This window comes from Pimephales promelas, chromosome 3, assembly GCF_988280905.1.
Source record: "Pimephales promelas chromosome 3, fPimPro1.hap1.1, whole genome shotgun sequence".
Lineage (NCBI taxonomy): Eukaryota > Metazoa > Chordata > Actinopteri > Cypriniformes > Leuciscidae > Pimephales > Pimephales promelas.
In genome coordinates this window covers 44,082,353-44,139,820 of record NC_142771.1, presented here as the reverse complement: position 1 = coordinate 44,139,820, position 57,468 = coordinate 44,082,353, and the positions used below count along the sequence as shown (strand labels likewise).

The 57,468-nt window shown below is 43.0% G+C and overlaps 1 protein-coding gene, 1 non-coding gene and 1 pseudogene across 2 annotated transcripts; 2 read left to right on the top strand and 1 right to left on the bottom strand.

Annotated features, from left to right (window-relative positions):
* Nucleotides 1–8,847: 8,847 nt before the first annotated feature.
* LOC120488741 (zinc finger BED domain-containing protein 4-like) lies at nt 8,848–13,993 on the bottom strand (annotated as a pseudogene).
* A 16,287-nt stretch (nt 13,994–30,280) lies between these two features.
* Nucleotides 30,281–42,218, top strand: sstr2b (somatostatin receptor 2b). Its single transcript, XM_039685299.2, has 2 exons — nt 30,281–30,397; nt 38,206–42,218. The coding sequence occupies exon 2, from the start codon at nt 38,253–38,255 to the stop codon at nt 39,408–39,410; it is 1,158 nt and encodes a 385-aa protein (XP_039541233.2). The 5' UTR covers nt 30,281–30,397; nt 38,206–38,252; the 3' UTR covers nt 39,411–42,218.
* A 4,575-nt stretch (nt 42,219–46,793) lies between these two features.
* Nucleotides 46,794–52,546, top strand: LOC120488696 (uncharacterized; the record flags this gene model as incomplete). The annotated part of the gene is made up of 14 exons (XR_016151669.1): nt 46,794–46,838; nt 47,268–47,409; nt 47,504–47,585; nt 47,672–48,053; nt 49,405–49,500; nt 49,579–49,808; nt 49,979–50,157; nt 50,251–50,338; nt 50,552–50,892; nt 51,008–51,135; nt 51,441–51,532; nt 51,619–51,733; nt 51,860–51,949; nt 52,367–52,546. It is a non-coding gene; the product is annotated as an uncharacterized LOC120488696 (transcript).
* Nucleotides 52,547–57,468: the final 4,922 nt, after the last annotated feature.

Genomic DNA, 57,468 nt, shown 5'->3' with positions numbered 1-57,468 from the left:
CACTTACTTTCGTTTGGAGTCCTTGCTTGGTATCCCTGGTGTCCCACTGTCCTGGTTCAAATCATATCTACTGATAGACAACAGTTTGTTTCAATTGGGAATTTCAGATCTCCAAATTCACCCCTCTTACATGGTGTCCCCCAGGGTTCTGTCCTAGGTCCCCTGCTGCTAAAAATGTACATCCTTCCTTTTGGCCAGATAATACAACATTATGGTATCAATTACCATTGTTATGCAGACGACACTGAGATTTAAATTCACACCAATCCAACCGACATATTGTCATTATCCAATCTGGTTAGCTGCTTGAATGCTAAAAACTGGATGATTCAAAACTTTCTCAAACTTAATCAAGATAAGACAGAAGCTATTCTTATTTCCACCTCTAACATTCTAAAAAAAAACTTAAACATCTGCAGCTATCTATCCCTGGCTATTTCACTACAACTTCTGCGGAAGTCAGAAATCTGGGCGTAATCTTTGATTCTACTCTATCTTTTGAGTCACATATGAAAAATATCACCAGAACATCTTTCTTCCATCTCAAAAGTATCTCCAAACTATGCCCCTCACTCAACTCATCTGCAGCTAAAACACTTATACATGCATTTATCACATCAAGGCTTGACTACTGCAATGCTCTATTTCTTGGCATTCTGGAAAAAATCCTAAATAGGCTGCAGTATGCCCAAAATTCTCCTGCACGGCTGCTTACCCGCACCAGGCCCTGGGACCATATTACTCTGATCCTCCAGCAGTTGGCTTCCTGTCCACTACTGCATCCTTTATAAAGTCCTTCTCCTTGTTTATTTACTCCCTACATAATCTGGCCCCATCCTACCTATCAGATCTCAGAGTCCTCACCCCATATTTGCAATCCCGCACCCTTCGCTCTAGTGCTGCATGTCTTAGCAGTTCCTACATCTCGACTTCGCTCCATGGGTGACAGGGCCTTAGTGTGGCGGGTTCTAAAATGTGGAATGCCCTACCACTTGAGATTCGCCAAAGTACAAGTGTAACCATTTTTAAAACCAAATTAAAAACACATTTTTGTAGTTTAGCTTACTTGTCAGTGCGCTGATTTTGCTTGCACTGTCTTCACCTCTTGTTCAGTGCACTCATATGCCATTTGAGGGTGTTTATATTGTCTCTCCATCTTGGCATTTTATGTACTGTGTACTTCACAGTGTACTGTTTATGTACTGTGTACTGTTTGTATGTTCCAATTTTGTACTGTGTCCTTGGGTACCTTGAAAGGCGCTTTGTCATGATCCTGGCTCTTTCTCCGTCTCCCTCTGCTGGTCTCTCTCTCACACACACACACACACACACACACACACACACACACACACACACACACACACACACACACACACACATACTGTTTGGTATGGCACAATTGTGCTTTAATAAGTACTTTTAAGTTATCTGCAGTAAATTATCCAGAGCTTTGAATTGGTCTCACATTTTGTTTAAAAAAGTTTATAATTGAACAAAGGGAGTTCTTGAAGTTAAAAACTATAGCTTTAGTTAACAAAATATGATTTCTTTAAAAACAGTACTGAATGTTTAAATGTATATTGAGTTTATTTTGATTAAAAAATAACGAGCAATGATAACACTAAGAGTGATAACACTAGCAAACACATATTTGGTTAATAAAAAAGGTTTAAAAATAAAAACCTTTCTCTTTTCTGCAGAAGTAAACAGTTTTATGTCAAGCAGTTTTTCTATTTGTGCAGGACTTTTTTGCAATCATTCAAATAATATACATTATCCTGTCTAGCCCCTAAACCAGATCAATTTAAATGTATTGTTGTTAGTAATCTTTAGGAAAAAGATAAGTGAAATAGAAAAAAACGTTGCATGGTGAATTGAAGGACACATTTGTGGAAACCATTACTTTTACCTCAATGAAAGCAAAATAAAACTGATTAGATCTGAGTAATATACTGTCTTTGTGTACTAATGAGGGAATGACTGTCATAGTGACCATAGTGGTACTATCAGATAGGGCAGAGGAAGGGATATTACATAACCACATCAATCAGAGGAAAAATCAAAGAACTTAATGGATTGTCTGAAATTATATTGAGCATTATGACAGCTATAAATGCCACATCACTGACCTCAATACCACGCCAACACCAGTATGTCATCTGTGAAAATATCGTACTACAGCCCTCATAACAAAATAAGTATCTTTCATATCAAAGTTAAGTTCAAGTATATTTAAGCATACTTTTATTTAGAAAGTATACCAATGTCAATGTACTTGTAAGTGTACTATTTCAATACTACTTGCGGATAAATTGGCCCACATTTTGTGTATAAAAGCATACTTTTAAGAATACTTTGTGTAAAGTAAACTTTGAGTGCACAACTAGTTTACAAAGTTAAGTTTACTTATTTAATACAAGCAATTTTTGTTGCTTATGAAATTACATTTTTAAGTATACTCTCAGTACACTACAAGTTTAGTAGCTTCATATTGCAAGTATACTTGTAAGGTTTCTTTAAGTGAATTTAAATTCATACTTATAGTTTACTATAATATTTTTTTTTGCAAATTAAGTAAACTACTATGTTCCTATTTATGTATAAATGTTTATACTTTAAATATATCTTTAACTGTACTTGAACACTTTCACCACCAGCTTTTAAAATGCCAGTCAGTACCAGCATTTTTGATTATTTTCACAAAAGTTTCTTGGCCCCCAGATGTTTTTAAAAAATTTTTTTGAATGTCTGAACATGCAATATATTGAAAGAAAGAACAAAACCTCTGCTTTTAAGAAAAATCAATGTTAATGGCATTGAATCAATGTTAAAATTTAAAAATATATTTCCCATATATGAATAATTAAAATGTTAAATGATTTACTAGTATATTTGAAAATATAAAGAACCATATATTGTGTTAATATTTTACAATATATTGAATAATAAAATAAAAAAAATAATATATTGAATAATATGTGACAATAGTCATAGTGTCTGGTTGTGTTTCCCTGGGTTGGCAGTAGAGATCCTCGTTCTCATGGTGTCTTTCACATTTTACTTGATTTCCCAGCATTCTGTCTGTCACTCATCATTCATTGCACTCAGCTGTTTCCCATCACATTGTTAGACCTGTGTGTATATATTCCCTGTCTGTGTCAGTGTTGGTTATAGAGTCCTTGTTATTTGTCACACCACTTTGAGGTCTGTGTTGTTGTTCTTGTTTTGGTGCTTGTCTTTTGGATTGATTATTTGGATTTTGACCCCTGCCTAGAAGACTAATATTTTGGATTACCCTATTAAAGACTGACTGCAATTGGATTTCTGTTTCCTGTGTGTGGTATGTGACAACTAGGGATGTCCCGATACCACTTTTTCACTTCCGATACCGATACCGATGCTGCACCTTTGGCTTTTGCCGATACCGATATTAGTCCGATATTTTTTTTTTTCGTGGTCCGACGTGCCGTATACGGCCCACAGGGTGGTTTATAGGTTTAACTTTGTGAAAGACAAAACAAAACAAACACAAAAGTAAACATAATACATATCTTTGGAAAGCTGAGAAACTCGTGATTCGAACGACGTAAACCATTTTAAGATACAATCAACACAGCGGGCACAATCTGTCTCTTTGTCAGACCACCAACAGCCAAAACAAACCAACACAAACTGGAAGAAACTCACCAATTAGCCATCTGTTAGTCCACATTCCAACAAAAATGGTTTGGTTTCACTGTAAAGCGTCCATACAATCCAATTTGAAGAAGTTTTTAGTCCAAAACAATTGTATGAATAAACATCCATGGAATGTAAATAGTAGCATTTCGCGTTAGCCGACAGCGCTATCACAACTTCGACGCACTAATGCTACGTTCACACCGGACGCGAATAGGGCGTCAGGTGCGAATGATTTCAATGTTAAGTCAATGCAAAGACGCTTTACGCGCGTGAAAAATTCCTGCGGCGCGAATGAGGCGTGGAGCGGCGGAAGACGCGAATACGCCTCATTCGCGCGTCAAGTTGGCGCGAATGACGCGAATTGAGCGTTGTGCATTCACGCGTTTGACGCGAATTCGCGTCTGCCGCCCGAGTTGAAAAATCTGAACTTTGCCGTGAATTCGCGCCGCGTTAACCAATCAGGAGCCTAGCTGCTTGCTCACGTGGTGAAGTGTCTGGATGCTTCAATAAATTATTTTGTTAATATGACTAAATGCATGGTGGGATTATGCACAACAAAGCAAATGTTTCATCACTTAAAACATTATCTCTATATGGAGACATGTTCATTTTGTATTGAATGTTATTCATTCCATATCTAGAAATAGTATTATGTTGTAAAGACAATCAACATATGTGCATAAATTCGTGTCTGGACGTGAGAGAGAGAAAAAAAAATCACAGGACAGGTTAATAACTTTTGAAGGCTGGCTCTATTTATTATCAAAACAAAAATAAATGACAGCTAGATTAGATGGATGAGGGGCCGGGCGAGGGTGTTCCTCGCTCAGATGCGGGACAACAGGTCATCAAACTGGGCGCGTGACAGGCGGAAGTACCGCTGACAGCGGCCGTCATCCAGCGCAGCTCCTGGAGCGAGCAAATGGTGAAACTCGCCAAACGGTTCGGCTCCGAAGGGTCCGGTGGACACAAATATACGGCGACGATGATCCCCACGCCGCTGTTCTGCTCTCCAGAGTAAATACAGAGCGGTAACTCTCTTGATGAATGCTCGGTCGACATAAAAACAATGACCGCCAACGGATTTTGATTCTGACACGCGAATTAACACTAGTGGTCAAGCGTCAAACTAGACGCGTCAGGCGCGAATTTGACGCGCGATTCGCGTCCGGTGTGATGTGAACGTAGCATATAATACACTATTGATCCGTCTAACTTCAGTTGAAACGTAAACATTGGAGAAAAAAGAATGTCAAAATGGCCGCTGACCCATGAACTATTGATTGACAGGTCATTTTAGCCAATCGGCGAGTGTTAGGGGTGTCTTCTAAACTCCAACAGCCAACGAGCGTGCCTGGTGAAGATCGGTACCTACCTCTCTTTGAGTGACAGTTTATCTATCCAGTTGCAATAGAGAATGAAATGACGCTATTTTCTGATAGCCAATGAATTTCTGAAAAGACTGAAATGCAGCTTTTGTGGGTGGAATCCGATTACATTAGAATCCGTGCGCAAAGCGAGAGTGATTCTCTGCGCGTGTGCGTAAACACAACAATCATCACGTGACAGGCTGCGCCGCTAAACTGGATATCGCTCATATTTTTTTCTCCCCTCCGATCTCCGATCTAGCGTTCTGGGCCGGTATCGGCGCGATACCGATCCCGTGGATCGGATCGGGACATCCCTAGTGACAACAAATATACACTCACCTAAAGCATTATTCTCATTAATGCAATTATCTAATCAACCAATCACATAGCAGTTGCTTCAATGCACTTAGGTGTGTGGTCCTGGTCAAGACAAGCTCCTGAACTCCACACTGAATGTCAGAATGGGAAAGAAAGGTGATTTAAGCAATTTTGAGTGTGGCATGGTTGTTGGTTTCTGAGTATTTCACAATCTGCTCAGTTACTGGGATTTTCACGCACAGCCATTTCTAGGGTTTACAACGAATGGTGTGATAAGGGAAAAACATCCAGTATGCGGCAGTCCTGCGGGCGAAAATGCCTTGTTGATGCTAGAGGTCAGAGGAGAATGGGCCGACTGATTCAAGCTGATGGAAGAGCAACTTTGACTGAAATAACCACTCGTTACAACCGAGGTATGCAGCAAAGCATTTGTGACGCCACAACACACACAACCTTGAGGTGGATGGGCTACAACAGCAGAAGACCCCACCGGGTACCACTCATCTCCACTACAAATAGGAAAAAGAGGCTACAATTTGCAAGAGCTCGCCAAAACTGGACAGTTGAAGATTGGAAAAACGTTGACTGGTCTGATGAGTCTCGATTTCTGTTGACTCATTCAGATGATAGAGTCAGATTTGGCGTAAACAGAATGAGAACATGGATCCATCATGCCTTGTTACCACTGTGCAGGCTGGTGGTGGTGGTGTAATGGTGTGGGGGATGTTTTCTTGGCACACTTTAGGCCCCTTAGTGCCAATTGAGCATCGTTTAAATGCCACGGCCTGCATTGTTTCTGACCATGTCCATCCCTTTATGGCCAACATGTACCCATCCTCTGATGGCTACTTCCAGCAGGATATTGCACCATGTGCAGTGCCGCTGCTAGCCATTTTGGTGACCTAAGAATAATTTCTTTATGATGCCCCCATTCCCCCTCTAAAAAAACACATTTTCGTTTAGGATTTTCATTTAAGGGGTATGAGTTATATATAAAAAAAAAAAAATTAAAACGTAACACTTTAGTTTAAGGTCAAATGCTTACTATTAACTAGTTTCATTACCATGCAATGGCATGGTTTTATAATCACTTCACTTCCCTGAGAAAATGGAATTCTGTGAACTACAGATGTGCATTTCAAGATGTTGCGAAGGCAAAAAAAATTTAATAACAACAGCTTTAAAACCATGTCAGTGGGCAGCTGATTTTTTCTCTCCTCGTCAGCATCACACTCTTTTTCTCTTCGTTTTTATCTTGCCCTGTCTAAAGTTGGCTTTTTTAATTTACTAAAGGCTACAATTTGCATTTTTTTGATTGGTCATCTCAAATATTCTGACATCGACGAGCAGTGACAGACCAATGAGGCAAATTGGTTTCTTAAACATGAGTTCACTGGACTAAAATGGCCCCCAAACCCAGATAGCAAACTGACATTGAATCAACGTGGAAACGACGTCTCTCATGACATTGAAACAACGTTGATTTTGCTCATCGAATTGACGTTGAACCAACGTCAGACGCGGCATTTTTCAAAGCTAAATGAAAATCGAAAATTGGTTTGCTTTCATAACGTTGAAACAACGCGTTGATTTCAAGTTGATTTTCCGTTAGTTTTGAAAGAATGACGCGTCTGACGTTGGTTCAACGTTAATTCGATGAGCAAAACAATGTCAGATCAACGTTGTTTCGATGTCATATTTCCACGTTGATTCAATGTCAGTTTGCTATCTGGGAAGTCACCAGATCTCAGTAGTCCCGAGTTATATTAAAGATTTGTTCAAAACGAACAAATTGTTCATGAACGACACATCACTACAAGAAGTGCAAGTCACAAGAGGAGAAGATGACATGACTCACCGTGTTTGTTGACTGATCCTACTTACCACAGCTTTGATGGATTTGTAAAAGGCGCAAGCTAAATAAATATAAATAATAAATAAATAAATAAAAAGCGCATGGATGGCACGCTAACAGGCTAGCGAATTAGCTTGTTGTGCTAGCAACGATTTAGAATGAAGCAAGCAATGTCAGGTTAATATGGGATGTTGAGTGAGTTATATTTAACAGTATAAACATCAGGGAATGATAATAAATAATGACTCATAACAGAAAGATATACACGAAGCTACAGACGCACACAAACCAACAGCAAGGCAGACAGGCGCAATCAGCAGGGAACCGTGCAGATGAAGGTGATTTTGTGCCTCTTTGACATGATAGCATCACCAGACAGTGTTCACTTGCAGAACACAAGCTACTGGATGGCACATTAGGTCAGAAATAATGAGTTTAGGTAAAAGGGAGCAGAGCCAGCGGTTGTTCTGTTGACAAGCATCAGTGCCTTGAATTTGATGCGAGCAGCGATTGGCAACCAGTGCAGTTTTATGAGAGGAGTGACGTGTGTATTTGGCTCGATAAAGAGCACTCTATAGCTGCAGCATCTGGAGTTGTTGTTTCAGTTGTTGTTTTATTTTCTGAGTGCAAACATGATACCGACATCACATTGTTACATTGATTCAATGACATTACCAATGATTTTTTTTTATGAAATTTCAACATTTCATGAGTTCACACTTAAAAATAATCATATAGAGGAAAAATTTGCATATTTGGCATACTATCTTAGGGGAAGGCTCCTAGCACGGAATTTGGCAGCCGGGAAATGGTTCTGCCCAACCTCTTTTTACATTGCTGCTATGACACTAATCTAAACCGTATCAGAATTTTTTATAGTAAAATACCAGTAAGTTACTGTTAATTGTAGTTCTTTAATGTAATCTACAGTATGTTACTGTAAAAATGCACTAAATTAAAACTCAAGTTAACTAATTTCACTTGCAGAAACCGACTGCCTTAAATCGACCTACTCTCATTTAAATGTTTCAACTAAAATTTGTAATATACTAATAATTTGAAAAAATGTAATTTAACTTATTTCTCTTGACATCCCTAAAAAAATATATACACAGTCACCACTTGTTAAAATAAAGCAACACAGCATATCTTCAATGTTTGTAGTTCTCCTCTTGGACTGAAGCTCAGGCTCTACTCTTCAGCACAACGGTGACCAAATTTTTTTTATTTTACAGTAAACTACTGGCAACAGTGTTGCCAGTAGTGATCGACCGATATTGATTTTTGTATAACCGATACTGATTATTTGCATGTTGATGTGCCCGATAACCGATATGCAGAACCGATATTTACTGTTATACTTCTTATACTTCTGACACAATTATTACAACACAAATGAACTAAACAAACCATTTTATTTATAACAATCACTCCCTCCTTGCATACAGAAAAACAAACAAAAAACCCTTTATATTTATACACAAATAAATAGAGGGGTCTGAGTCCAAAAAAATAAAGTGCACTGTTGTGTGTCTTTGTTTAAAAAGTGTCTTTGTTTAAAAATAAAAGTTTTGATAAGGTAAAAAAAATAAGCACAAAAATTATTCTTAATACTCTTAATCCTTAATATTCCCAGTTAAGCAGAACTAGGTTGTAGTGTAGAAAACAGAGTCTTTCAGCATTCTGCCCTGTAAGCCTGCTTCGTTTGTTTTCATAAATGGCTCCCACTTCACTGAAGACTCGCTCACTGGGCACCAAAGACGGGCAAAGGAACTTTCTTGACAGATGAGCAAGAATGGGGAACCTTTTCTCATTTTGTTTCCACCACTCAAGTGGCTTACCTATCCTTCTATAAATCACTGGTTCTGAAACGTACTGATGAAGCTCTCCTTTAAGGCTAGAACCACCAACTTCCGAACTAGTAGCACCAAGCAGAGTGTCATACATCTCATCAATCAGTTTCTTCTGGGTCCTTTTTGAAACTGTGCTGGAATCATCTGACTGTGTTCCTTCACTGTGTGTGTTCTCTTGCTCTAAGGTTTCTGTCTCCTCCGTAAGCCATTCTTTTGCAATTCAACAGTGTGGTGTCAGATGAAAAGGCATGTGCCTTGTACCTTGGATCCAGAAGACAGGCAAGGACTGTACATTTCACCTCCTCCACTTTTGCAAACCGTTGGGTGAGACTCTCCAGCATCTTCTGTCTCATTATTTTAATCCAATGAGAGGAGGGACCTTGACTGCTAAGCAACATCTTCAGAACTTTGACAGATGGGATGATGCATGACGCTGAACTCTCATAGTGGCTCATCTCAAGAGTGACCTCCTCCACTGGAGAAAGTGCCTCAATAAGATTGGTGACAATACTCCGCTAGTGAACCCCCTATGCTCACTAGCATATATGTTCAGAGCCCTTCTCTGCTCTTGCATCCTGACAAGCATGTGCAGAGTGGAATTCCATCGGGTTAGGACAGCCTGAATGATGGTGTGTGGAGGTAGCCCAGGATCCTTCTGGATCGCTGCTAAACGCTGTTTAGCTAGTACTGAATGATTAAAATGTGTAGCACAGCTTTTCATCACTGACAGAATATTTTGGACAGCTCTTTGTGAGTTGAGGCCGTCATTGACAACAAGCTGTAATATGTGGGCACCATGCAGCTCATGTCAGGCAGTTCAGCAATTCTCATACCTTTAACAATGTTAGCACCACTGTCCCTGAGAACAAGAACCACTCTACAGGGGTTGGACAATGATACTGAAACACCTGGTTTTACAACACAATGATTTGTTAGAATGGTGAGGGCCTCATTTTGCATCCAAATACAGCACCAATTGACAGATAGAAGTCCTTCACAGTGACCAGAGGGATTATGAGCCGTTCCTCTTCCAGAACAGTGTCCAGGTCACTATATGATGCTGGTGGACTCGCTCCTCCAAAACACCTCAATGATATTCAGATCTGGTGACTGTCAGACCATGGGAGATGTTCAACGTCACTTTCATCTTCATCAAACCCTTCTGTCACAAGTCTTGCTGTGTGTGTTGGTGCGATCATGCTGATACACGGTTTGAGCATCAGGTGCTCATGATCCTCCAGAAGGGTTTGGTAGTCCTCGGCAGTGTCGTGTCCATCAAATACAATCAGGATTGTCATGATATTGGAGCTCAAACCATCACTGATCCACCCATGCTTCTCTCTGAAGATTGGCCGCCAGGCATATAGATGTGAAACCTCCAACATTGGCCAGTGTTTCAGTTTCATTGTCCAACCCCTGTATCTTTGTCAATGTCCCATTCTTCCAGCATGCCCAAAAACATCTCGCTAATGTACTCTCCAGTGTGTGATCCAATCATTGCTTTTGTGTTTAGAATGACTTGTCTGCGAATCCACTGATCATCAATGAAATGGCATGTTAAGCTCATTAGGGATTCAGTTGTACCGGACCAGCAGTCTGTGGTAAAAGCCAAGTTATAACCTGCATTATCAGGCTTTAGCAGTGATTTAACCTTCTCAACGATACTGCTGTGAATGCTGGGGAACATCTCTGTGCGGTAGAACTTCTCACTCTTCAGAGTATATCTTGGTTCTGCAGTTGCCATGAGTCTCTGGAAGCCTTTACTTTGAACCATGGTGAAAGTCTGTAGCTATTGTCTGTAGCTATCATTTCTGTAATCATCCTGTCCAGTGTTTTTGAGCGGACATCGGACAACTTCCATTTTGTCTGCTTTTCCAGACTGATCTCATGAAGTAGCGTGTGTATGACACGCCAATTCGTATTTCCATTTTTGGCGTGCTATCAAGACGCATAATCGCTTTTCAGCGTGTTTATGAACGCAGTTGACGTAACGTTATATAAATACTGTATATGACTTACCTCAACCCCGTCCCTAAACCTAACCATCACTGGGGTTAAAGGCATTTATGACTGTTCCCTTACCATCCTAGGGAAAAAAAAGATATGACTTACCTCAACCCCATCCCTAAACTTAACCGTCACTGGGGTTAATGGCATTTATGACTGGAGATTTGACGTCGTGTACAGACACGCGGAATGACGTGGACGTTAATGGCGTAGACAAGCACGCAAACACGCGGATACACGCGGATAGCTCAAAATGCGTAGAGATAACTCGCCACTTGGCTCGAAAGTGGCGTGTATGTTTACGCAAAAGTCATGTCATGTTGGCTTTTCAAACATCATCGGAAGAGAAGCTTGAATGTGGTTTGATGTCGTCGCCTCTTCAGAATCTGCCAGAATCTGTTATGTTTTTCGTAAAATAAAGAAAATAAACATGATGCGCGTTCTCCCTTCTCTCTCAATTTGAAGTTCACTCTGAAACGCGACATAAACTGATCGAGTCCAGTGATTCTGCTAATGGAACAGTGCGTTCTTGAAAGCGCCACTCAGCTCGCTCTGCAACTCCGGTTATCTCTGTATGTACATTTTAGGCAACAATAAAACGAAATAAAACACCACTCTGCTTCTTTTCGATTTCATTTCAATACATTTTAAACATTATAAGCACACAAATGTGGTTCAGGCAACGCATAGCCTATTGATTATATTCATTGCATGTATAACGTTATATTTATAATAAAAAAAACTAAATATAAAACACAACTGCCTCTTTTCATTTAAATTTAAAAATATTAAACATATTCCAGGCAATATGTAATGTTTTGCATATCGCATTGGTACAAATGTTGCAATAAACAACATTAAAGATGATCTTGTAATAAAATAAAAAAATGACAAAACAATCTATTTTTGTTGAATTTCAGTTTTATCAATAATAGCCATTATAAAAGTATAAGAAAAAGGTACAAAAAGATATACAGTAAAGCTTTAATAACATAAAGAAACAATTCAGTCAGTCAAATATACACAGCGCTCAAAGATATGAAACTTCACGTAGCCTTCTGCCAAAACTATTGGCCAGGGAACGAATTATAGATTCACGAGACCACAGATCACCTGTTAGGTTTATACAAGACGAACTATATCTCATGTTTAACCACTACAGAGACGTCAGAGTCAGCGGCAAAGATCAGAACGACTAGCCGAGGAAAGGCTGTTCCAGGCGGGGGACACGAGCGCGAGCATCCGGTGATTGCTTGGAATGGATCTCAGTCAAATGATCATAAATCTATAAATAATCCACAGATTTGAGCTTTTAAAAAACTACTTTCTCGCCTGAAAAACTCTTAAAGCTACATTTCGTGACACAATAACAGTAGTATTATATTGTAACTATAACTGTATGCTTCTAATGCCCTAGTAGCACGTGCAAGTGACTATACTCTGTCAACCAGCTCCTCCTTTTAGTACCCTTTCACTGTGCTAGGTACCCCACCGGAAGGGTACCCAAAAAGTGGTACGGTACGGTTCGGCTTTTTGGTACCACAACTTTTGACAGTGGAAACACAAATAATTGCGTACCGAACCGAACCGAACTGTACCGTACCACTCAGTGGAAACGAGCCAAAAGTGTCACTTCCTTGGTAGAATTGCAAAAAAGTGGTCCCAGACTGTGATGGCCATCCCATAACTGGTTCAGCAGAGCATTATGCTCTGTATGATCGCTTCCATGAAGATAACACAAAGGATGCCCGTGATGCTCTGCGGAAGCTTGGCCTGGTCCCACAACTTGCTGGAATAGTCAACAGCCAAGTAGCAGAACAGCTGTTTGCAAAAAAAAATAATAAAAAAAACAATTATTTCTTATTCATGGCTGTCACCTGTTTCTCATGAGGAATATCATTCACCATTACAATTGTCACAAAAACAAACAACAATTGGGTGACATAAAAAAGGCTTTTGATACCAATATAGCTATGAATATCCACAGCCAGGCAGTGTTTGGTAATTTTTTTAAATTGTATATGCAAATCTATCCCAAATACAGCATATCTGACCATTCACTGTTTTGTATAGTTGAAATATTTATTTATATTTGTAGATATTACAGTCAGGGTGGGAATTATGTAATTTTAGGGGCAAGGCCATTTGGCCTCCACCTTTTCTTTTTTTTTTTAGGGGCACCAAGGCCATATGACAGGGCACAAAGGCCATTCAGTACAATTTGATGATTTTCCCATTTAGATTAATACCATAACATCATAATTTAGAATAAGACATGAATTATGTTGTTAAAAATTGTAATGAGAGAGAGAGCGCCATTACATTCTAGAAGGTAAAAAAATATCAGACAATACAACGATGATAAAGTCTATCGATAATCATAACATTATACATCTATTATGAAAATGCCTGACATGGCTCGAAGAACACAGGTTGGTAAGTCAAATATCATTGCAGAAATGTTTATTGTCTTCAAAACGACATAATCTGCATGTTACAGCGATCTGGTAGCTTGTTTGTGGTCGGGGATTTGGGATTCCCTGCATTGTTGAACGCTCTTCTTCATATGTTCAAAGATGGACTATGATGATTATGACACTGCACCTGTGTAACCCCTCCACCCGGGTCCTACTCGCCCCGCTCCGAGCGGGCCTCGAACCCGGGTCTCCGGTGTGAGAGTCGGGCGCTCTAGCAAGGAGGCTAAAGACTGCAGCCTCTAGCGTTTGTCGCTAGAGCGCCTATTGAGATCGGGGAGTGAGGTTTACTCACACAGCAACTACTAGCTGGCCTCCGTTACACTCACCCCCCTAAACCTCACTCTCATCCGGGTCACGGCACCAATGTAACCCCTCACACCCGGGTCCAACTCGTCCCGCTCCGAGCAGGCCTCGAACCCGGGTCTCCGGCATGAGAGTCAGGCGCGCTAACAAGGAGGCTAAAGACTGCAGCCCCTAGCGTCTGTCGCTAGAGCGCCTATTGAGATTGGGGAGTGAGGTTTACTCACACAGCAACTACTAGCTGGCCTCCGTTACACCTGCGCGAATCCACAAACTAATTGAAGTTCAGAGACTTCTTGGGTGGCTCGCTGTTATTCAAAGCAAGCCCTCTATGCCACACTGGCGCTTTATACATGGAACTTGGACAGGGCCAGGGCACACAGGCCACTGTGGCTGTAGGATGATTTTTTTTTCACGGGGCATGACGGCCAAAGTGTAGGGCAACGGCGGCCATGGCCGCGTGGCGGCGGTATAATTTCCACATTGGTTACAGTATTTATTAAGACTCCTTCAACTGCTTACATTGGACATTCTTAGGCCTCATTTACACTGCAGGTCTTGATGCCCAATTCTGTTTTTTTGCTTATATCCGATTTTTTTAACTATCTGTTTACACGTGTGACTCATATCCGATTCATGTGTTTACACTTGCCATATATGTTACTATCTGAAACATATCGCGCATGCTCAAAGAGTTAAATTATCTTGCACAGATGGATGAACACGAAATATGCTTCATGCTCTGAGATATGTGAAGTTGCAAAACACCACTTTTGAATAAGAAATAATGTCTATAAAACTCAGTAAAACTCCACGAACAACAACACTCGTTAAAACAGCACACACACCGAACTTGACTGCACTTCACATGTTTGACATGATACTGACATGTTTGACATGTTTGTACTTCACATGTTTGACATGATTATTGATACTGCTTTCATTCGTACTGCAACGGACCGATCTAAAGGGGTTATTGGGCTGTTCACTGTTATACAATAAAGAGCCTGCAAATGAACACAAAAAACCTGCCTAGAGAGCCTGACCTGTACTTACACAACACTGACAGTGGAGTTGCGCTCAGGAGTAGAGCAGCTGTGGATGATTTTCTTTTTCTTTTTTGAGCGGCTGCGGACTAATTCTTTCTATGCACACACAATATGATCTCACACTAATTAAATTAAAATATAATTGAGCATGTTAATAGTCCTAGTATGTTTTAAATAGACCACTTAAAGTGTTTATTACAAATAAATGCTTAAATAAATGTAAATGAACAATTTACGGCACATTTACAATCCTGAAAACATCTCACGTGCCCCTGTCCACATTCCGCTCGTATGACACAACGTTTCGTCGGCCATCCGTCCCTTTGCAGAAGCGCGTCGGGGGTTTCACTCGTCATTTAACCGTGAAGACGTCGCCTAAAATGCCTCAGAAAATCCGATTTTACATGGCACATATCCGATTTATTTCCACATATGAATGAGGCCTGAAACCGATCTGGAAATATCCAAATGCATGCGTTTTGTTCCTGTTTACACTGTCATAGAACACATCCGATCTGTGTCGCATATGAGCAAAAAATCGGAATTGGGTCGCATTTCACTGACAGTGTAAACGGGGCCTTAGACTTGCACTTTCACATTTGACTATTAATTAATTAATATATTGTGATTTTCTACTTTGGATTCAGCAGAAGCCGTGCCCCAGAGAGCGGCACTTGGCACACCCCCGACAGCAGCCCCTCGGCACGACACCGACCCTCGGCATGACAGCTGCCCTCGCCACGCCCCCGACAGCAGTGTTGTGCATGAACGCGTTCAATGAACGACGTTCACTGAACTCGTTCATATTTTCGCCGAACGCTGAACTGAACAAATCACTTTTCATACAATGAACGCGAACGAGAGCGGCGGTCACTCTGTCAGGAATGAACGAGCAGCACGCGCAGTTCACGTTCACGCTCATTTGAAAAGTCAACACATCCAACCCCTGTTTTGAGTCGCTGAATCCACCCCCCACAGTATTGTGGTGGAGACTTGTCTATTATCACAGGGTATGTTAGACGAGGTCGAAGTAGTACGGATAGGGGGTCACGTGAAGGCAGGGTGGGGAGTCGCAATAGTGTGCATACTTGGCGCGTGCGCGAGGCAGATCTGGCTGCGCGCGCGCTGCTCATATCATCACTTATGATCTGCGCTTTTCCATAACGAGTGATCTTTTGAACTAAACAGGTCTTATCTACTTGTGTTTGTGTGTCATATGAATGGAATACATGGAATCAGAGTGCCGACTGTATGTAGTAAGTTAAGTTGTTCAGCTGCTAGCTGTTCATTTTCTTTAGACAAATATAATCAGGAAGATTGTTTTATTATAAATTAATGTTAATGGCATTTTCATCGTTTACTCACTGTTTACTTCCTTTTGAAGGTGTGAAAATGTGTTGGTTGAGTATTGCACATTGAGCAGGGTAAGCCCAAGCTAATTTGACATTACAGTACATGACTACTTTGGTCTGGTTTACATAGTTACTGCCGTTCAGAATATGCTGGATTTTTGTCAGTAGACTGATCTTTTCCCCATGAACCTAAATATACCTTTTTAAAGTCCTGGGTAATTTGGTTCATGCTGGCTAAATAAAATTTTCATTGAACATACAGTATAGCCTACCTTGATTGCACCTTATTTTTTCCAATTTCTACATATTATGATTACACATTATTTAAGGGGTAAATATATTCTCTATCTCAACATTATTTTTCTCTTGGGTATAATAATTGTCTCTTGTTTATTGGTACAATAATTTTGATTAGTTTTGGAGTGGCAGTGATTTGCAGCTGGTAATGGATGGTAAAGAGGTTCTGTTGAGTAAGATAGTGGCCTATCTTAAAAAGAATTTAACAAATGAACGTGAACTATTTAATTTTTAGATATGTGAACTTAGTTCATTTAAAAAAAATGAACTATGAACATGAACTAGTTCAATATCATCTGTGTGAACTGAACTTTGAGCTAGTTCTTTTTAAGTATGAACTGGCACAACACTGCCCGACAGCGGCCCTCGGCACACCCCCGACAGCGGCCCTCGGCATGACACCAACCCTCGGCATGACAGCTGCCCTCGCCACGCCCCCGACAGCGGCCCTCGGCACGACACCGACCCTTGGCATGACAGCTGCCCTCGCCACGCCCCGACAACGGCCCTCGGCACACCCCTGACACCGACCCTCGGCACAACAGCTGCCCTCGCCACGCCCCCGACAGCGGCCCTCAGCACACCCCCGACAGCGGCCCTCGGCACGACACCAACCCTCGGCACAACAGCTCCCCTCGCCACGCCCCGACAGCGACCCTCGGCACACCCCCGACAGCGGCCCTCGGCACGACACCAACCCTCGGCACAACAGCTGCCCTCGCCACGCCCCGACAGCGACCCTCGGCACACCCCCGACAGCGGCCCTCGGCACGACACCGACCCTCGGCATGACACCGACCCTCGGCACGAGACCAACACTCGGCAAGACACCGACCCTCGGCACGACACCGATCTTCGGCACAACACCGACCTTCGGCATGACACCGACCCTCGGCATGACACCGACACTCGGCAAGACACCGACCCTCTGCACGACACCGACCTTCGGCACAACACCAACCCTCGGCATGACAGCTGCCCTCGCCACGCCCCCGACAGCGGCCCTCGGCACGACACCGACCCTTAGCACGACAGCTGCCCTCGCCATGCCCCCGACAACGGCCCTCGGTACACCCCTGACACCAACCCTCGGCACGACACCGACCCTCGGCACAACACCGACCCTCGGCAACGACACCGACACTCAGCAAGACACTGACCCTTGGCATGACAGCTGCCCTTGCCACGCCTCCGACAGCGGCCCTCGGCACGACAGCTGCCCTCGCCATGCCCCCGACAACGGCCCTCGGCACACCCCTGACACCGATCCTCGGCACAACACCGACCCTCGGCACGACACCAACCCTCGGCAACGACACCGGCCCTCGGAACGACGCCGACACTTGATAAGACACTGACACTCGGCAAGACACCGACCCTCGGCACGACGCCGACACTCGATAAGACACTGACACTCGGCAAGACACCGACCCTCGGCACAACATCGATCTTCGGCACAACACCGACCTTCGGCATGATACCGACCCTCGGCACAACACCGACACCTACCCTCGGCACGACACCTACCCTCGGCACGACACCGACCCTCAGCACGACACCGACCCTCGGCACAACACCGACACTCGGCAAGACAATGACCCTCGGCATGACAGCTGCCCTTGCCACGCCCCCGACAGCGGCCCTCGGCACGACAGCTGCCCTTGCCGTGCCCCCGACAACGGCCCTCGGCACACCCCCGACACCGATCCTCTGCACGACACCGACCCTCGGCATGACAGCTGCCCTCGCCATGCCCCCGACAACAGCCCTCGGCACACCCCCGACACCGACCCTCGGCACGACAGCTGCCCTCGCCACGCCCCGACAACGGCCCTCGGCACACCCCTGACACCGACCCTCGGCACAACAGCTGCCCTCGCCACGCCCCCGACAGCGGCCCTCAGCACACCCCCGACAGCGGCCCTCAGCACACCCCCTGCAGCTGCCCTCGCCACGCCCCGACAGCGACCCTCGGCACACCCCCGACAGCGGCCCTCGGCACGAAACCGACCCTTGGCACAACAGCTCGGCACAAAACCGACCCTCGGCACATCACCGACCCTCGGCACGACACCGACACTCAGCAAGACACTGACCCTTGGCATGACAGCTGCCCTTGCCACGCCTCCGACAGCGGCCCTCGGTACGACAGCTGCCCTCGCCATGCCCCCGACAACGGCTCTCGGCACACCCCCAACACGATCCTCGGCACAACACCGACCCTCGGCACAACACCAACCCTCGGCAACAACACCGGCCCTCGGCACGACACCGACCCTCGGCACGACGGCGACACTCGATAAGACACTGACACTCGGCAAGACACCGACCCTCGGCACGACATCGATCTTCGGCACAACACCGACCTTCGGCATGACACCGACCCTTGGCACAACACCGACACCTACCCTCGGCACGACACCGACCCTCAGCACGACACCGACCCTCGGCACAACACTGACACTCGGCAAGACACTGACCCTCGGCACAACAGCTGCCCTCGCCACACCCCCGACAGCGGCCCTCGGCACGACAGCTGCCCTCGCCGTGCCCCCGACAACGGCCCTCGGCACACCCCCGACACCGATCCTCTGCACGACACCGACCCTCGGCATGACAGCTGCCCTCGCCATGACCCCCACAATGGCCCTCGGCACACCCCCCACACCGATCCTCAGAACGACATCGACCCTCGGCACGACACCAACCCTCAGCACTACAGCTGCCCTCGCCATGCCCCCGACAACGGCCCTTGGCACACCCCAGACACGATCCTCGGCACGACACCGACCCTCGGCATGACACCGACCCTCGGCACGACACCGACCCTCGGCAACGACACCGATTCTCGGCACGACACCGACACTCGGCAAGACACCGACCCTCGGCACGACACCGACCCTCGGCACGACACCGACCCTCGGCACGACACCGACCCTCGGCACGACACCTACCTTTTTAGACACACTGCATGAGTCTGGGTTTGGTGATGTTGAGTACAGAGCCATTTCAAATTATTTGTATTTATTTATTGTGGTCTAAGTGGTACTTAGACATATTCTTCATTACAGACTCACGTTAAATCAACCAGGGCTTTGTTAAAAATATTGTCAACTATGCGGCCCATTTATTGGCAGTCACAGGCCAATAAAATCCTGTCTGTGACTGGTCGCCTACCTGCCTCTCTAAATACATACCTGTCTACACAATCTGCCCATGCACTCACTGATCTTCAGCGGAGTACTGAGACCATTTCACAAGATGTAAACAACACTGGTCCAGAAGCACTTCCTGTTTCAGTTTTTTGGGGATCAAATACAACCAACAGAACATTTAAAACTGAATCAAAAGTTAAACAAACATCTTTAAGATGTTTTCTTTACATGTGAAATAAAGAAAACAGTTACAAACTGAAACAGGAAGTGTTTCTGGACCAGTGTTGTTTACATCTTGTGAAATGGTCTATAGGGCTGGGCGACATATCGTATATCACATTGTTATGCGCATCTCTTCAGTAAAGCCGGTTCCTTGATTAGTAGTAAATCACCTTCACCTGCTTTCAGATGGAGCGGCATTTACTACAAAGAGTAAAATTTACTTTACTGATGAGATGCACATAACAATTTTGGTCTATATTTAATTTATAATTTATGCAGTGCAGACAGTTTGATAACCTAATTATGTATATGTCCTAGGCCTACTTGTTAATGTAAAAATTACATTTATGTTATACAATTTTTATATTGAGACAAATAACAAGTTTGGAGTAATGATGTCACTATTTATCTTTGTAAAAACAAAATATTTTAATTTGAAAACAGTGCATTTAGTTGTCGTTTCTAGTTTGAGTTGAGAAATGCACATTTCAACATTATCACTAATCTGTGTGTGCATTTTACTGTGTGTGCGAGGACCAAGCAAGTTGACTAATGAAACCATTAGTTTATTATATCGCAATCACATATTGCAATCGCAATATGACATTTTCCCCAAATCGTGCAGCACCAAATACACAAGCACCTCTGGGACAACTGCAGCAGTCACAGAGGACATGGACAGAGCAAGAATGATTTGCCTTATGCCTTTAAAAGCGCACTGGATGAGCTGTTAAACATTTTTTGGAAATTGCTATTCTAGCAATTATTGCTATTGCTATTCATTGCGATTTCAGCAAGGTACCTACTCACACTCAACGAGTAAATCGCATGCGATGCAAAGCAAAAGTTCGGGATTTATGTGCTCACACTGTACGGTCTGATCGTCGAGCGGCGACTTCACTGCTCACACTATACGTGTAATATCTGCGATAACCCCCTGGATTGCGCCTATTTACGTGTATGTATCCAGAGATATTGTCAAAACAAGCATCTGCTATCAGTATCAAGATGATTTAGCATTTTCAATTTATGCATTTAATTATTATTAGTATTATTGTATTATCATTATTAGGGTAGGGCTATAGGCTAATTTTTTTATTAAATTGATCCGCTTTTATAATTAATTTGCCACGCAATATTTTCACAGCACATAACCATCGTGCTGTGAGGATAATAAAATATTACATAATCTTACTCATTAAAAATTGTCTAAAACATTTAGGTCGATTATTTAGGCTACAATGAATTATAGGCATATAAAAAAAAACTATCAACAGTCTATAATATGTCCGAACATTGCCATAATTAATCATCAATGAAAATCAAAAACAGGTTTATTTCAAAAACATTGTTTTACAAATTAATAAGGTGTTACATTGCAGGTGGCTTGGAAGACGTGGGTAATATTATCCATTTTGCAACACGAACTGGAGGTAAGCAAATTTGTAGCTAGTTTGAACTACAGAACTTAAAGATGTCCCTCTTTTCGTTTTTACTTTAATTTTATTTTTGCTGCAGATGATAAACTTCTGTTTTCGCGCAGGTGCAGTGAGGGAAAAAAACACTGAGTTTAGGGCAATCGGTTCGTAGCTTTGCTTCAACTGTGTGATAAAGAGTCGCACGAGTCAGAATTCGGCTCAAAATCGGACGAAAATCGCACAGTGTATGCCCGCCTTTAAGGGTTGAGGCAAACAGAGGAATCCAGGCTGTTAAAAGTACAACATTTAAAATAATTTGAATGAACTAAATGACTTGAAAAAAGATACGTTAATTTTGATGAACAAAAGAGTCAGTGAAATTATCCAAAGTTCACATCGGGACATGGGGATTCACACAAGTTCTTAGCAATGAGTGGCTAATGAGGCTAATGAGCTGAAAATAATCATGGATTATGGGGAATGCAGTCCTTGATGGAATGGCAAAAGAGTGGGCAACCAGGGCTCAACCAGTCGTCTCATGAACAACTTCAATAGAAACAAAGTAATCAGATTGTTTCCTATCATTATCAATTTTTCGAAATATTTTGCATAAGCATATAATATAATATAAATTATATAATATATTATCTTTATTAATATACTAAGAAAAATATTGTAATATTACATACATTATTATGCAGTTAATTATCCATAACTTGGTTCCCTTTCGTAGTCACTTCGAGTTACGTCAGAAGTGACGGAGATTGGGGGTTTCGCATAGAAAGCCAATCCTCTTCGAGTATTTAAACACGAGCCAATGGCATGCAATGCCTTGGGGCTGCGGAAATTTGCATAGCGTACTCCGCCCTACTCCGTGAGTATAAAAGGAGGAAGTGAACGCAACCGCAGTATGTTTTCGCTTCGGAGCCAAGAGAACCTCTTCACTCCTGAAAGCTATTACAAGACTCTTCGAGACGAGCGTCCTCTTCAGTGTTGGTGTGACGGCGGTACCCAGCGAGTTTCTGCATTGCCTGCGATCTGTGCAGTGGTCTGCCAGACTTTGCGCTTCTCCCTGGTCGCCTCAGCGCTGAAAGAGTGAATTTCCTCCTCTCTGTAAAAGAGCTACACGCGGCACGTCTTTTTAAAGACGGTTCGCCCGTGTTCTTCTGGATGCGGTCGATTTCTGTCGTCATCTGATGGTCGCGATCGCTGCTCTGTATGCCTGGGCATTCAGCATGCAGCAGCAGCGTTCGTGGATGACTCATGTTCCTGCTATGGGGACATGACCATCTCCACACTGAGGTTAAAAAAAAAAAAAAAAGATATATATATATATATATAAAAAAAATTATATTTTGTATATAGAATATATATTTTTATATATAAAAAAAAAAAAATCTCACTAGAGTGAGAGCCCCGGTCCCCCTTACTCGATCGGCTTCCTTCACGAAAGGGGGCCCGTCGACCGGGGACCCGGCGAATTAACGGTGACGGTGTGGCATAAGCCCCGACGATTTCTCGGGCCACACCTCCCGCCTCAGTGCGTGAGCCAGCGAGCGTTAGTTCGATTCAGTCGGCTGCCTCTTCAGTGGTACCGGCTGCTTCGAGCAGCGCTCCAGATGATGATGTGATGTCGATCGCAGCATCACTAGGTGGGCTACAGTCCTCGGGAGATGAGGATGCGGCTGCACTGCCCCCTTCGGGAGAGCCAGCGCTGCCCGTGTCGGATCCCGAGCTGACGGCATGCTGTCTCAAGCCGCTGGGAGTATTGGGTTAGAGTGGCATCCTCCATTCTCCCCCGATCTCTCACGGAGGGATAATTGGTTTTTGGACAAAGCTGCCGCCGCGAGGCCACGGCCAACTCCATTGCCTTTTTTTCCCCGAGCTGCATGTGGGAGTTTTCGCGCTCTTGGGGGACTCCTCTGTCCACTCAAGAGCGCGATCTCTCCCCCGCCTTTCCCCCCTCGATGGGGGGGCCGCCCGTGGGTGCACTGGGATGCCCCCGCTGGAGCGTTCTGTTGCGATACAGCTGTGTCCACAGGGCGCCTCCTCCGTGGTCCTCCTAGGCACCCATCCAAAGCCTGTAGGTTCTCGTCTGCCATGGCGGCGCGTTCCTATAGAGCGGCGGGACGGGCGGCCTCCGCTTTGCATGCGATGAGCACTGTGCAAGCGCAGATGCTCAGAGATATGCTCGAGGGCGGGACTGATCCAACGGCATTCGAAAATTTGCGGTCCGCCACTGACCTTGCTCTCCAAAAGGGCAACGAAAGTGGCCGCTCGCGCCGTTGGTCAGGTGATGGCCACTAGTGTGGTCCAGGAGCGTCAACCTGGCAGACACTCGGAGCGCTGAGCGGATTCGTCTGCTCGACGCCCTTCTCTCCCAGGTTGGCCTTTTTTGGCGGTGCAGTCGAGAACTCTTGCCCAGCAGTCTCCACTGCCCAGGAGCAGACGGAGGCAATCAAACATGTTCTGCCCCGACGACCAGCTGCTGCCTCCACCCAGTCGTCGGCACAGATGCCTCCCGCTGCTCGCCGCCGAGGACGCCCCCCCGCGGCTCCCCTCCCTCCCGCCCCGCCCCAGCAGCAGCCTTCATCCGGGCCACGGCGTGGAGGTGGCCGCCGGCAGGCGTCACAGCCCCCTCAGGCCGCACACCCCGCTAAACGCCAGGTAAGCGATGATCCTGATACGGGCTGCTCAGTGATGGAGTTGAGTTTTTCCCCAGGAGGCGGGAGCAGGCCCCCTCCTGCCCCCGGTGGAGGGCCGGGGGGAAAATCTTTCGTTTTCAGTTCCCGCTGCTCGCCCACGGGTGGGCAGCGCCCTGAGTTTGTTAAGAAAGACTTGACATCATCACTGAGCCCACAGACTGGAATGAGTGCGCTTGACGTTCCAGTGCGTCAGCCCACACATTCCTCTCTGTCTCTGAGGGTGCGGAAGGGTGCGAGTGTCGTCCCCGGGCTACGCCAATCCCTTCCCCCTCTGTCGCCAGACCCCCGGCGGAACGGACCCCCGTGGAACGCTCCGCTTTCCCTGGTCCCTTCCGTCGGGGAGCGGGCTTCGACGCATCCGAGCGGGGTTATCCCTGCACGCGTGCCAGTCGACCCGCCACGCTGCCCCTCCGGGGGGACGTCTGTGGTTCACATGACCCCGTTGGCTCACTTCCTGGAAGCCTGGCTAGTGCTTCCCGGGATATCCCGCTGGGTCATCAGAACGATCAGATTCGGCTACGCGATTCAGTTCGCACGGTCTCCTCCCCGCTTCAGGGGAGTTCGCTCCACGATAGTTGGTGGCAATGCCCCACTCCTGAGAGCGGAGATTGCGACCCTGCTGGCGAAGGGTGCAATCGAGACGGTCCCTCCAGCCGAGGTGGAGTCCGGGTTTTACAGCCCCTACTTCATTGTCCCCAAGAAGACCGGTGGGTTACGACCGATCCTGGACCTGCGCATTTTGAACCGTTCTCTCCATCGACTACCGTTCAAAATGCTCACGGCCAAACGCATTTTCGAATGTGTTCGGTATCAGGATTGGTTTGCAGCGATCGACCTGAAGGACGCGTACTTCCATGTCTCCATCTTACCTCGACACAGACCGTTTCTTCGGTTTGCCTTCGAGGGCCAGGCATATCAGTACGCCGTTCTCCCATTCGGGTTAGCTCTGTCCCCTCGCGTCTTCACGAAGATCGTCGAGGCAGCCCTTGTTCCCCTTCGCGAACACGGGGTTCGCATCCTGAATTATCTCGACGACTGGCTATACTAGCACACTCTCGAGCTCAGCTTTGCGAACACAGAGACTTGGTGCTCCGGCACCTAGCCCGTTTGGGCCTTCGGGTCAACCGGGAAAAGAGCAAACTTTGCCCCGTGCAGAGGATCTCTTTTCTCGGCATGGAGATAGACTCGGTCGCCATGTCCGCGCAGCTCACGAACGAGCGTGCGCACTCACTGCTGACTTGTCTTCGACAGTTCGAGGGCAAGAGTGCGGTTCCACTGAAACTATTTCAGAGGCTCCTGGGGCATATGGCATCCGCGGCCGCGGCAACGCCGCTCGGTTTGCTTCATATGAGACCGCTTCAGCTGTGGCTTCGCGATCGAGTCCCGAGGTGGGCATGGCATCGCGGCTCGCTCCGAGTTCCAGTGACTCCAGCGTGCCGCCGAACCTTCTTCCCGTGGTCGAACCTCAGCTTCTTACGGACCGGCGTCCCTATTCAGCGAGTTTCCAGGCATCTCGTTGTCTCCACGGATGCATCTACCACGGGTTGGGGTGCCATGTGCAATGGGCATGCAGCCGCCGGTTCCTGGACAGGAGCCCAGCGCCTCATGCACATCAATTGCCTCGAGCTGTTGGCAGTACGGCTCGCCCTACACCGCTTCCGAGCGTTGCTCAAGGGCCAGCATGTGCTTGTCCGCTCAGACAACACTACGGCAGTAGCGTACATCAACCACCAGGGGGTCTACGCTCACGCCAGTTGTCGCAGCTCGCCCGCCACCTCTTGATATGGAGTCAGGAGCACCTGAGGTCCCTTCGTGCAGTTTACATTCCTGGAGACCGGAACTGGGCAGCCGTCGAGCTGTCCCGGGTCCGCCCCATCTCCGGCGAATGGCGACTCCATCCCCAGTCGGTCCAGCTGATTTGGGACGAGTTCGGGGAGGCACAGATAGACCTGTTCGCCTCTCGGGACTCGTCCCACTGCGCCCAGTTTTATTCTCTGACCCGCGGCACTCTCGGCTCGGATGCGCTGGCGCACAGCTGGCCACGGGGCCCACGCAAGTATGCGTTTCCCCCCGTGAGCCTCCTTGCACGGGTGTTGTGCAAGATCAAGGAGGACGAGGAGCAGGTCTTGCTGGTAGCCCCCTACTGGCCCACCAAGACGTGGTTCTCCGATCTCTTGCTCCTCGCGACAGCACCTCCTTGGCCTATTCCTCTGAGACAAGACCTACTCTCTCAGAGACGGGGCACTCTGTGGCACCCTCGTCCCGATCTTGGAGGCTGCACGTGTGGCTCCTGGACGGCACGAGGCAGGTTTGAGTTCGCTGCCACCTGCGGTGGCGGCAACCATCACTTCCGCAAGAGCGTCGTCCACGAGACACCTTTATGCGTTGAAGTGGAACCTCTTCGTCAATTGGTGCTCTTCTCGCGGAGAAGACCCCCGGAGATGTTCGATCAGTGTCGTGCTTTCCTTCCTGCAAGAGGGGCTGGAGCGCAGGCTGTCGCCCTCCACCCTTAAGGTTTACGTCGCGGCCATTGCCGCTTCTCATGAAGCAGTGGAAGGTAAGTCCTTAGGGAAGCACGACCTGGTCATCAGGTTCCTGAGGGGAGCGAGGAGGCTGCATCCGCCTCGTCCTCCCCTCGTACCCTCTTGGGACCTCTCGGTAGTTTTTAGTGCTCTGCAGAGGCATCCCTTTGAGCCTTTGCAATCGGTAGAGTTAAAGTTTCTGTCCATGAAGACAGCACTCCTGGTTGCATTGGCCTCCATCAAGAGGGTGGGGGACCTGCACGCATTCTCCGTTGACGAAGCGTGCCTGGAGTTCGGGCCGGCTTACTCTCACGATGCGGGCACCACTGCTGTGGCTCTGGATGCTGGCTAGGTGCCTCCATGCGTACGGTTCCCCCTTGGTAACCGTCTCATGTGTATTATCCACTGTAAGCCTCTCTGAGCATGTGTCTTCCCTTGGCAAGCCATCTGCCACCCTGGAGCTGAAATTAGTAGCCACCTGCGGTTGGTGCTCCAGTGATTCCATATGTGTTCCTATGTGGCCATATGTGTATTCGTAAGTCCTCCCTTCGGTAGGCAGCTGGTAGCATGTCCCCTTCGGGATATGTTTCCCAGTGTACCTTGGTAATCCTGTGTCTAAGTCGGATCCCCTAAGGTAAACAGGTAAGGCTCGGGGGTTCAGACTTTCGCAGGGCACTGGAAGACAGCCTGAAGTTGGCGTGATGGCACAGACCCCCAATCTCCGTCACTTCTGACGTAACTCGAAGTGACTACGAAAGGGAACGTCTCGGTTACGTATGTAACCCTCGTTCCCTGAGTAGGGAACGGAGACGTTACGTCTCCCTGCCACTTCTGCTGTATCGCTGGGTAGATGCCGAGTTCAGTCTTGGCTCCTCAGCGAAGACATACTGCGGTTGCGTTCACTTCCTCCTTTTATACTCACGGAGTAGGGCGGAGTACGCTATGCAAATTTCCGCAGCCCCAAGGCATTGCATGCCATTGGCTCGTGTTTAAATACTCGAAGAGGATTGGCTTTCTATGCGAAACCCCCAATCTCCGTCACTTCTGACGTAACGTCTCCGTTCCCTACTCAGGGAACGAGGGTTACATACGTAACCGAGACGTTTTGTTGCTGTTGTTGGCAAAAAGATTTTTTTATAGAAAAGACTTGAGATTGGGAATGCTAAGCTATCCCAGAGAGATTGAAAGGCAAAGTGGATACATGGTGTACTTTGTGCCATGTAACCTCGAATCACTCCAGAGGCAAGGAAAAAATCCATAGCAGCTGGCTGGTGTTTGGATCAGCCCTTTATGGACTGTTATCTCTCTTCAAGCAGTTCAACAAGCAGTTCAATAAACACAAAGCTTTTTTTTTTTTTTTGCATGAAAGCTTTACAAGCCTTAACTATAAAGACAAATAATCTGATTCAGTTCATTAAATGTATGTTTGTAATCACAAATTAAAAAATTAATAATGTTGCAAAAATCACAATATTAAAATGTCAAATTAAACTCTGTGCTCGTATATTATTTCATTTTACTATCCAATGTTAATGATCATAATTTTCTGAAAATCACAGAAAATTCTGCAAAAATATTCTTATCATCCTATTAACTGCTTTTATGTCTGAAGTCTTATTTTAAATGATTGAATTTACTTTTTTTTAATTATTATTTTTTTCCATTATCCCCATGGAAATGAATTTATAACTAAAGTTATGAGGATTATTTCCCCCCACACTACATCATATCCATAAATGATGCATTTCTGACTAGTGCCACATGAAGTAATCCTCCTAGAGCTGCATGATGTAATCTTCTGACAAATCCTACTATGGCTCTTAAAAGGAATGTTGTGCATAAGCTGGTCCCAGTTATTCAGAAAAGTCACAATTGGACAGAAATGAAAACCGCAGCACAGGAGCTCAACAGTGACTCCTTGTTAATGATGTCTCCTCACAGCGGTTCCAGTCCCGGCTCAGCCAGTTTGAGTTTGTGTGTTCTCCCTGTATCCAAAACTTGCAGCATAGGTCAATTGATCAAAGACCTTGCGATGCCCGCCGGAAAAATAATCTGCAAGAGCATTTATGGACAGTCTCTCACATTGTTACAGCCCTTAAATGAATAACTAATTATTTTAAAAGAGTAGTTCACTTTTAACAACTTTTGCTGATAATTTACTCACCCGCATGTCATCCAAGATGTCCATGTCATTCTTTCTTCAGTCGAAAAGAAATTAAGGTTTTTCATGAAAACATTCCAGGATTTTTCTCCATATAATGGACTTCAATGGGAACCAAACGGTTCAAGGTCCAAAAGACAGTTTCAGTGCAAACTGAAAAAGGGCTTTAAACGACACCAGATGTTGAATAAGGGTCTTATCAAGCGAAACGATCACTCATTTAATAAATAAATAACAAAGTTTAAGTTTTATAAGCTCAAATGCTCGCCTTGCTCTGTTCTGTAATGAGCGTTCGTGACTCTCCTGTTCGAACTCGTTTATCAAAATTACCAAATCTTTTCCAGAGTCAACTCATTCATTTCATTCATTGAAACAACCAAATGACACGAGAAAAGATTAGTTAATTTTGATGAACGAGTTCGAACAGGAGAGTCACGAACGTGCATCACAGATCAGATCAAGCATTTGAGCTTATAAAACGTAAACTTTGTGATTTATTTATTAAATGAGTGATGGTTTCGCTTGATAAGACCCTTATTCATCGTCTGGAATCGTTTAAAGCCCTTTGAACAGTTTGCACTTAAACTCCCATTTGACCTTGAGCCGTTTGGTTCCCATTGAAGTCCATTATATGGAGAAAATCCTGGAATGTTTTCATCAAAAACCATCTTAATTTCTTTTTGACTGAAGAAAGAAAGACATGGACATCTTGGATGACATGGGGGTGAGTAAATTATCAGCAAAAGTTTTTTTTTTAAAAGTGAACTACTCCTTTAACAATGGATGAATCAACACTGAACTTACTTAAACTGGGCAATGTCTTGCTTCTAGAGCAGCTGCACAGCCAAAACTAGCTTTGTTGCATTATTTCCTTTATTATACCATTGTAAAGCTGCTTCAAAACAATCTGTACTGCAAAAAGCGCGATGTAAATAAAGGTCACTTGACTTGGCACTTTTGAAACATAAATATTTCTGTCATTTTTAGGTTTACCACAGGATCCGAATTGGTTTAAAGTCAGCCTAAAATAATTTACATTGTTCTTCCGGTAAATGCAAAGTGTCCCGATCCTGAGGCAGCAAAGCAGCCATTAACTATGAAGCTAATTCCCTGGGAAGTGGCTTTGGTTTCGGTGTGAACTGCCCTTTTTCCTTTTCAACAAATTGTTGTATATTTTTGCCAACAAGTTCTCTACAGAGAACATACTGTATGCCTTACCATCGATTCATGAACACCCAGGTTTTTAGCAGCTTTGCTAGCCTTTTCCAGCTTTGTGCCTCTGTGTAATGCAGTTTTAAGGTCATGTGAAAGCTCTTGGGATAAAGGCTTGGTTCACGCTGTCCAATCTTTCTTGAGAAGAACATGCTGTGAACGGACAATTTAATCATGCACAAACACATCTGTGATGAAGAAACATCAGTCATACATTATCTTTACTCAGACTACAATGCTCTCTTCAACACACACACACACACACACAGATTCTCTCTCTCTCTCTCTCTCTCTCTCTCTCTCTCTGAAAGGCTTGTCTCGGAACAGGTTAATATCTGCTCAGTGTCAGTTTGTTTGTCGGATGCAGATGTTCTCCACATGTGCACATCCACAGAATCATGAGCAGGATCCTATTGTACTGTACAATGGACTCTAACATGAAGGTAAGCATTAACCCTTTTAAAAGTACATTCATTTCTTTTTTTTCAAATCATTTATATGTATTTTGTCTTTTGATAAATCTACATAAACCAATGGATATTAATATTCTGTAGAACACCATTTGCAGTTTCTAAATATTTTCCACATATTTTTCTTATTTTGATGTCCACTATGCATGAATGAATTATGAAATGAAAGAGATATATTGAGAGATTTAAGTTGCATTGTGGTATAAAGACATGAGCTTGAATCACAGATTTTGTCAGTGATTATTAACATGGGTTTACGACTTAACTGCCATACAATTTTGGGAAAGAAACAAAAGAAAAATGTTTATACAGACAAATAAATAAAAACATGAGGTTTACCAATTACATAAATAGAAAATGGTTTTATTTATTTCATCTTTTTGATAAAATAACCAGCTTTCAGCATAACATTACTTGTATATGCCCTAAAGAGAGATTAATAAAACTAATAACAAATTAAACACCTGATTAAACACGACAAATTGATATTATATATAAGCTTTGCACTGGCAGTTAAGTGACAGAGACTTCCAGTCCTGGAGCTTTTGTGGTGAATTCTGCATTTCACCGACTTTATTAGGGTTACTATGGAAGCTTGTTTCAATATTAATAATAAAAAGGTAATTGCAAACTTTTATCTCAGAATTCTGACATTTTTCCACACAATTGCAAGTTTAAATCTCACAATTCTGAATATTTTCTCAAAATTTTCCCATCGTGAGTTATAAAATCAGAATCGTGAGACATAAAGTAGCAATTGTGAAAAATAAAGTCCAAACTGCGAGATATAATCTCACAATTCTGATTTTTTTTCTTGCATTTGTGTTAAGCCAATTCTGACTTTTTTTTCAGAATTGTGAGACATAAACTCCCAATCACAAGTTATAAAGTCCATTTCTGAGGGAAATAAATAATGAGATTACAATTACGACTTTTTATCTCACAGTTCCGACTTTATATATCTCATAATTGACGTTATAACTTGAAATTGTAAGTTTATATCAAGCAATTTTCTGTAAAAAAAAATCTAAATTGTGAGATAAAAATTCGTAATTACATTTTTTACTTTTTATTCAGTAGATAAATGTACACGTGCCCCTAAAAAAAGAAAGTTTTATGTGGGTGTTGATCTGACATGAGCATTGATTGTTTAGCTGTTCAGCCTGTTTGAACACCAGGGATGATTATGACATAAAGGTCATTGCTCTTCTAGGTCAGTGTGCACTACATTGCTGTACAAAGCCACATAACAAATAAATTTGACTGGAAGCATTGATCGTCCAAGAACGGAATTATACAGCATTATACCAGCTTCAAGGCACAGTAATGTGATCGAAATTTTAGCTGTTTTACCCACAATTTTTGTTGGCTATGTTTTTTTTTTTTTAAATCAAATAATTAACCCATAGCATGAGATTCCATTTCAGTTAGGATGATGATGCTTTAGACACACTAACATCTACAGTTGAAACCAGATATTTACATAATTTCAGAAAAAAAAAAAAAGTTTAATTCTTTACTGTCATAGACATATTTTTTTCTGTTTTAGATCAATAAATACAAACATATTTTTGCATTTGTTAAATGTCAGAATCAAGTGAGAGATCATTTTTATGTTTTTTTTTTTTAAATCACATTCATCGAAGTCAGAAGTATGCACAAAGTTTAAGAAAACTCCAGAAGATTCCATTCCTGTGCTTAAGAAGCTTCTGGTGGGTTAATTTATTCCATTTGAGTTAATTGGTGGCACACCTGTGGACGCATATAAAGGCACACCTCAAACACAGAGCCTCTTTCTTTGACATCGTGGGGAAATCAAGAGAAATCAACCACGACATCAGGAAAATAATTTTGAACCTCCACAAGTGTGGCTCATCATGTGCAATTTCTAGATGCCTGAAGGTCCCACATTCATCTGTTCAGACAATAATATGCAAGTATAAAAAACATGGGAATGGGCAGGGCAACCATCATACCGCTCAGGAAGGAGACGGATTCTGAGTCCCATAGAGGAAAGTTTTTTGGTGCGAAATGTGCGAATCAATCCCAGAACAACAGCAAAAGACCTTGTGAAGATGGTAGCTGAAACTAGTAAGACAGTGTCATTATCCACAGTAAAATGGGTCCTGTACTGGTCTGCATCTATAGTTCCAGATAAACTGCCTCAAGTGACCCGGGTGTGTTATGTTGATAATTTGAGTTAATTCTGAGTATTATAACCAGTGCTGCTGTGCTATATAAACTGCTTATAAACTGCTGTGCTGACGCTGACCTTCTGCTGTCTGAGCCCTACATTGCAAAGACAGTTCAGCCACTTGTTTTCATTGCCCAGGGACGAGCATGTGAAGAATCAGTGGATAGAGTTCATATTTGCAACGATACCACAACAGTATAGCCCAAACCTTGTTTTCTCATCATTTTAATGACGAATCATTCAAAAACATAAATGAATTCAAATGTGGATTCGCAAGCCAGTTGTTCCCGAAGGAGGGCTCAGTATCCAGTGTATATGGATCAGGTTCGTCCTCCGAATCACAATCTGTAAGTATTATTAATAATGTTTGTTATGTTTTTTGTAGCATGCACAATATAGTTATATTTTATTTTGTGTTGTGGACACTCCGCGCAGCTTCTAAGCGGGGTAAAGTTACTTTTGTTTTTGATATTCCCCAGACATTCACTGAAAAATGGCAATTACCTCCTAAACGACTAAGCCAAAAGTTATTTAAACCCCATTGCCGCTAAAAAGGCAAGGCAAACAATGTTTCACAAGCTTATTTCTCAGCCTTGGCCCTTGCTAGGACATCTCTCCAGTCAGTCAACCAGTTCGAGGTTCCAGTGGGATGACAAGAGTCGACCAATCTGTCACAGCTGTGGGGAGCCGGGGAACATTAACTGTCAGTGTGGTCTCCAACGTGGTTCCCAAGGGGGTTTTTAGGTTTACTAACCACTGTGGGTCAAGTGGCCGGTACTGCTTTGATTGACCATCCCCTTTTGCCCGCCCCTAGAGGCATTGTTCCACTGTCGAGATGCATGTTAACAAGATCAGATGCTTAGTGGATACTGGCTCTCAGGTCACATTGATTTCGGAAAGTTTGTACAAAGAACTCTTTGATGTCCCTCAACTTCAGGGAGCAGAAACTCCATGCTCACCTTGCGGGGGTCTAATGGACTCGACATCCTCTACGTAGTAGTAGTTGATTTCCAGGTCCAAGGTGTTATGGTGCCGGAGAAGAGGGCCGTTGTTGTCCAAGATCACTGTCTGGGTGTCCACCAAGCCCTGCTGAGCATGAATGTTATTTTCGGACTGGTGGGAAGAGCTGTTTAGGATCCAACCAGCCCAGGCGCCCCAGTCTACTGGGAGACGGGAGTGAGAACGTATCATTGCAGACTGCCGTAGGATCCAGGCTGCCAAGACACTGGCCGGGTAGCCTGCCGATATGCGCTTTCCATCCCTGCGCGGAGCAAGGCCATTGTCTGGGTCAGGTTGTCAGGTCTTCCTTATAGGCCAGATAATTGGGAATGCACTGGGAATGCCAGACTGTTGAGGTTGCACAAGCTCTTGCTGTAGTCCACCGGGGTCGGGTCTCTGTGAGGGTGTGGAATGCTATCCATACCCAGCCAGCCTTTGTCACCATCAACGGTTGGCCCGAGTTACATCGGTAAGCCCCCAACAGGTGAGAGAAGGCGGGGAAGTCTGTTTCAGCCAAGTAAGCTCTGCGGTGGTTCATGTGGCCATCATGCAAGTGCTGGACCATCTTACAGGGGAGTCTTTAAGGGGGAAGGCTTGGAGGAGTGTCAGCAACACCAGCTCCAAGGCTTCCTGGCTAAATGGCAGTATGTGTTTTCCACCCACGATGAGGACTATGGATGTACTAACATATGTACTATGCACTAGTTAGACATTAGATCCCCACGGGCGATGCAGCACTGGATAACACAGTAAGCGGTCTCATCCAGTGCCACCTACACTCTATTCGGTGGTCCGTACTTTTTTGAGGGGGATGTTAGACGGAGGCATTATTCACGAGAGTAATACCTGGAGACTTTGTGTCGATTATCGGATGCTGAACAGTGTGACCAAGAAAGATGCTTTTCCTCTGCCGCGAATAGAAGACTCTCTCACTAGCTTGACACAGGTTGCTTGGTATTCAACTTTAGACCTGGCCAGTGGGTACTGGCAGGTCCAAGTAGAAGAGGTGGATCGAAAGAAAACAGCCTTCACCACCCCTTTTGGGCTTTTTGAGTGGGACAGGATGCCTTTTGGCCTTTGCAATGCCCCAGCAACCTTCCAGCGGTTGGTGCAACGGTGTCTGAGTGGGCAGTTGGTTGATTCCACGCTGGTATACTTGGGATGATGTTATTATTTTCTCCCCAGACTTCACCTCTCATTTTTATCATCTGGAACAAGTGCTCCAGGCCATGGAGAAGAATGTTTTGAAGTTGCGACCTGACAAGTGTCAACTGTTCCGGAAGGAAGTAAAGTTTCTTGGCCACTGTGTTAGTTCTGAAGGTGCTTTCCCCGATCCAGAGAAAGTGTCAGCAGTGCAAGAGGGGGAACCTCCCAAGACTGTCCGACAAGTGAGGTCTTTCCTGGGTTTGGTGGGATGTTACAGGTGCTTTATTAAGGACTACAGGTGCTTTATTAAGGACTTCTCAAAAATTGCTAAGCCTCGTGGCCCAACTCCTGAACCAACTCCTCGTGGGCACTAGGCGCTCTCGTAGGCTTGGACTCTGAGAGTGATGCAGCTGTACTGTCGCTATCCTTCTGCTGTATGAGCCTCTGCTGGAGAGAACGAGAAATTGCAGTGCTGACCCTAGCCTCCTGCTGTCTCAGCCTCTGCTGGAGAGGACAAGAAGCTGCTGTGCTGACGCTATCCTTCTGCTGTCCGAGCCTCTGCTGGAGAGAACAAGAAGCTGCTGTGCTGACGCTGACCTTCTGCTGTCTGAGCCTCTGCTGGAGAGAACGAGAAGCTGCTGTGCTGACGCTATCCTTCTGCTGTTCAAGCCTCTGCTGGAGATGACAAGTTGCTTTGCTAACTGTTGGCTGTGCTGCTGTTGGTGTAATTCTCCTGGGAGAAATTGCTCACTTTAAAGACTCTTTTAATAATTTAATAAATATCGTTTTGAATTTATTCTTTGTCCTGACATCTTTGAGGGAATACTGCTTGCTCCTCTGGCTGGTTTGCAATTTAGGAGAGGCGGCAAATGGCAGTGCAAGGGAGTCCATGTTTTTTGCATGTTCTTCTCTTTATGCCACAGTCTTTCTTACAACTACAGCAGACTACATCTAGTATTTCTGGTGGTGCCACAGGCTGATCGGTCATTATTGGCAAAACTCCCCCATACAAAACATGCCACCCCCCGTCTTTTGGGTCCATAGGTTCACTATCCCCCTTTCCACACCATCATTTGTTAAAAAGACCCGAAGACTATGGAACTTTGCAGATGTTGACGTTGGAGGGAGAGTTTGAGGATCCACTGGAGATGAGTTCGGGGTCACTTTTCAGTCACTATTCAGAATATAGGTGGGGCCACGGGTCGGCACATTCCCGGGATGGGCCGGCTGCGTCTCCATCCATTGTTTCGTCCATGGTTTGGTCTCTTATCTAAATCTGACCATGGAGTTGACTTTGGTGGAAAGCTGAAGGTGATTGCTAATATCAGACCACGTCTCAATGAAACATTGTCTAGAAACCACATGTTCATTTTCTCGTGTTTGAGGGTGGTTTATGAATGCCCGGAGCCGTATTATTGGGTGCTACGAATGTCTATCAAATGGGTCTGTACGTAGCTCATAGCCAATCGGGTCAATGGTACCAGATGACGTATGTAGAGCGGCAGAAAATTAGACGAGGAAAAAGACGATGGGTCAGAGATTTAGGAGATTTAAAGTACAACTTCAAATAATAGCGAGTCCCAAATAGTCTGTCTCTTTTACACGCCTGGGGTGGCTGCAGGTTTGGGTAAATAAAAGCCGGTCTCAAATAGAGGCCAGGTCTGTTTTTTAGTTTCGGGTTGTTAATCTTCTAAAACCGTCAGATCGTCCGCTTTTTGGCATCTGCCAAAGCAAATTTTTGTCCCGCCAAAGCCTATTTTGATCGGTGAGTGATGTAGAATAGAAACTGCTGCGCTTGATAGGGCACATAAGGAGCAGAGAGAGTGCACTGGACTTGCGCGCACTCTCACGTCTTCAAACAGCATGAGCGCTGTCTTGTTCTCTCTCCCTCGCGCATAATCAAATCAATTGACACAATAGTAAAAGGTTGGAAGACCGCAGTTTCAGGTGGAGCATTTGGAGATTTTTAGAGATTATAGACTCAATGAACAACATCTCAACACTAAATTATAAAGGCCGGTTTCATATAGACGCTTGTCTCAAATACAAGCCGGTGCAGTTCGATGATTTGGGAAAATAAGAGCCCGGGCTATTATTTTAAGTTTTACAGTATGTATGTATACACAAAGACTGTATCAAAAGGTAACTTCGCGTCCACTGCCAAGATGGATCCATAGAGATACACAAACTGCCTCGGTGTTGCATAGACATCGTCATCGTCTTGCCGCTCCCTCCCCGTTCTGTGGTTCCCTAGCTCAGGCGAAAATTTGGTTCATGGTGTCTAGGCTGCCTAGCAGCGTGAATAAAATCGCGCTGTGGCAACACAGCATGGGGAAATCCAGGCTAGGCGCTTGCACAATCCAATCACGTTTGAGAGGGAAACAACAAATTGAGGGTTTCCAAGATTTTTCTAATTTTAATTTTTTTTAGAAGTAGTAATGGGTGCTCACGGTTATGGATAGAAATGTATTGGAGTAAAGAGTACAATATTTCCCTCTCAATTGTACTTGAGTAAAGTCAAGAGTACTCCCCAAAAATGATCCTCAAGTAAAGTACAGACCCCTCAAAATTGTACTTAAGTACTGTACTAAAGTAAATGTACTCTGATACTGTCCGGCTCTGCTAACTACATACATTTTTGTTTTACAAGATAAAATTTTACAATGTAAAACAAAAAGGTTACTTTTCATGTATACTTTCACTGTCATTGTTCTCTGAGGTTTAATTGTGAGTTTTATAGGAGTAAAGGAAAAAAATAAGCCTATAGGGTGTATTTTGGGCATATTCAATTAGTAAATTGCTCATTTGCATATTCAAATTCATTTCCAAAGAAACTTCTAATACAAAATGTTTTACTTTTCTTGTAGACTTTCATTGTGTAAAGTTTTATTGTGGTAGGAGTAAAGGAAAAAAATAAGCCTATTTGGGTGTATTTTGGGCATATTCGATTAGTGTATAGCTCATTTGCATAATAAAATTCATTTTCAAAGAAACTTGTAATACAAAATTTGTTATTTTCCATGGATACTTTCATTGTATAAAGTTTTATTTAAAATAGCCCCATTGGGGTGTATTGTTGTCTGGCCTTACTGGCACACATCTTGGATTGATGCGAATTAAACATATTTCCTCAACTAGGATTTCTTAGGACTTTTAGTATGTTGTTCTGGACACCTCATAGAAATGATCTATGCTGAAAAAAATTCTTTTACAATTAGTTCTATTTTTGGCTCCAAAATGGGCTACTTTGCCAGGACTATCTTGGTTTTGGAACAAAGACATTATGTGCTGTTCATATTAGGATTATCACTGATAACAATATATGATATATACAACAGTAAATAACTAATTTACCATTATACTGTTTTAAATACTGTAGCTCATTTACCATTATACTGTTTTATATACTGTGGCTCATTTACCTTTATACTGTTTTCTCCAGGCAGTATGTCATACCTAATGGAATTGGGAACCTGAGAGAAATATACAATGGATCCCTGGACAATTTCATTCTCCCCCAGTAACTTCCCCCGTAATCTGTCTGGATTCCCCATCTATGATGGCATTTTTCTTGACAACATATCCGAAGAAGGCCTGAGAAATGAGACCGACCAGAGCTTGACCAAAACTAACACAGTCGTCATCACCTTCATGTATTTTGTGGTATGTGCTATTGGTCTTTGTGGAAATGCTCTGGTCATCTATGTCATCCTGCGCTATGCCAAGATGAAGACGGTTACAAATATCTACATCCTGAACTTGGCAGTGGCAGATGTTCTGTTCATGCTAGGTTTGCCCTTCATCGCTATCCAGTTAGCGCTGGTGCACTGGCCATTTGGGGAAGCTCTGTGCCGCGTGGTCATGACTGTAGATTCTCTCAATCAGTTCACCAGTATTTTCTGTCTGATGGTGATGAGCATTGATCGATACCTGGCTGTGGTGCACCCGATTAAGTCGACCAAATGGAGGAAGCCACATGTCGCAAAAGCCATCAACCTGGCCGTGTGGGTTGTGTCGCTCATCGTCAACCTTCCGATTATAATCTACAGTGGACTGATCACCCAACCTGATGGCTGCTTCTGCACTATTGTGTGGCCAGAGCCGCAGGAGGCCTACTACACCGCCTTCATGTTCTACACTTCCTTCCTGGGTTTCTTCCTACCTCTAGTGGTCATAAGTCTATGCTATTTGTTAATTATCATCAAGGTAAAGTCTTCAGGAATCAGGGTGTGCTCTAGCAAACGAAAGCGCTCTGAAAAGAAGGTGACGCGTATGGTGTCCGTTGTGGTCGCCGTCTTCGTGTTTTGCTGGCTGCCTTTCTACATCTTCAATGTGACATCAGTTACAGGCACCATTAGCACTACGCCTTTCATAAGGAGCATGTTTGCTTTTGTCGTGGTGCTGGGATACGCCAATAGCTGTGCCAACCCGATATTATACGCGTTCCTGTCAGAGAACTTCAAAAAAAGTTTCCAGAATGTTCTGTGCTTGAAAAAAGCCATTGGTTTGGATGATGTTGAATGCACTGACAGCAAACAGAGGTCACAAATAACGAATGATCCAAAAGAAACTAAAAACGCACTGCTAAATGGAGACCTGCAAACCAAGGGTCAGAAAAAACAAGGGTCACTACTCAGCAAACTATGAACTGTTTGCCACAGCACACATGGAATACACAAAGAGAATAAGAGGAAACACAGAGTGCCCACAGTGATGGCTTAGTTTCCTAAATTTACATATTTAAATCGGATAACTTGCCTGTTTTTGGTTACCATCAAATATTTTCATTGGTTAACACCTGCAAAAAAAAAATGCATTGTTGATAATTGTTTCTCTGAAGCTGTTATTTATGAAGTATATTTATGGAGTTCTTAAGCAAACCATGGTCGTAAGAACAGGAGGACTAAGGAGTTCTACAGTGTCATTGTATTTAAAGAGAACTTAATCATCTTTCATTTATGTTTTATCTATGGAGACAAAATCATAGTGTCAGTAGCAAACAACAATGAAACCATATATTATTCATTGCTCTGTAAAATATGCCTTGTGGGAGTTTTAATTGTATTTTTGTTGTTTTTCTCTACTCATGTATGTAGAATTTGGAAAGTATAGCACACAAGATGCTGCTAGACTTTAAGATGAACTGTAAGATGTGTCACTCTATTGTTGCATTGTAAACATGTAAATATTATTTTCTGGAGTTCGACATCGAACTATTCTGACTGCTATTCATTTAGCCAAAAATAGTGCCAATGGTCTCTCTCATAATTTTTGTAATGTAATCTAATGGGAATCAGTTTGATCACTAAATTCTCTGGCAGCAAGGATTCTGGTCTCTATCCCAATGAATCAACATACTTTAAAGCTCAGACAGTCATCTAGAGAGATCTCAGAGATTTTCCACATTTTAATAGAATGTCTATTTGAAAATGGTTAGAACGTTTGTCTTTACTGTATGTTCCTTCTGAGATCAGGCAGGGATACATGTATCATGATCGTGGATGAACTCATTCATTCAGACGAGTTGAAATCAGTACTTTAAAACATATCTTGCCTTCTTTACTTGCGAACTAGTATTGATTGTTTACACTTTGATTGGCACACATAGAAACATGTCTAACAAATATTTGTTTATAATCTTTACCATTGCAAAAGGCTTTATTCGAGTCACTTCCACCCTTCAGAACTGCAGAACCATACGTCATAGCAGTGTGAGGACGACAGTGCCAGCCTAACAGTCTGATGCCGGAAGTGGGCACGGCAAGGCATTGCGCGACTTCCGTGTTTTGAAATGTTTTAAAGGTTAAAACAACGCTACTTTTAAGACTGGAAAACTGGGAACTGGATCAAGAAACAAAGGACCTTACTTGCAAATAAACATTTGAACACCTCTCACACACACACACACACACACACACACACTCCTTCTCCGCATCCTCCACTCTTGCAGAGATCACCCAAACTCACACAAGAATTTATATGGTTTTAATTTGAACAACTATCATAAAGGTTTACACGTGTTTAGTATTATTTGATAGCCTGGATGCCAGCCCGAACCCCGCCCACAACATTTTTTGCTCGGGAAGTTCGGTCTGAACTCGATCCATTTAGGAGTAATTATGATCTGTCAAAAAATGAACGGGCCAATCAAATTGCCAGGGCGGGCTTTATACGATGATGGACAGGTGATCTGCAGGGACGTAATCATCACGTTATCAAAGAGCGCTAACTGACTTCCCTCAGAGATGACTGCAGCTGGAGAATTGAGATGTACAGATTCCGCTGTCGCATCTGTTGTAAAATAAATCGACAGCACATTCATTTTGATAGACAAACAGAAAACTGCAATCAAGGCATTTGTCGATCGGAAAAATATTTTTGCCGTCCCAGATAGCAAACTGACATTGAATCAACGTGGAAATATGACATCGAAACAACGTTGATCTGACATTGTTTTGCTCATCGAATTAACGTTGAACCAACGTCAAACGCGTCATTCTTTCAAAACTAACGGAAAATCAACTTGAAATCAACGCGTTGTTTCAACGTTATGAAAGCAAACCAATTTTCGATTTTCATTTAGCTTTGAAGAATGCCGCGTCTGACGTTGGTTCAACGTTAATTCGATGAGCAAAATCAACGTTGTTTCAATGTCATGAAAGACGTCGTTTCCACGTTGATTCAATGTTAGTTTGCTGTCTGGGGTCCTTCCTACATGATTCGGGAAAAGTGTAACTTATCAGCTGGCTCTGACGGTCGTTAAGAAGACGGGACTTAATGAAAAGCCTGTGGTCGTTGTGGTTTCTCCTTTGGTCGCACTCATGGAGGAGTAAGTAAAAGAAGCAACACTCGTTATTTTACTTCTAAAATAAGTAAGTTCTGTAGTTGACAACTGTGCTATGCAAAGTAGTTGGCTTACTGCGTTGCTCTGATTGGTTGTAGGTCAACCGACTATCCAATTAAGTGCAGAGGTTTTTTTTTTTTTGGTTCGGTTAAGACACACCTCATAATCAAAGCCCCATGGAGCAGTATCAGACTCACATCATAATTATTTGAAATGGCTCAGTGCGAATGGTACAAGTGTTCTATTTCCAAATAAGTAAAACAAAAGGTAATAAGGTTTTTAAGAGTTTAGGAATAACTGGCACACAAAGGAATGTGGTCTCTACTTCCAAAAGGGAACACAGTAAATTTCCATGTTCTACAAACTCATGTTTTACATAAATGAGGTCTCGCTATATAAGGAAAATGCAACAAGAGTTCAGGCCTCTTTTCTGTATTCAGATTAGCCCGTGTGGTTGAGGGTCTCGCGACTCTTAGCTCATGTAGCATACAATGTCAGGATTTTGCTCTTTGTTCTAGAACATTTGATGGTTTGCATTGATTATCTTTCAATTGATCATGGACTTGTAATAAAACATTTACCTGACATAATAAAATCTTATATTTGATTATTCTAACAGACTTTGCCTTTATTTTCATTAGAGTTAAAAGGAATAGTCAAACATTAACATATATTTACTGATGCACAGATATCATTAAAAAAACTTTTCATTTTATGGAGTTAGATGAAACCAGTTAATACATGAGATAAAATGTATTGCATTAAATTAAAAATCCTTTTGCCATGGGAAGAGACAGAACACGCGTGAGACCTTCGCCTCTAATTGAGTACCACCATTGGATCGATTTAGCAGGCCTTACATATATATATATATATATATATATATATATACACACACACACATATGTAAGGAATGGGGAGCCAAACAGGAAATAATAATTGTAATTCTGAATATATAGTTAAAACTCCGAATATATAAATGAAATCGAGAATATATAGTTATAACTCTAAATATATAAATGTAATCCTGAATATATAGTTATAACTCTGAATATATAAATGTAAATCTGAATATATAGTTATAACTCTGAATATATAAATGTAAATCCTGAATATATAGTTATAACTCAGCATGTTTATTTATAAGCAACATTTCATACACAATGGCAATTCAAAGTGCTTTACATAGAAGAAATTAAAATAATCAAAAGAAATCAGAATAATTAAAACAGTTTAGAATAAAAAATAATAAATAATGAAAAATAAAAATTATGATAAAAATAAAATACAGTAAATTAAAACCATTTAGAATAAAATGAAGTGCAGTAACAGTCGGACGAACAGTGGCACAGTGCTCATTCAGTAAATGCACAGCTAAACAGATGTGTTTTGAGTCTGGATTTGAATGTGACTACTGTAGGAGCACACCTGATCTCTTCTGGAAGCTGGTTCTGTGGCTGGCATAATAGCTAAAAGCAGACTCTCCATGCTTAGAGTGAACCCTCTGTATTTCTAGCTGATGTGATCCTAATGATCTGAGTGATCTGTTGGGTTTATATTCAGTCAGCATATCTGCAATATATTGAGGTCCTAACCCATTAAATGATTTATATAGCAGTAATAATACTTTAAAATCAATCCTAAATGTAACTGGCAGCCAGTGTAAAGACCTGAGGACTGGTGTGATGTGTTCATATTTTCTGGTCCTGCTCAGAGTCCTGGCAGCAGCGTTCTGTATGAGCTGCAACTGTCTTATAGTCTTTTTAGGAAGGCCAGTGAGGAGGCCATTACAGTAATCCACCCTGCTGGACCTGGTGATGAAAGCATGCACAAGTTTCTCTAAGTCTTGACTGGAAACAAAGCATCTAATTCTTGCAATATTTTTTAGATGATAGTATGCTGATTTAGTTATTGCTTTGACATGACTATTGAAACTAAGGTCTGACTCTAGAGACACACCAAGATTCCTGACTTGATTTTTAGTTGTTAGACCCCTAGCGTCAAGGTATGCATTCACCTTGAGAACTTCATCTTTGTTTCCAAACGCAATAACTTCAGTTTTTTCTTTGTTTAACTGCAGAAAGTTTTGACACATCCAACTGTTTACTTCATCAATGCATTGGCACAGGGAGTCAATAGGCCTTATTCAGAGCAGCGCCATGACAGGTATGAAAGTGAGGCTGTGAGGGATAGACGTACCGTGTTTCCAATGGCACCCGCTGTAAAAAGCTGAATAAAGCGGCTAGATTACTTACAATTTTCCACAGCTTACATTGTCGGGAGTTTTTTGTCAACTGAAATTTCTTGGAAAGATATTTTTCCAGTGTTTTATAAGCAGAACAATCCGAAAACACAATAAATAACAGTACAGCCCATTGAAGAGATGCAGCTCTATCCCTCACAGCCTCGCTTTCATTCTCATTAAAAATCAAAGATGGCGCTGCCGTGAATAAGGCGTATGGGGCTGTAGTCGTTAGGCGAAAGGGCTAAGTAGAGCTGTGTGCAACCCAGTCTCATAAAAATGTACCCTGACTACGTTGGTCCAAAGTGCAAAACGTAGAGGGGTTACAATAATGGCCCTTAAATTGTATGACTGTTACATTTTTTTTTTGTTTATTCTTCTACAATAGAGGGAATGCGCGTGACGTCACCGTCGGCCGGCGTGCCTGCAGTTCCTCACAGTGAGTGGCAAAAAGACTGAGACTGTCAATGCCGCGAAAAACAAACACAACACACACAAATAAAGTGGGAAAGAGATTTGCGATTGACTGTAGGCCTAACTAGATTTGACAAAACATCGGAGGTATATTTTTACAGACTGCTATGGAAAGAGGAGCAAATGGATCGCAGCAATTCACAGAAACAACTGGAATCCAGTCAGCGAAAGGTGGATTTGCAGTTATCATTTTGTGTCAATATGCTGAATTTAGCTGTAAAACCATACCCATATATTTTGTATTGTTATATACATTAACAGCTCATCAATTAAATATTTATCATTGCATATTCTGCATTATTGGATGTTTTTTTAATAAACACTGACCAAAAAAACGTATAAAGTTTTAGGGCTGGACGATATGATATTTATATAACTGTTATAGGCTATACATAACACTGATATAAGTGATCACCCAGATTTAGACCTACCTATATTGTATTTATATAAAGCGTTCACAGGCAAATTTGCTTTATGTTTAGGTCTTGCTTTTATTTCCCCGGTGTCGAAATCAGGCAATAAATGTCAGGCAACACGATTCCTGGCTGCATGTCAATATCTATGGATCACTGGATCTTTAGTAAGTTGTAAGGAACACTATATTGAGTCCAACATTTAGTTTAAATTGATAAAATTGTTCGATTTAGTCGCATTTCCGCAGTTTTTCCCTATTAAATCCAGTCACGCAGCAGATCTTTTGCCACTCGGTCAGGCTGAGGGGGGGTGTCACGCGGGAAAGTCACGTGTCAATGCATTCCCTCTATTGTTTTCCGTCAGAGTCACGTGACTTTCAAGATTCCGGCTGTGAGAACAAAAAACATGGCGGACATTTCTTTCATGTTTAGTGAAAAAAACTATATTTTCAGTTGGTTTCTGCATAAAAAACAAGTTTTGATTAAATTTCTAGCGAGAAATATATATTTTATTTTCATAATATCCACTCAGTGAGTGTACACATAATCACCTGTTTGCTCGTTACTGCAAATATTTTGCAGATCTCGCCAGAATAATGTGAAACTGAAACGTTTTGGTTGCTATAACATGGATGCTGCTATCTGCATATTTTGACTTAGTTTCTGCATAAAAATAAGTTTTGATTACATTACTAGCGAGAAATATATATTTTATTTTCATAATATTCACTCAGTCAATGTACATAATTACTGGCTTGCTCGTTGCGAATATTTTTCAGATCTCGCCAGAATGTGAAACTGAAACGTTTTGCTTGCTAAGTCGGCCATTTTGAATTTGGCGCCCATTTTGGGGCGATTTACACACTCCGTACTTTTAACGAACTCCTCCTAGGGATTTAGTCGGATCAACTTCAAATTTCTGCTGTGCCTTCTAAAGGCATTGACGATGTAAAGTTGTGCTATCTGCGCGTTTTCGTCGATGGGCGTGTCCGTGGAGTCGATGATTCGCCATGGAAGTTGTAGTAACTTGGCTGTAAATGCCCAGATCTGCATGAAATTTTACACATTTGACAAGAGTCCCACCCTCAACAAATCTACATGCCGACATTCACCCACAGTAATAGCACCACCTGCTGGCAACAGGACCTTTAACAAAGTAGCCACCCGCCGCATGTTTGACCGACATGTACGAAATTTCTGTGGTACATCTACCATGGCCACACGCACAGAAAAGTCTCTTGGAGCGATGCCCTAAACTCAACAGGAAGTCGGCCATTTCGAATTTTACCGCCATTTTTGGATGATTTACTCATTACGTACTTTAACTAACTCCTCCTAGGGATTTAGTTGGATCGACTTCAAATTTCTGCTGTGCCTTCTAAAGGCATTGATGATGTAAAGTTGTGCTATCTGCGCATTTTCGTCGATGGGCGTGTCCGTGGCGTCGAAGATTCGCCATGAAACAGGAATTTCTAGTAACTTGGCTGTAAATGCACAGATCTGCACGAAATTTTACACATTTGACAAGAGTCCCGCCTTGAACAAATCTACATGACGACATTCACCCACAGTCACAGCGCCACCTAGTGGCAACAGGAAGTGACCTTTAACGAAGCAGCCCCCGTCGCATGTTTGACCGACATATATGAAATTTCTGTGGTACATCTACCATGTCCAGACACACAGAAAAGTCTCTTGGAGTGATGCCCTAAACTCAACAGGAAGTGGGCCATTTCTAATTTTACCGCCATTTTTGGATGATTTACTCATTACGTACTTTAACGAACTCCTCTTAGGGCTTTATTCGGATCGACTTCACATTTCTGCTGTGCCTTCTAAAGGCATTGACGATGTAAAGTTGTGCTCTTCACATGACTTCAAGAAGGATGGGGAGTGGGTAGTTGTAGAGTTTCTGGATCAAGTTCACAGTAGGTGGCGGTAATGTGCAAAATCGATGCGAATCGCGAAGAAGAAAAAGAAGAAAAAGAAGAAGGCAGGAAAAGGTAAACATTAACAAGGAGGAAAAGGAAGCGTGGATAACTTGACCAAGCTGAAAAAATGATGCCATATTCCTGGTTGATGCGTTCCTGGACGAGTGCAAGGTAAATAACATTATCTCAGTGGTGGAAAAGCATACTAATTAATGCTAATTGCAAGGTCTAAGACCATAATAGACTCTGACTGAGGTATTGCAGGGAAGGTGCAAAATTAAAAACACTCCAAGCAAAGTGCAACTATACAGGTTCATTGTCTTTATTCAAATGCAAGCTATAGTGCTGAGCTGATTTCCTACATTAGAGCCAGTGAGAGTTTAATTAAATATTATGTAAAAACGTCTCACTTTCTTTTGTTCTTTTTTTTTTCAATGTAGAAAGGGTTTTCTAGATCTGTCTGTACAGTACAGGACCACGACCGTTAGACTGAATTTTTACAATGTAATATTTATTATAACATTGGTTTTATAATGGGATTGTAGGTAGCAATAACCTTAGTGGGTGGAGGTTTATTCTGTGGCTCAATTGTTTATTTAGGTGGATCAGCATGGACACACTGAAGGAGGGTCAAAACAATCAACAAAGCTGTGCGTTTGGCTTGATGAGGACAATGGTCAACCTCTGCCAAAAAGACGTAGAGCTGGGGAGAGACGAAAGCGAAATTCAGCTAACGTTACTGGTTGGTTTTTTGATTTTTTTTTTTAGTTTTTTCATCAGTAGTTGCATTCATTATTAATTGAGCAAGTTCTAAATGGATATTCATATTTTTGCAGTTTCTTCAGCAAGCGTCACACCCTCCTGTGCTCCATCAACCAGCACAACTGAGACACTACAAGACACTGTGACCATCGAAAATTTAGTTTTTTTTCCCTTTATACTTGTTTCCTCATTTGTTGTGTGTTAATTGCCCAGATTTACCATTGCCTTCTTCCCTTTTCATTTTTAGACTCCCTCATTCAAGAGGTCAGAGACCTCTTGGGAAATGGTGCTGAACAACCTCTCCCCTCACTTTGGAGGGACAGGCAAACTTCCTTTCTGGAAAATTGGACAGTATTAAGGCCCTTCATGGTGAACAATACTGTATGTTGTCATCAGAGAAGCCGAAGGAGGGGGTTTGCCATCATTGTGGACACAAGGCTGCAGTAGTGATGTGTAGAGACTGTTAACCACGATCACTCTACTGCACAGCCTGTGACCTTTCCACACATGAGGCCCTGGTGCTTCATAACAGAGCATCCATGGTGGAGGGGTTCTTCAGACACCTGCCACCATCCACTTTTGTTCAGCAGGATGAAGGAGGGAAATTCTCCTATTATGAAAAAGGTTTTTTTTTTTTTAATCTCAGGTTATATACACTCACCTAAATTATTATTAGGAACACCAGTTCAATTTCTCTTTAATGCAATTATCTAATCAACCAATGACATGGCAGTTGCTTCAATGCATTTAGGGGTGTGATCCTGGTCAAGACAATGTCCTGAACTCCAAACTGAATGTCAGAATGGGAAAGAAAGGTGAGCTAGGCAATTTTGAGTGTGGCATGGTTGTTGGTGCCAGACGGTCCGGTCTGAGTATTTCACAATCCGCTCAGTTACTGGGATTTTCACGCACAACCATTTCTAGGGTTTACAAAGAATGGTGTGGAAAGGGAAAAACATCCAGTATACTGCAGTCCTGTGGGCCAAAATGCCTTGTTGATGCTAGAGGTCAGAGGAGAATGGGCCGACTGATTCAAGCTGATAGAAGAGCAACTTTGACTGAAATAACCACTCGTTACAACTGAGGTATTCAGCAAAGCATTTGTGAAGCCACAACATGCTCAACCTTGAGGCGAATGGTACCACTCATCTCCACTACAAATAGGAAAAAGAGGCTACAATTTGCAAGAGCTCACCAAAATTGGACAGTTGAAGACTGGAAAAATGTTGCCTGGTCTGATGAGTCTTGATTTCTGTTGAGACATTCAGATGGTAGAGTCAGAATTTGGCGTAAACAGAATGAGAACATGGATCCATCATGCCTTGTTACCACTGTGCAGGCTGGTGGTGGTGGTGTAATGGTGTGGGGGATGTTTTCTTGGCACACTTTAGGCCCCTTAGTGTCAATTGGGCATCATTTAAATGCCAAGGCCTACCTGACCATTGTTTCTGACCATGTCCATCCCTTTATGGCCACCGTGTACCCATCCTCTGATGGCTACTTCCAGCAGCATAATGCAATGTCACAAAGCTCGAATCATTTCAAATTGGTTTCTTGAACATGACAATGAGTTCACTGTACTAAAATGGCCCCCACAGTCATCAGATCTCAACCCAATAGAGCATCTTTGGGATGTGGTGGAATGGGAGCTTCGTGCCCTGGATGTGCATCCCACAAATCTCCATCAACTGCAAGATGCTATCCTATCAATATGGGCCAACATTTATAAAGAATGCTTTCAGCACCTTGTCGAATCAATGCCACGTAGAATTAAGGCAGTTCTGAAGGTGAAAGGGGGTCAAACACAGTATTAGAATGGTGTTCCTAATAATCCTTTAGGTGAGTGTAGGCTATTTTACATCTTACACAAACCCTGGTTTACTCCAACAAACAAGCTGGATGAAGTTTTGTTTGATAGAAACAACAACCTCACTGTTTCATTTACACTAATATGTAAACTAATTCTGCTTTTTAGATTGCATGTTACCAATCGTTCCTCCCTGCTGCGACTGCTCCACTGGGCAAACAATCTTTTCCAGGGGAAAGCCAGTTATTTTAGTTGGAATGAATGGTAACTTTTTTTATTTCTTCATATTGTGTTTTTTGTTTCTCGCGAACAATAGATAATTGTTTTTTTCTGAAATTTCAGGAAGATACAACCTATTCCTTCCATCAGTAAACTGCTCCTGTGGAAAAACCTTGCCAGTAACCATGAGTGATCTGGTTGAAAGTGGTTACTGGCCAGCCACTGTCAATTTTGAGACCTTGTACATGGTGGACTTGTTCACCACGTATGAAGATCTTAAAATCACTGCCCCAGGGATGTCAAGACAAGCTTTTGTCAGCATGCTTGAGTGTCGTACAAAACTCTTTGGGCGAGTGAGTGGACTCATCATTTCTTATTTGGATTACGTTTTAAATAACTGTTTCATTGTTAGGACTTGTTCTTACAATCCCCAATGTTTCAGTACATATTTCTTGATGGAGCCCTTTCTTTGTCCTGACCATTGTCTGAAGCCAACCTTTCTTTTTTTCACTTTTGCTCTCAGAGTGGTAAGATATGTGGGGACACAATGCAGAGGGCCTTCCTCGAATGGGCCTATGCCAAATTTGAGGTTGACAAGCTGTCTCAGGTCCATCATTTTCAGTGCCCTGCATGCACACCCACCATGTTGGCAGTTGCAGTGGATGGGAACCGCAAATTATATCGTTTCAAAAGCCAACCAGGGTGTGTAACATTCAAGGACAATGAAAAGTACAAATCAAGTACAAATTACTTCTATAAAATAAATTTGACCCACATCTACATCTAAAGACCAAGACCTGATGGGTTTTTTGATGGAGTCTTTTTGGCCAGTGATGCTGAGGTGTCCTCCTTTGTTGATTACATCCATGGAAAAACTGGACATGTAAGCTAAATTTATATTTCTTCATGTGTAACACCACAGTTTCACATTTTTTATGAATGCTTGCCAGTTTTTCTCCCCAAAATGTAAACATTATTTGCTTTATGTAAGTGATAGAGCGGCATTACTCCATCAAATGCCATAATACCATGATTTACAGCTTATTTTATAAAATGTAACTGTGTAAATGTCTGTATTTGCCCTCATCTGTTTAAGAATCCAGGAAAAGGGAGATGTGGTGCGGGTCAGTGGACCGCAGCACGAGAGTCCATCAACAAGTCTGCGAGTAAACTAGATGAGGAAGGTGTTGAAGTGGCTGTCTGCCGTCATGGGGTTTTGTTGAAGGGATTGAATATGTTCCGTAGAGAAGTTTTTGCATACCCATTATATCTCCAGAAACAGCTAGCTTCACAGAACGTTCAGTTCTTTTGTTCTGATGTGGTCTGCAAATATTGGCCATATCTGGAAAGAGTTGTGGACCACTGTCCAGAGTTGGAGGACTTGCTGGATATGCGTATATGCATATGCATGCAAAAGCGCATTCATGGATGTGTGAGGTAATCATGACAATTAGATGTATTTCTTACCATTTGTACCACATGTTATGATTGTCTGTCCTCTGCCCCTACTTGTTGTTTTCCAAATAATTACATTCATGTAAATGTGTTGCAGTTAAAATGGGGGGGGGGGGGGGGGGGGCAATCAAGAAGGAGCTGGAACAACAATCGGGGAGGAGGTCGAACAGGTTAACAGCTTCCTCTCCCGAGCAGCCATATGTTCCAAGTACATGTCAAAAGCCGGTAAGCATTTTTCATGTATAGTTGTGTCAAAATTGAGACCAAGGGGTTTGAACACTGATGCTCGGCCTTTGCATTTTAGAGTTCCATGCATAGGTCAAATGCATAGGTGAAAACAAGAAAATAAGTCTAATCAGCTTACAGACACTGATCAGGATTCTCTTTATGATAATTTATCTTCTGACTCGTTAATTAAGTGTATGATTATTTCCAGGTTAATGTGACAATATTAGAGAATGATCAATGTAGTATCTGATCTTTGGTCCTCACTGTGAACCTAAATTACTGCACATTCATTGTGTGTCAAGTTCGCACAGACATGCTGACAATCCAGGCAAGTGGCTGGAACAAGCGAAAGGCAGAAAACCTTGACCGGACATTGGCCAAAAGATACGTCAAGGTACTTACTAGGCAAATATGCATAACAACATTTTTGTTTTTTAAATTGTCTCAGGATTTGTCAACATGGACATTTCTTTTGGACAGACTGTACAAAGGATTGCAGAGGCAACAAAAGACCTAGAGAAACTCACCGCTGAGTTATCTCTACAGCAAGACACAGTCCAGCAGTGGGTGTCTGATGTTCAGCGGTGGACCTCAGGTAATTTGAAAAAATTATTTAATGGCATATTTTAAAGCATCATTGGCTCTGCTCTTATACAGGGGATTTAAAAGAGGCTGATTGTAAATGGGCATTCATTTGTTTTTGTTTTTTTGTCATACAAAGAAGCAACAATCCAAAATGACCTGCAGAGGACCATCGAGGGGCTATATTTGGGCATCAAACAGCGAAAATTTCAGCTGTATCGTCAGTCTGGTGAGAGCAGACAAGGCAACTAGTAATGCAGATTTGTGAAAAAATGAATTCACTACTGATTTATACATAGTAAAAATAGCAAACCAATTTATATATATAAAAAAAAAAGTATTTTTACTACAAGTCAGGGCAGCATACTGAAAAACTGTCAAAATCATAATAAGGTTTAGTGCAATATCCAAATATTTCCAATATTTCTGCAAAGTGCAGAGATGTCCTGACCTATCTATTTTGTCCTCTATTTAAAAAAAATGTATGATTGTTTAAAACAGATTTTGGAAAAAATGCAAAAAAGATTACACAAAATCTGTCACAATAATCATAACACATACATGCATATTGTGAAGTCGTATTTTGTATGGTGCTATTGTGTAGTCATCGTGTGAATCCACACTCATTTTGTGTTTCTTATTGTAGGTGGGAATAAGCGAAGGCATCAACTGAGAAAAAAGATTGCTGTTGAGAAGAAAGCCTTGGAAGTTGCCATCAATGACTACAATGCTACTGTGGGGGAAGTTGGAAAAACTCCCTCCTCCCAATGAACTCCTGGCTGTGGACAACTACTCCTGGCCATGGGAATGTAAGTACTTCCTCTGAAATGCACTGAATACAATTTGTTTTATGCACACATCTTGATGTAAATATGGAATCTGATGTAAAAAACGTTATCTGATGTTAAAAAAATAACACATGGGGCAATATACAAAAAAAAGAAAAAAAGAATGCAGAATGCAATTTGTAAATGTATGTGATCAAACCCCTTTGCGAAGCGCTGGGGTTCTATCTCATCCTTCCAGGGTTTATTTCTCTATTGTAGTAGTACAGCATGCAAAATATCTTCTGTCCCAATATTTTTATAAATGGTAAATGGACTGCATTTATATAGCGCCTTCATAGACCTAATGGCCACCAAAGCGCTTTACATTTTGCCTCACATTCACCCATTCACACACACATTCATACACCGACACCGATATATATATTCATACATCATCTTTTAGAGTATGAAAATAACTGCTGTTTGCAGACTTAGTTTCTTAGTTTGAGCCACATAGCTCACTGATTGTCTGCCATACATGGCAAAAGAGTCAACAGCAAGATGCATTGCTCAATTGAGCGTCAGCGTCAGTTCTGGCAGGCCAGGTAGTCAAGACGCTGTTTATGCCATTTGCTAATACAATCTCGTCAGCTGATCCGCTCCAGCTGAGCTGCATTAGCTGAGTTACTCCCCTTGCTGCTCAATGGCCAAAGCTCAAACAAGCGCACCATTTAAGCTCATTCAGTTTGCTCAATACATGCTTGCTGCTCGCTTCTGCTGCTTTATGCGTTGTTTAAAAAATCACTCATGTTGTTAAGCGCAAAAGTACTGTTTTCACTCATTCTATTGTCTGCTATGACTTCCACCGCTGTCGAAGAAGAATGGCACGACTCTTCTGAGGAAACCCGGCCATCATCATTCCAAACAGATCAGAGGCAGGATGCCAGCCCGGAAGATAACGCCACCGCTCGTAGGAGTTCTCGGCGGCTGGCGAATAAATCGTCCCAACTATGCATCGGCGATTGGCCCGTGGCAAAAATACTGGAAACCCTATTTTTAAACGTCATTCAGCCTCCGCGTGGCACTTCTCATGAGGACCTATTTGCCCTCCTCTGCGATTCTATAGCCATTCCAGTCGTTGACTCTCCGCCGGTGCCTCCTCCCCAGTCCGGAAAAAAGCACACATCGAAGCGAAAAAATCCCGAGACGGCCAACAAAGCCCCAGCGCAAAAACGAGTCACCTGCCCTGTTCGTCCAGGCCCAAGTGCTTTTTCAGATGATCCAGTGCTCATGGCACTTTCTGATATCCAATCTTCTCTCCTCGGAATGTTCGCTAGGATATCAACACTGGAAGACGGCTCCCTCTCGACGTCCACCATGGCTTCAACTTCCGCTGTTGTCTCCGACCTGCATCATCCGCGCCAGCCTCAAAGTGATGACGTCACCACGGAATTTTTACCTAAAAGGACCCTAGCAACCACCGTACCTTTCTCCACTGGCTCGCCTTTTTTCCCACCAGCTGCTGCCATCTCTCATCAGCTGAGGGGACAGATATTGGCAGGTAATGACATTAACCTCGTTAAACTCCTACTGGGCTCCGAGCTGTGTGAACGGCGTGTCGTAGACTGTGGTGACGTGCATGTGGAGCTTAAAGATGGGGATCCTAGACTTTCAAAAATCCTGACTTTTCCTGAGTTCGTTACCGCATTCGGAGTTTATAGGGACGTAATTTGTGAAGTCTATCCAGCGCGCAGAGCCGAACTAGATACCTATCTGGCCATAATTTCTGACCTAGCTCTCTCTTACGGTGGGGTTCTATTCTATGAGTATCACAAGTCTTTTTCTGCAAAAGCTGTTATGTTTATTCAACGCTTCGATCAGAGACTAGACTGGTCCGTGGTCGATCTCGCGCTCATAAGTAGACACTTTACAGGTCACCAAATCCTGTCCTGCTCCGTTTGTGGCTCTCTCTCACATTCTACCAACTTATGCTCTAAATCTAAGCCTTCCTCCATGTCTCATCCTGGCCCGAGCTACAAAACTGGCTCCCAGGTGAATAACTTTACTACTCCTATTTGCTTTAATTTCAATGAAAATATTTGTAGGATGCATAATTGTAAATATTTTCACGTTTGTAGCTACTGTGGGAGCGCCCACCCAAAGTCTGTGTGCCCGAGGAGAACATGCTACATAAAAATGGAACGAAAGAAATAAAACCATCAACTCCCATAAACGTTCCCAAGTTGGGACGGGCGTTAAAAAAGCATCCTGACCGCTGTTTTGTGGATTATTTACTGACTGGTCTTGTTCAGGGTTTTTTGCTGGGCTGCTGCATTTTCCTGCTGTATCTTTCCATTGCCATAACCTATTGTCCGCGTCTCAGGAGCCGGAAACTGTGGATACCTTGCTCGAGAAAGAGGTTAAGAAAGGATTCATGATAGGCCCATTTGACAATTCTCCCTTCCCGACTTTTAGGATAAGTCCTATAGGGGTAGCCACTCGAAAATATTCGGGTAAAAAACGTTTAATTATCGATCTTTCTGCTCCCCACAATGGTTTGGCTGACAGCATTAATAGCCTTATTCCTTTAACCCCGTTTTCACTTTTTTACAACACCGTGGAAGACGCTATCAAATTCATTAAAAAGGCAGGACGTGGAGCTTGGCTTGCAAAAGCAGATATTTCCGATGCTTTTAAAATTATGCCATTGCATCCCTCACAGTGGCATTTGTTCGGCGTCCAGTGGAGGAAAAAATTGTATTTTGCGGTTAGACTCACTTTTGGCTGTCGTGCAGTCCAAAAATATTCGATACTTTGTCTGAAGCTTTGTGTTGGATTCTTCTTAATAACGAGAAATTATTATTCGTCCTTCATCTTTTAGATGATTTTCTTCTAGTAGATTTTCCTCAAACGCACCTTTTCTGAATTAGGCGTTCCTCTCTCGGAAGAAAAGACCGTGGGTTCAGTCAAAGTCATTGAATTCTTAGGCATTTCTCTCGATTCAAATAAAATGCAAGCTTCACTCCCCCTCGAGAAGTTATCCCGGATAAGACAAGTTATGAAAGTCGCAAAAAATTCAAAATCTTTTTCAAAAAGGGACTTGCTCTCTCTGTTGGGGCACCTTAATTTCGCAATGAGAGTAATTCCTCAAGGCAGATCATTTATTTCCAGGCTTCTTGACCTTTCTAAATCTGCACAAGATCTCAGTGATGTAGTTATTTTAGACGCGGGATGTAGATCTGAGCTAAAATTTTGGTCTGTGCTTTTAGATAAATGGAATGGCATTTCCTTTTTTCTCAATGATTTCATGGAGTCCTCTTTAGCCCTTAATCTGTATACTGATGCTGCACCTTCAGTAGGGTTCGGGGGGGGGTTTAAAAACGAATGGTTTGCATCCGCTTGGCCGGAAGAAATGCGTTCCCTACCTGCTGGTGATTCTTCGACAGCCCTATTAGAACTGTATTCGATCGTCGTCGCATGCATTCTGTGGGGTAAATACTGGGCCAGGAAACAAATCATGTTTTTCTGCGATAACGAGGCTACGGTTAATATAATCAATAAGAGGCGTTCATCCATTCCATTTATCAACAGGTTCATGAGACGTCTTACATGGCTATCAGTTTTGGGGAACTATCATTTTCGTGCCAAACATATTCCCGGTTTGAATAATAAAGTTGCCGATTCTTTGTCTCGTTTCAATTTTCAGAAATTTCATCTCCTGTGTCCAGCTGCAGCACAATCAAGCCTGGAATGCCCACCTTTCAGTCAAACCATTCTAGATTGAAAACCCCTCTTCAATCCTATATGCATTCTGCTGCGCAGTACATGCGGGGGGGTTTGGCTAGTTCTACATTAAAATCGTATGATTCTGCATGGTCTTATTTCATTAGTTTTTGTGCTTCTTTATCTGTAGCTGTTCTGCCTATCAAAATATCATATATTAGTGCGTTTATAGTCCACTGCTTCGAGGATCGGAAACTTCAACCTTCTTCTATAAAAAATACTGTTTCTGGCATTCAATTCCATCTGCGCTGCCTGGATCCATCTGCCTCCAGTATTTTGGAAACTCCTTCCATTCGCCTTTTGCTGAACGGGATCAAAAGGCATTCTCCACAAGGCAATGATAAATGTCTCCCTTTTACACTGCCTTTGGTTAAACAAATCATATCAAAATTACGGGATGGGTGTTTTGGGTCATACACGGATCAATTGTTAGAAACAGTCATTCTCACAGCTTTTTTTTGGTTTTCTAAGGGGTGGTGAAATTTCTTCACGCACTTGTTCTTTTGACCCAAATCTCAATCTAACAATTTCCGATGTCTCAATTCACGATCACCATTTCACATTATATCTAAAACACTCCAAAACTGATAAAAACCGTGAAGGCGTTATTGTGTACATCTCTGAGTCTAACACTGCTTTTTGTCCTCTGATTTCCATGCTGTTCTATTTGAGGTACCGTGCAAGTGCTGATCCGCAGGAACCGTTGTTCGTCACGCAGGCATCCTTTGTCAATTCTGTGGACTGCCCCCGGACCGCTATACTGCTCATTCGCTGCGCATCGGCGCAGCAACAACAGCGGCTGCATCCGCTCCGGTTTCAACCCTCAAAGCCATGGGACGGTGGTCTTCTGCTGCTTACGAAAGATACCTCCGTCCCGATGTTCGGGCTATTCTTAACGCACAGAAAGCCATGAGTTCAGTTCTCTGATTTGTTTCGCTAAATAAATTTATAATCATTATTTTGCTATAGCACTCTCCTCATTAATGTCCCTGAATGAGCGACCTGTTAATTTTCATCTAGTTCGTCTCGGATGTGGATATCTCCATACACCGTAGTCCGTCAAATAGTTCAAGACAAATAGATTATAATCTATGTAACAACATGTTTAAGTTTGCGGTCTGACGTCATTCCAATAATAATAGCCTACATTTTAATTGTAGCTCAGACGACACCGATCGAGTATTTATTTATTATTTAT

What these genes read in the sequence shown, in the direction of transcription:
- sstr2b (XM_039685299.2), top strand. Translation starts at nt 38,253, where the DNA reads ATGGATCCCTGGACAATTTCATTCTCCCCCAGTAACTTCCCCCGTAAT.